This window comes from Hibiscus syriacus, unplaced genomic scaffold, assembly GCF_006381635.1.
Source record: "Hibiscus syriacus cultivar Baekdansim isolate YM2019G1 unplaced genomic scaffold, ASM638163v2 tig00005406_pilon, whole genome shotgun sequence".
NCBI classification, from domain to species: domain Eukaryota; kingdom Viridiplantae; phylum Streptophyta; class Magnoliopsida; order Malvales; family Malvaceae; genus Hibiscus; species Hibiscus syriacus.
The window spans coordinates 1,325,340-1,397,428 of NW_024062056.1; the positions used below are offsets into that span (position 1 = coordinate 1,325,340).

Below are 72,089 nucleotides of genomic sequence, written 5' to 3' on the forward strand. Positions count from 1 at the left end.
ATATAGTACTTGGCCTATTGTACTTGTTCCATAAAATTTGCTTCCGTGGATTTGAATGAAACAATCATCTTTCATCTTATCCATGATAATCCCTGGCGAGAAAGGCCCCGGAAATGATATTGATATTTACATGCAGTCGCTAATTGTAGAGTTGAAACAGTTATGGTAAGGGGTCAAAACATACGATGTTTTGACGAAGGAGAACTTTAATTTACGCGCGACTTTATTATGGACAATTAATGATTTCCCTGCGTATGCAAATTTATCTGGTTGGAGTACCAAAAGTTGTTATGCTTGTCCTTGTTGTGCTACACAAACATGTTCGAAGTGGTATGTTAATGGAAAGAAGTTCTCTTATACGGGACATCGTCGGTGGTTACCTGATAATCATAGATTTAGATGTCAAAAGAATATGTTTGATGGCGATGAAGAGTTTCGAAATGCTCCTGACCAAACAATCGGGTCTGAAATATTCAGAATGTTGAAATATATCAATTTTACTTATGGAAAGATGAATCAACCAAGTAGTTCACGCTCAAATAAAAAGGAAAAGCAGGTAAATGAAGAGGTTGAAGTTGACCAACACAGTGATGATGAGTCTGATGAAGAGGATGTTCTAAATGAGGTGAAGTTGTGGAAAAAGAGGAGTATATTCTTCGATTTGCCTTATTGGAAGAATCAGATTTTGAGACATAATCTTGATGTAATGCATATTGAGAAGAATGTTTGTGAGAATATTATTGGGACCATTCTGAATGATGGCAAAAAAATCTAAAGATAATCTTAAGAGTCGACTTGACTTAGTGGAAATGGGAATTCGACGTGATCTTCATCCGTAATTACATCCTAATGGAAAATATTTCCTCTCACCTTCTATTTTTTCTCTTTCAAAAAAGAAAAAGAAGTGTTTTGCACGATGTTGAAGGATATAAAGGTCCCAAATGGGTATGCATCAAACATTTCTCGATGTGTCAGTGTTAAAGATCGAAGACTTTATGGTTTAAAGTCACACGATTATCATATATTAATGCAAGATTTACTGCCAGTAGCTGTTCGCGGTTGCATGTCAAGTAAGGTGACGTCTTCCATTATTGAACTTTTTAATATAATGAAAGCCATATATGGGAAAGTTCTGATGGTTGAAGAACTTGATAAACTACAAGATCGAGTCGCCTTGACTTTATGCAACTTGGAGAAGATATTTTTTCCTTCATTCTTCACTATTATGGTGCATATGCTAATTCATCTTCCTCACGAAGCAAGAGTTGGTGGATCGGTCTTCTATCGATGGATGTACCCTATAGAGAGGTGTTAATTGAATTATACATTTCAAATTACTACTGATTATACCTTCTAATAAAATGTATTTATGTAGTATGTTGTTTTGTGTTTAGGTTCTTGGGCAAGTTGAAGTCTTACTATCGTAATAAGCGTTATCCGGAAGGATCAATTGCTGAAGGGTATTTGTCAGAGGAATGTATGACATTTTGCTCTAGATATTTGGAAGATGTTGAAACAAGATGGAATAGACCAAATTGAAATGATGTGTTAAGTACTACTGACTTACCTCAACATTATTTATTTGGAAGTTATGGTCAACCATTAGGGAAAATTGAAATTGAACACTTAGATGACACGTCTTGGGTACAAGCACATCGATATGTTCTTTTCCATCACGATTCAATAGATCCCTTTCGCACGTAAGTATTTCGGACCCAATCCTAATGAAATCACTTCATATTTTATATTTATCATTTTTAACAACATAATATACTTTATAGTGAGTTTAAAGAAGTATTGAGATCTCGTGCACGCTCCCGAATATTACATCAGCGAGAGATACATAAGTTATTCACAGAAACTTTTCATGAATGGTTAGGCCAGACGATAAGCAACTAAATCATTCCACATACTTATAAGTAATATATGTATTGTTTTTTATATGGAAATCAATGCAAACTAATTCACCATTCATGTGTAATAGGTTTGGAGTGGGAGAGAAGTTAATGAAGATGTTAAATGGGTTTCTCAAGGTCGGAATAGAATAGTTAAAAGATATAATGCCTTCCTCATTAATGGGTTCAGATTCCACACGAAATCTCGTGAAAGATTAAGGAGGACACAAAATTGTACAGTCGTAGTTACTTCGTCAACTACAAGTTATGCTAGTGTCAAGGACAATAATCCGCAGGAGGGAGAGGTCGATTATTATGGAAATGTTACGGACATTATTGAGTTAGATTATTATGGAAAATGAAAGGTTGTGTTGTTTCGGTGTGACTGAGTTGATGTAAATAGATGCATAAAAAGAGATAAATTCGGGTTTACAATGGTGAATTTCTCTCGATTAATTCACACTGGTCAACGATTGATGGATGAACCATATGTATTTTTTTCTTAAGTGAAACAAGTATTTTACTGTCACGATCCAATGGTTGACGGTTGGTATGTTATGCTCCGTAATACTCCCAGAGACTTGATAGACATCGGGGATGGAAGTAGAGATGACATTGAAACAAGATCATAATGTTTACCTCTACTGCCACAAAACTTAGATGAAACTATCACTAATACAACACAATTTCAGTGGTTTCAAGACGACGTTGATGAAGATATTTATGACAACTGACATTACATAAGAATGTTGTACGATTTTATATCTTCATTTATTTATTTATAATGTTATAACTTTTAACATGTTTTTCATTATATTCATTAAGTAATTCGTTTTCTTATTACAAATGTTTGTTTATTACAGATATCATGCCGAGGAGAAAAATAACTGATTTGCGGATTATTTGAAGTTCTGAAGACCATGAACAAAGAAATAACGAAGAATTGAATGCAGCTGAGTCTTCCAAAGTTCCTGAAACTGTTGAAGAAAATGTAGAAATTCAAGGTAATCTTTGAAACTTTATTTATTAGTTTGTTCATTTTCAAAACTTATATTTAATAATTTCTTATATAGTTGAAAATGGTGGAACGCGCAAGAGTATATGACGTACAAAGTTGAAGGAATTATACCAACTTCCTCCTGGGCACCGTGTCAAAGTTTCAAGAAACGATGACGGTCAACCTATTGGTCCAGAAGCATGTCTTCTAGTTGGTTACTTAGGCATAGTTGGACGTAATGCAAATATGTTATAGATCAATTATGAGTCATGGCGAGAAATGCCTAATAGTAACAAAAATCAGGCGTTAGATTTTGTTAAGGTAATAATGTTATTATAATAGATACTCTAGAACAATTCAATACTAATTTATACTTACGTTGAACACTTATTTGTTGTATAGGAGAAATTTTCTTTAGAGGTCTCTGACGATTATGTGAAGCAAGAGTTAGGGAAGAGATGGAGAGACCACAAGAGCTCATTAAAGAAGAAATACTTCAAGTATGATCTGAGCCTTGAAGAGAAGCTACAAACAGTCCCACCTGGAATGCTCAGGTACCAATGTGAAGATGTAGTCAGATTTTAGAGTTCATAAAAAGGACATGTATGATGTATTTTTCAAAAATAATTTTAACGAATTATAAATCATCATTAAAACTGGTTGTTTGACATTGTAGGACTGAGAGCATGTTGGTGTTGCTAGCAGGCAACAACAAAAGTTTACGCATACAGATGAATTGAAGAGCTTTCCCTGTATAGCCAATGAGGAGGTATTATACATTATTCACATAGTTATTTGTATTCCATGTACATACTAACTCAATGTAATTATATTATGGTACATTGTAGGAAAATACATTTGGTTCTAAAGTTGGTCGAATCCAACTATTCAACATGACACATACAAAGAAGGATGAGACTCCTATGATGGCTGAAGCTACAGAAATTATGGTACGTTTATTGGATAGAGGTTTTAATTTTTCCTAACTTTATTTATATATGTACCATGACATTTTTTATTTGATTTAATTATTCACTTTATTATTAGGAAAAATTGAGGGAGAAAAGGGTGGAGTATCATGCTACTTCTTCGAGTCAATGTCTTGTTAATGATGATGACATTGAAAACCAAGCTATTAATGACGTTTTGTGTCCTGAAAGATATGGCCGAGTGCGCTGTCAAGGATCGTTCGTTACTCCCACCAAATATTTTGGATCCAGTTTATCACAGTACATGTCATCACAGTCTCAATCTTCCCAATTAGAAGTTAGTCGTTTGAAACAAAAGTTGGCTGAGATGGATCAACAAATGACTAACATGAAAGCCGAAAATGAAGCAAGGGAAGCAGAGAGAGCAGTAGCGGAAGCAACGAGAGAAGCAGTGGAAGCACATAGAGAAGCAACATATCAGTAGAGATGTGAAGAATTTGAAAAACGACTCAATGATATGATGTAGATGTTACAGAAAACGCAATTTCAGAATCCACCATCATAGTCTTATTTATGTTATAGCATTCTGTTAATGTTACTGAACCTTGTTTAACTGAACTGATATTACGTTAATGAAAACTTTTATTTATTATATTGGATTTGATTTATGGATATAGAGTTTGATGTTATTGATGTCATGTTTGTTGGATTATTGGAACAGGTTGAAGAAAATAGATTTGGGGTAATCGAATAAAATATTTAAATTGTTTAAATTTTGTGTTCTTTAACGGCGTTTGTAACGAAAAACGCCGCTATATACCATATCTTTAGCGGCGTTTGTATTCATAAAATGCCGCTATATACATAAGCATTTTATGGCGTTTGTGGCAAAAACACTGTAAAATAACATAGTTATTGCGGCGTTTGTGTGAAAAACTCCGCTAAATATCAACAACTATTGCGGCATTTGTGAGAAAAAACGTCGCTAAATATCAAAACCTATTGCTTCGTTTGTTAAAAAACGCCGCTAAACCTTATTACCTATTGCGGCGCTTGTGGGAAAAATGCCACTAAACCTCAACACCTATTGCGACGTTTTTTAGAAAAAATACCGCTAAATATCAACACCTATTGCGGCATTTTTTTTAGGACAAACATCGCTATATATCGTTACATATTGCAACATTTTTTGACCCTAAACGCCACGAACTTTAGCAGCGCTATTTTCAGCGGTTCTTTTTGCGACGTTTGTAATATCGTTGTAGGTATTTTTAGCGGCGCTTAAAAATTCCGCTATAAGTAAAAAACGCCGCAAAAAACCATTTTTGATGTAGTGGTTGTAATCCTCGCTCACGGTAGGATAACTCTTGGGCATTTTATCTGATATCTACAAATATCAACAAAAGAAATCCAAAACAAACAAAACCAATAATTTACATGCCAAAAACAACCTTTTTCAAAGTGAAGCAATGGAGTGCAGGCCAATGAAGCAGTGTGGTGACGTGGGAATATATAAGGTTCCATTTGGGCATTGACATAAGGCTGAGATGTTGGGGATAATCGGATTTTGGTTTTGATATGATAACAACAAAGACGGGATGTCTAGCTAAACTTGGACAAAGCCTTTTTTTTTCTCTTCTTTTTTTTTTTTAAAAAAAAAAAGTCAAAAACCGAATCCTTATAACCCACCAATATTGATTATTAATTCTTATGGTGTGACTAGGAGTATAGTTAGAAATGGTAAACTGATTATTTGGAACTGGTTTGGGTCGAGTCATTTTCGAGTCAGGTTATTTTGAGTTTATAACTTTAGATTATATTCAGTTTATTTTTTTTCGAGTCGGATTGGGCCTGGCTCGGATTTAGTTCGGGAATATGGTAAATCGGGTCAGGTCGAGTCAATTTTTGGGTCAATTGACTATCAGATCAATTGTTTTTCGGTTCAGATCAGTTGATTTTTGGGTCAGGTTGGGTCAATATCGGATTGGTTGATTTTCAGATAGATTGATTTTCGATTTGGGTCAACCATTAGGTCAATTCGGATTGAATTTGTTATGAGTTTAATCATATATAATTATTGATATGTTGTTGTAAAAATATGTCTTCTTGTTGGTTAATCTTATTATTTAGGCTTAATTCAATTTTAAGTCTAATCAAGTATATATAGATTTTCGGTTCATATTGCTTTTGGTTCGGATTGCTTTCTGTTTGAGTTACTTTCGGATCGTGTTGCTTTTATGTTCGAGTTAAATTCAATTTGGATTGCTTTTGGTTCCGATAATTTTTTGTTCACGTTACTTTCGGTTCGGGTTATTTTCGATTCGGGTCAAATTGGATATAGATCCATATTAGGTCAGCTAAATTTTGGATCAGGTATGGTTTGGGTCGGGTATGATTCGGTTTTCGAATCAAATTTGATCATCATGTCCGGGTTAATATCGGATATTGGGTCGAAAAAATCGGTTTGAGTTGTTGGTTAATGCTAAAAAAATATAACTCATTTCATAATGATATTTAATTCTATTTTTAATATAATTAAATTGTGTGTTTGAAATGATATTTTTGTCCTCATTATTTAGCCTATAAATAGTGGGTAATTTTTCTCTTTTGATATATCCCAAGAAAATAACATTTAATTTGAAACACTCTTTCTCTTTTGAGTGTTGTTTGAGTTGAGAGAATAGCAATACCACCAACTTCCATCTTTCGGGTCTACGAAATTTGGAGAGCCGTGTTAACTTCGGGGGCCATTCGTTCATTATAACGATTACACACATCGGGACGAATTCGCTTCTAAGGTAGTGAATTATCATGACATGGTTATAGTTCTATTAAAATATTTATTAATATTTCCAATCTATACTAACCTCTCATTTTAAAACAGTCTATTTTCGTAACAATTTAGAAACAAATTCATTGTACTGTTGTTAAAGCAAGATTCTTACAAGAGAGTGGTAAGAACCAAAGATTCTCAATTATACTAAGTCGAGTCTGAAGTAATGGATGATAATGAGAATTTTGTGAGGCTTGGACAAACAGATTCAACAACAAACACAATTTAAATCATCAGGGAAATTGAGTAAACTGGAAAATAAATTAATATTATCATATATAGCTATAAACGTCTTTTTAACATATTTAGTTTGAATTTATATTGCAAAATTAAAATGACGATAGAGATATGTGTTTATTACTTTTAAATGTCTTTTATAGTTATTTATTGCTTTTAAACGAGTATAAGGCTATTAATATATATTAACCAAATGATGATATTAAAAGCAAATTGTGATACAATCATTTATTGGTTAGTATTTACGTAAAATATGACTGTTTTCAATATATTTATTGCTTTCAATTTATTTATAGCAATATATACTAATCAAATTATGAAGATGATAGTTGATATATATGAGAATGAGAAATAATGCATATATGATATTTGGTTCATGTGGAGATATGAAATTATTTATTTTTCATATGAGGTAAGATTATATAGTTTCAAAAAAACTAAGGTAAAAATAATTGTATATATTTTTTACCGTACTAATAATTTTTTTGAGAAATTTGTAAAGACACATGACATGTGTAATTTTTTGGAGAAGTATGAAGTTGGTGAAGATGAAATGAGAAGATTGTCCAAACTGAATAGTTGTTAAATTCGAGTTTGATTTCCACAATCTACTGAAGATAAACCAAAATTTTAAAGATAAGGATTTACTATCAATATTTTTTATGGAAATTTATTACTGTTAGTAAATTATTTTTGTGACCAACTTTACGTACTCTGTTGAATAATCGGGTAAAGAAAACAGAAAGAACACAAGAATTTTAACGAGGTTCAGCAATGTGCTTACGTCATCAGTGCCTTAGGCGGCGCTAGAATTTTTATTCAATTCAATGTCTCATAGGTTTAGGTTACATCTCCTTTTATAATAAAAAAACCCTGGATCATATTTACAAAAATAATCCCCAACACACATAATCATAACCCCACTACGAGACTTTCTTTCTTTACCGATATATTTATGAGTCATTCCTAACAAATCTCCACCTTAGCGATTATCCTGCCCCTTAGGAAACATTCAATGTGGGTTGGGTTACCTTACTTCTTTAACAACTCGAAACATTCAACAAGTCCAAGCAATGCATGAACTTGTTTGTCGTAACTGGCTTGGTGAACATATCAGCAACATTCTCATCAGTTTGTACCTTTTGAAACAAAATCTCTCCAGATGCAACCAACTCTATGATCTTGTGAAACCTTACATCAATATGCTTAGTTCTAGCATGATATATCTGATTCTTAGACAAGTGAATAGTACTTTGATTGTCACAAAGCAACTGAACTCCACCTTGCTGAACACCCAACTCCTTCACTAAATCAATAAGCCATAAAGCTTCTTTTGTAGCTTCAGCCGCTGCCATGTATTCAGCTTCAGTTGTAGACAATACCACAACAAATTTAACAGTAGACTTCCAATAAATAGGCCCTCCACCAAGAGTAAAGACATACCATGTCGTAGATCTTCTATTATCCAAGTCACCTGCATAGTCTGAATCCATATATCCTACAACCAAAGGATTATCCCGTTGACTACCAAAAACAATTCCATGTCCCACAGTACCTTTTAAATACCTAAAGATCCACTTGACTGCTTCCCAATGTTGCTTACCAGGTTTAGACATGTACTTACAAACTTGACTAACAATATGAGCTAAATCAGGACGAGTACATACAATTGCATACATCTCGACCACATTCACAGACTTGGATGAGTCATCACGCTTCTCATCAGTCTGATTTTTCAACTTCGGGCAGTCTCGCTTCATATTTACCGCCTCATATGTCCCGCCTCCTTGCACTTATAACAGTGAATAGTCTTCTTATCCCTAGATTTGGATCTAAAATTCCGCTTCCCAGACCCTGCCTTCTCTGGTTTCCGTCCACGGTCTCGATTACCCTTGACATATAAGCTATCAGCTTGAGAGCTTTCCCCTGCATTCTGCTTCTGCTAGTTGTGAGCCAACAAGGCTACAGTAATCTCCTCAACTTTGATAGTCTCTTTCGCATATGTAAAAGTAGTCAACATGTGTTCGTAAGAAGGAGGCAATGAACACAACATAATCATCGCTTTGTCTTCATCCTCAATTTTCACATCAAGCCGAGCCAAATCAGAAACGATTTGATTGAAGACATTCACGTGTTGTGCCAAATCATGATCATCCTGCATCTTCAGCCCATATAGACGATGCTTTAGATATAGTTTAGTCTTTAAAGATTTGGACATAAACTGACTTTCCAACTTCTTCCAAATTCATCTGGAGACGACAAATGCATGACGTGATACATAACCTCATCCGCCAAACATAATCATATGGTTCCTACCACTCGCTGCTGCAATTCATCCCAATCTTCCTCCTCCATCGATGCCTGCTGTGTAGGTCGCAAAGCATTCAAGATCCCTTGCTAGATCCTTCACCCTTGTTTTCCATAATCCGAAGTTACCCTGACCATCCAATTTCGTAACTTTGAATTTGGCTCCTGAAATTTGATATCAATTGTTGAATAATCGGGTAAAGAAAACAAAAAGAACACAAGAATTTTAACGAGGTTCAGCAATTGCTTACGTCCTCGGTGCCTTAGGCGGTGCTAGAATTTTTATTCAATTCAATGTCTCATAGGTTTAGGTTATATCTCCTTTTATAATAAATAAATCCTGGTACATATTTACAAAAATAACCATATATCATACCTCAGGGCCCACATAATCATAACCCCACTACGAGACTTTCTTTGTTTACCGGTATATTTATGAGCCATACCTAACATAATCTTTATTTAAATTCAGAAGAGTAAAAAGAGATGTTGGTTCAGATGAAGTAATTATCAAGATAGATTTTGGGGTATGATATAAAGATTGAAGTTGCATGCATGGTGAGAATGAACAAGTCTGTTTGAAAATTTTGATTATATATGTGAGGTTATATTATTTAGACTTGTTGCTTATTAATTTATGCTTAGAATGATTCTTGAATTAGTATATATGAGCCATTAAGTTAGTCCTTAAAACTTAGTGCACTGTCAATTACTATGCTCACTATTCCAATTTTATAAAATACTATGACAAGTTAAACTCTTTTTAAACTCAGGGATGTTAAAAGAGTAAATATATTAAATTGATAGAGTAGAATACCAAATTTAGTCATAGTAAATAAAATATGTGATGATTTCTTTAAGGCTAATATATTAAATATTATGAATGAAAAGTGATAGACATTAGTGCTACTAAAAGGATGATTTGTAGCCATTGAGTATACTCTTAAATAGAAGAGTTGTCTATCCTAAGTAGTTGTTGAAATCTCTTTGTGAAATACTTGAGATAATTTCTTGTTGTTAGGAAAAGTTGAAAACTCTCAATAAACATTGTCATAATATTCATAATTATCTAAACACTTCTTATGAAGAGCTAGGAAAATCGAAATTCCTTTTGAATGAGAAAAATTCGTAGAGGATCAAAATGAGATATAAGGAATTTCATAATTTTTTGAGAATATAATCACGTGTAAACAAAATTTGAGTATGTTAAAGTATAGTTTTATGGTTAAATTGATAACAAACTTTACTCTAGTATGACTGAGTGTATGTGTAAGAGAATTTGTTTATATGTTGTCCAAGACACTTTGAATTTATTTGTGTCCTAAAAATGTTATGAACATGGGGGTGTCTTAAAATGATGATTAAAGTCAGAGAGGAACCTAATTGATCCGCTTACTAAAGTTTAAAGTTGGAAACTGGTTCTTAATTCATCGAGGGGATGAGTCTAAAGCCCATTGGTTGAGGAATTCATGGCGGATACCCAACTTAGTTATCTAAGTTCAATGTAGTCAAACGAAACCATGGAAAGACTCATATTGTACATTTCTATTTTTCTATCTCTATGACGAATAATGTACATGCACATGATGAGCTTAATTACTCTTAATAAATTCATAGCCTAGGTTTTGGGTGGTCTTAGTGAGAAAGATTTGATGAATTTACTGATTTTGGTTGAATATATATATTCTTAGTAAGTTCATAACCCGGTGTTGAATGGATAGTCCTATTACAAAGGACTAGATGAACTTACTGCTAAAGAGGATGAGTTTTATTAAAACTCTTAATGAATTCAAACCCAAGAGTTTGGGAGTTCCTAGTGAAAAGGACATATTGAATTCGCCGATTAATGAGGTTGAATATTTATTTTTAATGATTTCTTATCCTAGAGTTTGGGTGGTTCATTTAAAAATGAACTTGAAGAAATTCTCCATAATTACTGTGAGGATGAGCTATTGAAAAAGCTCTTAATTATTTCATAGCCCGGTTTGGATGGTTTATATTAAGATAAACTTGATGAAATAACCTACATAAGTGAGAAGGATTAGCCACCTTCTATGAAAAATGTTGGGTCATTTTTCTAATACACTTATTAGAATCATAAGGAAAAAGGGCTAAACATATATATACTCTTTGTAGACACATCGATGACTTTAGTGGATGAAAATATTAGTTTTGTGTTATGAGTTCACCCTAATCTTAGAAAGTTCAAGATTCGTTCACTTACCTAAGAGAAGAATTACTCCTCATCACTACATACTAGTTCAAGATAAGTTCACTAGTACTTAAGCAATTAATCTCGCTATTGCTCTTCTTGTGTTCTAACTTCAATACTTTCATTTTTATAAAAGAATTATTTTGCATTAGTGGGGGATTGTTGGTTAATGCTAAAAAAATATAACTTATTTCATAATGATATTTAATTCTATTTTTAATATAATTAAATTATGTATTTGAAATGACATTTTTGCCCTCATTATTTAGCTTATAAATAGTGTGTAATTTTTCTCTTTTGATATATATCTCAAGCAAATGACATTTTCTTTGAAACACTCTTTCTCTTTTGAGTGTTGTTTGAGTTGAGAGAAGAGCAATACCATCAAGTCTACTCCATCTTTTTGGTGTACGAAATTTAGAGAGTCGTGTTAACCTCAGGGAGTCATTCGTCTATTGTTACACACATCGGGGCAAATTCACTTCTAAGGCAGTGGATTACCACGACATGATTATCTTTCTATTGAAATATTTATATAATATTTCTAGTCAATACTAACATCTCGTTTTACAACAGTCTATTTTTTCAACACGGGTAATCGAATTCGAGTCAAATTATCAGGTTTAAGTATAGTGAATTAGTGTTATTAAGCACACATGCAAAATTATAAATATTATAATAAAATTAAATTACCATGTATCTCTTCTGTCTCACTTTAGAAAATCATAATACTTCTTTTAATGAAAACTAATCTTAATATTTTCCCAAATTGAAAAATGTTTATCATTTCTGTTGGGATATTTCAGTGAAGCTCAATTGATAATCGGATGATTTACCAAGAGGAGTTGAAGTAGATTTGAGAAATTTTAGGGATTAAGGAGATTTAAGAGATAAGAAAATTAATGCACAAGGATTTATAATGGTTAGACTTCTCAACTAAGTTTATATCCACTACCTTAGCTCCTCACTAAGGATTTTCTAAGAAATTCACTAATTTGTTCTTTCTTTTTCACATGATAAAGAGATAACCTTTACAAATCCCTATCGTTTTCAATGCCTAAGATAGAACCACTCCCCTTTACAAAAGGAATAAAAAGTGTAAACAAGAAAACCTCACAATGTAGGTGTTTACAAGATTAAGCTCACTAAAACACTAATATTTACAAGAGAAAGGAAAAATAGAAGTGAAAAACTCTTCTCTTGTGTATGAATGCTTGGATAGGTGTTATAACCCTTCTTTAATTTTCTTCAACTTGTTTTTATAGGTTGGAATGTGTTTGTGGTCGTTTGTAGCCATTGGGGGTGATTTGGAGCTGTTTGGGGATAATTTTTCTGCAAAATAAAATTTGCCCATGACAGGGAGTATCAATACTCCTTTAATGAGTATCGGTACTTCCATTTTATTTTTTAAATCAACTAGCTGTTACTAGCCATTGGGCTTAACCAATATTGATACTATGCTCATGGTATCGATACTACTATGTAAAGTAGTAGGGATACTCCTTTGAGTATCGATACCTATTTTGCATTCTGTAATTTGAGCTATTTGAAAACACTTGGTAGTATCAATACTACCTAGAGAGTAATGATACTTCTCTTACCTTGGGTATCGGTACTACATAAACAGTATCGATATTGTTCATATAGTATCGATACTGTAAGAACAATATCGGTACTACATACCCTGAAAATCAGTTTTGTGCTCAAATTCTTTTTTAATGGACTTTGAATTATTTTTGAAAACTTTGAACAAATTCAATTCAAGTCCAAAAACATTTTTCCTTAATTTGTTATATCAAAATATTATAAAACTTGGTTCAACAATCTCCCCCTTTTTTATATAACAAAACATTTGAAAAATTATTTTTGGCAAAACTCCCCTTAATAAAACATTTAATGAAAAAGAGAAATATTTGGAAAAAAAATTAAAGTTCCCCATTTTTCATTCTTGAAATTGAATTTTTCAAACTCATATTTCTCTCCCTTTTTGTTATATCTAAAATAATTCAACTTTAATGTTAAAAAATAACAATAGAGAGTAAGTGGTAAATTTTTATCATAAAATCATTTGAAAAATCAAAAGCTCCCCCTCAATAAATGCATTCCAAATAAGAATTTGACTTTAAAAGTATGACACTAAAAAAATTGAATTTCAACAAAGATGAACAAACATGTTATCCAAGTCTAAAATCTTCTATGAAATACCAATTGTTGAATTTAAGTGCATGTGCATAAAGCTATCCAAAAAAAAATGTTACGTATTTGAAAAATTGACATCAATTGTTAGAGAGATATCATTTGCAATGAGTCACATGCATAAACATTTAAATTAAGGTCAAAAATTAAAATTTGTAAAAACAAAACATTAAAACCAATTTTGTCCAAAATTTATTATGATGAACTAAAAATTATGAAAAATCATTAAAAATTTAAAATGTCCATCATAATACACTTTCAACATACATGAGATGAAAAAAACAAAAAAAAATATTTAAAATCAAAGCTCATGCATGCTTACACAAATAGGAAACCAATTAATCAAAATAAAAACATTAAGCTTAGATGTTACCCATTCATTTTCAAGTGTGGCTAGAGCATTTAAATATCTTCCCTTTTGTCAACATTGCTCCCATATACACCTACAAGAGACATTCATTTGGCTTTTGGCATCCAAAATACTTTGGATCCGTGGACGTTAGTTCCAATGTCTCTAGTTCCCTTAGGAACTCATACTTGTCTAATTTTAAAATATTTTCTTTTCTTTATAGGACAAGTATGTTCCTTGTTACCATGATAATGACAATGTGTGCATTTTTGTCAATAGGGAACTAGATGAATTATTCAAAATGATTTACTTTCCTTTTGTTAAGCATTCAAGCTTAACTTTTAAATCAAAACATTATTTTTCAAAATTTTTAATTTTCATTTTTGAAAGCTCTAAATCCTTTTTCAAACTTTCATTTTGATTTTCAAAATCCATTTTTTCTTTCAAAAGAAAATCATTTTCAACTTTAAATTTTGAAATCATTTTCTTATATTTGGAGTTCATGGTCTCAAACTCCAAAAATAATTCATCATGAGCATCTTGTAACTCGTTAAAAGAATATGAATTATATTCACTAGAGTTAGAAGATACATCGGGCTTTTCAAGAGCCATTAAGGACACCGCCTTTGTTGGTTCTTCTTTCTTGTTTCCATGAAGTTTTTCGAGCTTATTCCAAAGCTCATTAGCATTTGAACAAAAAGAAACTCCTTTATAGACTTCGAGACCAAATGCACAAAACATGTGCATGGCCTTGGTATTTTGTTGAGCTTTCTTTCGTTCTTGGGCACTCCACTCTTTCTTCTTCTTCTTTGAAGAAGAGTAGTCGTTCTCGATCATCTCCATACATCAAGATCGTTAGATTGGATGAATAGCTTCATTAATTTCTTCCAATGATGGTAGTTGGCTCCATTAAAGTATGGAGGTTTGTTGATCGGTTGGGAGTCTTCCATGTGGAACGAGCCGGAGATGGAAGCCATCTTCTCGGTTGCTTCAAAAATGAATAGAGATTCTTCAATGATCGTCTCAAGGTTGTTAGGCCTTCTAATGAGTCAAGATCTGATACCAATTGTTGGGATATTTCAGTGAAGTTCAATTGATAATCGAATGATTTACCAAAAGGGGTTGAAGTGGATTTGAGAAATTTAGGGATTAAGGAGATTTATGAGATAAGAAAATTGATGCACAAAGATTTATAGTGGTTCGACCTCTCAACCAAGTCTACATTCACTACCTTAGTTCCTTACTAGGAATTTTCTAACAAATTCACTAATTTGTTCTTTCTTTTTCACATGATAAAGAGATAACTTTTACAAATCCCTATCTTTTTCAATGGCTAAGATAGAACCACTCCCTTTTGCAAAAGGATTAAAAAGTGTAAACAATAAAACCTCACAAGGTAGATGTTTACATATTAAGCTCACTAAAACACTAATATTTACAAGATAAAGGGAAAATAGAAGTGAAAAACTCTTCTTTTGTGTGAATGCTTGAATAGGTGTTCTAACCCTTCTTCAAGTGTCTTCAACTTGTTTTTATAAGTTGGAATATGTTTGTGGTCGATTCTAGCTGTTGGGATGATTTTGAGTCGTTTGGGGATAATTTTTCTGCAAAATAAAATTGCCCAGGACAGGGAGTATCGATACTCCTTTAATGAGTATCGGTACTTCCTTTATATTTTTTAAATCAACTAGCTGTTACTAGCCGTTGGGCTTGACCTATATCGATAATATGCTCATGGTATCGATACTACTATGTAAAGTAGTATTGATATTCCTTTGAGTATCGATACATATTTTGCATTCTGGAATTTGAGTCATTTTGAAAAACACTTTGTAATATCAATACTACCTAGATAGTATCGATACTTCTCTTACCTTGGGTATCAGTACCACATAAACAGTGTCGGTACTATTTATATAGTATCGATACTATAAGAACAGTATTCGTACTACATACCCTGAAATTTAGTTTTGTGCTCAAATTATATTTTAATGTACTTTGAATTATTTTTGAAAACTTTGAACAATTTCAATTCAAGTCCAAAAACATTTGCCTTAATTTGTTATATCAAAATATTATAAAACATGGTTAAACAATTCCCTAAAAAAATAGAGATCTTCACATGGCGTTCATTGACCTTGAGAAGGCGTATGATAGCGTACCCCACGATACGATCTGAAAGACCTTGGAAACGAGACAGATCCCAACTGCTTATATACGGGCGATTCGTGATATGTACTGTAGAACTACTACTACGTCAGGACTACAGTTGGCGACACCGAGGCATTCCTGGTGGAAATCGGACTCCACCAGGGGTCGGCTCTTAGCCCTTACATCTTCGCCTTGATTATGCACGACATCTATTGTGTGACACCAGACGGTATTCTATGGTGTATGTTTTTCACTGATGACATTGTCCTAGTTGCTGAAACAAAAAATGAGTTGAATAGTAGACTGGCTATCTGGAAGACTGTTTTGGAAGAAAAAGGTCTAAGGATCAATATTGAAAATACAAAGTATTTATGTTCAAACTTCAGTGGGAATCAAAATGATGAAGATGTAGAAGTATGCATCGAATGACACGTTCTCCCCTCAAAGGATTGTTTCAAGTACCTAGGGTCTATGATACATAAAGATGGGGGTGTAGATGATGACGTTACACACCGTATAAAGGCGGGATGGCTAAAGTGGAGGGTTGCTACTGGAGTTTTGTGTGACAAGAAGGTTCCTCTAAAACTAAAGGGAAAATTTTATAGAATGTCAATTAGACCAGCACTGCTGTATGGATCAGAATGTTGGGCAATCAAGAAAGATCACGTAAGGAGGATGGAGGCCGCAGAAATGAGAATGCTTCGATGAACATGTGGTAGGACTTTGTGGGACATGACACCAAAGTCTGCAATTATGATGTCCTTGGGGGTGGTGCCTGTATCCGAAAAGTTGAGGGAGGGAAGACTACGGTGGTTTGGGCATGTTCTTAGGCGACAACCCTCAGATGCGATCAGGAGGATAGAGTCGATTACAGTCAACGGTGCCAGAAGGAGAGGTCGACCAAGGAGGAAGTGGGTAGACTGCTTGAGATCTGATTTGAAGGATTTAGCCCTTACCGAGGACATGACCTCTGACAGGAAAGTATGGAGACTTAAGACCCGGGTAGCCGAGTAGTGTGGGTCACAGAAATAGGGTGTAGCATCTATGTCTTCTTTTTTAATGTCTTTGTAGTAATTTACATGACTTCTACTTTTTATACGTTTCTGTCATTGGAATTTATGAAGGCTTAGAACTAGGGTAACGGAGTAGTGTAACCTTAGTTTAGGTTTTAACCCATTTGACTTTATTCCTTCTCGTAACTTGCTATCGTTGACTGCTGTGTATCCTTCTCTTTTATGTTTCCTCTTTTTAAATTTAGCCTGGACTTACGTTTATGTCTATATGTAGAGATTTTTACGCAAGGATTTATTTGCAGGGATTACTTCCCATTATAGAATCGCATATGTAGACTGCATATGAAGAATGTTCAACTATGTATTTATTTATTTATTTATACATGCATTGTATTTTATATATATTTTTTAATTTTCTGACTGCCGGAGGTCTTCCACGGAAGCTACTCTCAACCTGGCGTTGGGGGCAGCCTACTACCCTACCTCCCCCTTACCCCAATTGCATATGGGAATAAGGTTTTGTTGTTGTTGTTGTTGTATGGTTAAACAATTCCCTACCATCTTATTGGTTTTCGTTTGTTTTAATCAAATTTAAATATGACAACATGCACAATAAAAAAAATTATAATTTATAATTTATTTAATTCAATTAATATTGTTATAAATAAAAACATTAAAAAATATTGGCAAAATGGTAACTTTTGCATCTGTAGTATACTCAATTTATCATTTTTGCTCATATGATATTTTCTATGATTAAGAGGGAATGTGATTATGATCTAGGGTTTACAATTTAGGTTTTAAATTAGAGAATAGGTATAAAATCATACAAATTAATAACTTTAAAGACTAAATTTACTACCGAGTCAAAAATCACCCTTTTAAACCAAAAATATTTGTCAAACGAGTGGATGCCTTTTTGAGGCAATTACCTTACGGGAGATGGAATCGTCGAGTGAGATCCAATGGTTTAAAAGCGATACCCTAGGATCAATCTGCACCGTCTATGGAATATATAACAACGTGGCGACCATCGGAAGTAATACGACCAACCCCATCTGAGAGCGGGACCCATTCTAATCCGTGCTGAGGCAAAGAAAATGTCAAAATCTTCTAATAGTCCATATATTATACATAAATTTTGGATTATGTCCCTATACTCCAATTTGGCCCTATTTTACATATTTTGATATTTCGATTATAATCTAAAAAGTATCCATTAAATATGATAATTCAAATTTTTTTATTATTAGTAAGTTATATATTTCAATTCATAATTTTAACTTAACCACTTTAAGGTTTTATAATTTAATTATTTTGTCATTCCTATAATGATTGAAATGTGTATATATAATAGAAAGATTGATTATAAATTTTGATAAAAAAAAACTAACAAAATCGAAAAGACAAGGATCCAATCCCATAATAACTGAAAATTCAAGAGTAACAACTAACAATAGAAAGTTCACAATATTTAACCGACAGTGACGCTATAAAAAGAAGGTTTACTAAGGTAATTAAATTTTTTATCTAAAACTTTTAAATTTTTTTTCATTTTAGCCACAATGTTCGGTTTTGAAATTTGCCTAATCATCGACATCCAACAACAGTGCCCCACGTGTTGGTATATACAAGTATGTTACATCTTGATTGGCTAAAATGCTACATTTGTTTTTCTTTTAACGGGTTTAGTTTTTGGATAAATTGGAAATATGAGAGTTTAATGGAGTATTACTTTGAAGGTTTAACAAAAAAAAGTACTCAAATGAGAATCAGGTATAGCTTTAGGGTCAAATGTAAATAAAACCAAAGAAGGAAAAAATATAATTGCAAGTAGCTAAAAAGGCAAACCGAAAAACCCTTTTCTCTAATCAATTTCCTTGTCGTTTTTTGTTTAATATGGTTTGGTAATAAACCTGATTGTTTAAATGTGTAAGGTTCAACAAATAACTGGTACTACAAACAATACGCAACGGCGTGCTGGGATATGTGGATGATTATTGCTCCAATAATTCTATTGGAAAATAGGGTAAATTATATTGATGAATTTAATATTTATATTAAATTTAGGGTCTTTTGTAAAATAAATAATATTTAAAGAGTCTATATTTGTTTAATAGTTTAAATTTAAAAGATATTATTATCTGTTTAAATTTATATATTAAAAGATATTTACTTAGAATAAATCTCAAGAAGTTTTTTTTATCTTGAAGATATTTTCTCTCATTCTTAGAATATATTTTTTTCTCTCTTAGTTTTCTGGTGATAGTCGAAGGTAAGGAAATTTTGTGATTTCTATTATTGTGCTACTATAGTTGATCATCAAGTTGTTGTATCCTGTGAGACAGACGACCAAAAGATCTCGAACACAATATCAAATATAAAGAATATTTTATTTCCTTTTGATTCTCTTTTATTAATAAGGAATTTGATTCTTTCTTTTATTTTTTTTCTCAGGTTTCATTATTGTTTCAAATTGTTACTCTCGGATAACAAATTCTTCTACAGAAAAATCCATTTCTAAAAGTTCATGTTGTTCAGATCCCAAACAACAACAGGAACTTCAATTATTACCCTAATAATTTAGGAATAGTTAAATTGAGCTTGCTGACAGTATTTATTCAAAGAAACACTCTGTAGTGTCATTGTTTTTGCCTTGAGTCATTGAGATAATAAATTTTCAAATGATAGGTTTAAATCAACGAGTATGTTGGCCTTGGCTCCTGTACCCAACTTAGATTGTGATTTTTATCCAGAATACAATATCAAGCTGTCAAAAAGATTTTCCTTCAAATGGAAGCCCCTGCTGGAGCATCATGGTATGCCTTTTTGTGATGTTTTCATTCCCTTCTGTTGTGTTAATTTGTGATTCTTATAGTCTGAACATTCTGCTAGGGGAACTCGTGCTTTAAACCTGTCCTCGTGTAGTGGTTTTGTCCAAATGCCACAGAAGATTTTGCTGAAAGCAGGGATCTCTATCTGAATATGGTTGGAAGCTCTAATGGGATACCTCCAGGTAACTTTGATGAATACAACAGTTTTTCAGGCAGCCCTTCAATTTTATCTTCTAATAAGCTTTCTGGAGAGTTCCCGCGAAATTACTCTGCCCCTATCATAGGTCAATGCTGGTAGAAACTTCAAGTTTTACTTTTGCTGTCAGAACGTTATGTGTTATCTGTTTTCTTGAAATTTTAGTAATGCCAAGCATGCACATAATGTGATATTTACCATCATTAAAGAATAAATTAGTTTTTTTTCTTGTCGTTTTGTTTTTGGAATTTGTCAAAAAGAAATTATTGATATAGAACATACTTATCCTTATTTTCAATGTTACATGGCAGTTTCAAGAGCTCAAGTGTCAGCACCACCTGTGGTCCGTAAATGAATTGAAGAACTGTTCATGAATCGTGCGACGAGAAGTTTTTTTATGTTCGTTTATTTATTAAATGAACGAATATGAACAAGATTTTACGTCCGTTTAATTAAATAAACGAACATGAACAAATGGCTCGTTCATTCATTTACGTTTGTGAACGTTCGATTATATGTTCGTTCATTTATGTTCGAACAGGGGGCAAGTTGAATATGTTATGAAGATTATTGAAGTTGTTTGGATTTCAAGAAATTTTTTGTTATTGAACAAATTAACTCTAAGACTTTATTATGTTCATATAGCTTATTTATGATTTATGTATGTTTTTGTCGTATTCGAACAAATTAACTCTGAAGTTGCAGGTTATATTAATGAATTTTAAGTTGTTATTTTTGTTGTTTACTTTTTTTTACATTCATTTGTTGTGTTCGAATAAGTTTATTTTTTGTGTTTGTGTTATTCGTTTATGTTCATTTATTATGTTCGTTTGTTTGTGTTCGTTTATCATTTAAATGAACGAACATGAACAAACTATATTCCTTAATAAACGAACATGAACAAAAAAATTTGTTCGTTTATGTTCGTGTCCGTTTATGTTCGTTTATTTATTAAATGAACGAAGATGAACATATCTCCATTCGTGTGTATTCATTCGTTTACATGCCTAACAACCTGGATTTTCTGTTCCCAGGAAGGCACCCCCTCCTGGATTTTCCTCTAATGGGAGAGTAGACCACAGTTTTAACACGAGGTAGGTTCACTTTTATTATTTGACTTGGATCGTTTGGTGTTTCATTGCCAGCAAATTGATGCCAACTTTGTTTTCCTTTTCCTTGTAGGATACTTGGACTCTTCGTCCCTGTTAAGAAACTGTTATCAGGCTCCAGGCCCAGCAAGTGGTAGTGTTGGAGATATAGACTTTAGGGAGGGCTCAACAATTCAAACTTAGATATGCAATCAAATTTTCCTCTACAATTGGGTCTCTAGGAAAATGAAGCCAGAGTTCAATTACTGGGGCAGAGATCTCTTTCTCCTCATCTGAACCTAAGATATGATGTCGGGGATGGCTTTTCTTCTCTTAATGACTCCTACGGAGTTTCTTCTAGGGTAATGGATCAATCACAAGTGAATAACATATCCCCATATGCACAGTTGTCTCTCCAACAGTGGAGGAATTCACATATGTCAAATGGTCCTTGGGATGGTTGTAATGAAATCCAGGGTGGGAACAATGTTGGCATGGCTGAGTTGCTCAGAAACGAGAGATTGGGACTTAACAAGTTCTATTCTGGTTATGAAGATTCGAAGTACAAGATGGGTGATCTATACGACAGAACATTCTGGATGTGATTGCTTTTGAAATCGACTCTGCGCTTAATTGACAATTCTAAGCTGACAGAATGACTTTATGGTGTCTGTTGACTTGGTCTCCTTTGGCAGCCTCATGAAGTATCAAACTTGAAACAACTCAAGCAGGTAACATTGAACTATTTCAAGTTCATTATTACTCTCTAGTTGTAGTGCTTCAAAAGGTAATATCTTGTGTTAATATTATATAGATTGGGGTTTCGGAAGATAAAAATGCACATGTGAAATGAGCTCTTCTGCCATGGCTAGTTCTGTTATAATTTCGTTGCACCGCATGAGTGCTAGCCGTATACAGTCGGTCCTCTCCCGTTGCAGATAGGATAGAGAAATAGATAGTTATTTGTGCTAATAAACTTATATTGTTATTTTTTCAAAAAGAAAATTATAAATTTTAAGATCTGAAATTACTCGATATACTAATTTAATTCAACTAAACCTTTATGGGATTTTTGGCAATTTATTAAGATTCGTCTATTTGCACTGTATATCTTTTGTCATGTTTTCTTGGTTTATATATGAAGTTGATTCACTCGTAGCTTCCATCTCTCGTCATCCCCATCTCCTTTTCTCTTGAAAATATTATTTTTGAATCAATAACGCTTTGTTCGTTTTTATTTAATTTTAAGCAAAAGCATACCTCTAATCCACCATAGCAGCAACAGAAATTTCCACCCAGAAGAGGCCAAATCAAGGTCGATAAAGAAGAAGAAGAAGAAGAAGAAGAAGAAGAAGAAGAAGAAGAAGAAGAAGAGAGAAGAGAACCAAAGACTACAACTCTGATGGCAAATCGATGTTAAAAAGTTGGGAAATCAATTAATCAAACATCCCAAGAACAGGGTTTAGCATGTAAGCAAAAAGATCCTCTAGACAAGTATGTAAACACGACACCTTCCCCCATAAAGGTCATAGCACTCTACGCTATTACAAAAACAGAGCAATGTTAAAAGCCCATCAGAGTATAGCAGACAAATATTGAACCCAAGCAACTCTCATGAACCATGAGCGGGCAATCACGACAATTGCAGATCATTTTGTTTACATATTACGCATACTAGCTTCCGCCGCAGGATCTCAACTCAAGAGACGACTCTTTATCGCCACAATATTCAGCCTTCCACTTCCATTTTCACATATTTGTTCTACTATGACTCTTTGGCAGTTCACCACTAAGACCATTTCGATCACCACCGTCCTCCAAACTCAATGTACACATATTCTCATCGCCCCGTCCTCCGAGATCAAATCTGTCATCTGTTAATATCCATCTTAAAAGCCCGTGTTCAGTTGTACCTGATAAAGAAAGATAATTATAACTTAGAATGTACCTCCTGCAGTATTTGGTCGAGAACATCCCAACAGCTTAACGAAAGGTCAAACTCAACTCTTAAGACCGTTTTCAGGTACAGATTGAAATATTTCCTCTAAACATCTTATGCAAACATTCCAATTGTATTTTCCCCTAAATTTTCTGTTGCTTTAGCAACAATTTCAATCAAGCCTGAAAGAAAACTGTACACTCTCCATTTTCAGTGAAGTACCCGAATCCGACACTCATGTACAACACAAGGATCCTTCAAATACATGAAGAAAAAACCAGAGAAAATATGTATAACTTGTGTCTGATAGACACACAAGTCCCAGTAACAGGTGGAGAAAGAGTCGACAAACATGGAGAGATTTTTATTTTTCCATACCATTTAGAGTTGAAACATCTATTTCGGGAAAGCTTGATAAGTATTCCAAAATCCAAAGCCATAGTTGGCGTCCATCAAAAGGAATGCCAGACATTGGTCTTGGTTTATAAGAGTTCAACACAGTGAGCAGCACTTGATCCACCTATTATTAAGAGAACAAATTTTATCAGTTTGAAAGCTTAAAAAAAACCCGAAAATATACATATGAAAAGGTATGTAAACTTGATTTTATATCATTGATGCTATGACATCACTATTTAAACAATAAGAAACGACCATAACCATGCATATAAAAAGCTACGTGCTCCATTCTTTAAAGTTTTCCTTCCTTGAAATTATTCTCAATTCATAGTTTTTCCTAATTGGTCAAGAAACAAATAGGATTTATGCAAGCGAAATACAACCAGAAGCAAAAAGGACTAGTTTAAACAGCTCTTCATCTTCATATAAGAATCTGAAGAAATTAGAATTATGGTCCAAATCAATCTTGGAGTGTTCCAACATATACTATATATATATACAAAAAATTTCAAAATTGTATCATCTAATCTGGTCCTATTATGTTCTACAGGAAACTCATGCCTAACCTTAGTGCACTGACAAGTTCAACTTCTCCACTAATTCCAAAAGTATTACGTCTGTACAGTCCAGGTACAGGGAAAAGACTGTTCTTCTTGTACATAAGAACTGCTAACTCAGCATGCAGAATCATGTTAAGAAATGAAATTGTTGAAACAAAGTTTGAAGAAAATCATGTTAAGCATTGAAATTGTTTGAAACAAAATTTGAAGAAAATCATGTTAAGCGATGTGTTTGTTCATACATGAGCAGCTAAAGAGTGAAGGGAAAGAGTACATAGTAAAACATGTGTAAGTTAAATGGTTGAAAATGTTGGAAAATTATTGAATGAATTGATGCTATTTATAGCTAATTAATAATAAGTCATGTCACTTAATGAATGGACTTAATTTTTGGTTTAAAATTACATCCATTCAATCATACTTATTTAATAATTCTCTTCATGAAAAGATTAAATCCTTTTATGAAGAGGTTAAGCCCTTTCATCAAAAGGAGAAGTCTTTTAATCAAAAGGTTAAGTCCTTTCATCGAAAGGTCTTAACCTTTCAATCAATTTCCTCTCCCTATATATAGGTTACTTGAGGCACAATTCTAAGACAAAACACAACTCAAGTTACAAAGACAACTTTGAGACACAATTCACAAAGTTGAATTATGATAACACTTAGAAAGTTCCTTTCAAATTTGTTATTTCCGGTGATAGAAAAATGCAAGATTATGTTCGACTGATCACTATGGTTGTGCTTACTATTGTGATCGTTTGTTGTTGTATCTTGGGAGACCGACGTCCAATGTTACCCAAAGCACCGAGGAGATGACGAATCTGTCTTTAAGGAAATTATTCATACAGGCCTCAACAAAAATCCTTATTCGATTTATCTTAATTTGTTCATCATATTCAGTGCTACATACGAGTAAACAAATCACGTTTTTCTATTTTAATTCTTTATTTATTTTGTTTTGTTTGATTATATAATAATTTTTATTATTATTATTTTATCTCGGATTAACCATTTTGTCTAACAATCTTAAGACATATTCTTTTCTCTTTTTTAATTCGAGACGAAGTCAGTATATTTCTAATTAAAATCATACGAACAATGGAGGGTGAATTTTACAACTCATTCTGAATTGTTGTATACGAGCCTTATAAATGGAACCAATTTTGGAGAACTAAGGGAAGTACGGCTTCTACTGAAATGCTTTCCCTCCCTCAAAAGTGCAGGTCAATGAAGCACTTGTGTACGTCATGTACAATACAAAGTGATGGCAGTAACCTTTTGAAGCGTCACATGCCTTTACAAAAGGAAATGAAAGATCTTTCCTTGTAACAAGGTAATTTGGTCAATAAAATTTGCATATGGGAAGCAGGCATACGTTGGTAAATTCGAATATTCCCAAAAGGTGAGTTAAATGTGCAAGTTTGAAAAATATGTAATTTTTATGGGTTTACTAATTGTGCTAGAAATTGAAGTGAGATATTCGATTATTATTACTTTACTTTGCTCACTTGCACATATTTGAACTTTGGGTTCATCAGTTATGTTTCGAGAATTAATTTATTAAATTCTCATCGTTTAATAGATTGGTTATGTTTTGGGTTTTATTCTCGTTGTCCAACAGAAGTTGGTTTTGTTTCGGATTTTAGTTTTAAATCTTGACATTTAACGGATTCAACAAAATAATGTTGATTGTACATTTCTATTTCGGGTTTTAGTTTTACTAAATTCCTGTCGTTTAACAGAAATTACTCAATTGTTGGATTTTAGTTTTTACTAAAATTAATTACGATAAATAAGGTACGGAACGAAATTGTGATATGCCTGTGAACAAAAATTGGGCCTATAATTCTGTTTCAGGATTTTAATATTGTTTTTCAACAAAATTTATTTGATTTACTGTTGATAACAGAAATCGTTTGGAGGTAACAACATTGTTACAAATTTTGTTTTAGAATTTTAATTTATAATTAAATTTTGTTGTTCAACAGAAAAAAATGGTAAAACAAATAGAATTAACTTTCAATTTATTGTTGAAATATTTACAGATTTTGGTTACATGTTTTTAAACAAAACAATGGTAACCCCACTGATTCACTTAATTCGTGATTTAAAATGTTGATTCCTATTCAAACTTTGAATAAAATTCAACGATGTCAGTGGTTGTGAGCCACAACGAGAAGCATGTGAAATTCATGGATAGAATTTCAAGACATAGCGACATAAGATGCTATATTTAATCATGCTGAATATGGTCAAATATAGGATGATCCTCCTATTCATAGAGAGAATGAGATAGACATTGTTGCCATTAAAGCTTAAAAGCATTCTAAGTTTCAATGTCAAAATTACATCTCAAATATATTGTCAGATACACCATATAAAGTAGTATGCATAAGATTGTTAAAGAATTATAAATGACATTTGGACATGTTCTGAGTACTCAGCAAATTATCTTTAAATAAGGTAACTTACAAGAAAATAGGTGAGACACCATATGAGTTATGAAAATGTATAAAATTTTCCTACAAATTTATCAAAGTCTGAGGGTGCCTTGTATAAGTATAATTGTAAGTCGAGACACATACGTCATCGAAATAATATCATTAAACAATTGACCTCAACTATAGTTATCTATATTGATTTTGTTAGATAAAAAAAATAACATTTTGGATCCGCTAAACAATGAGTTGAATCGAGATCATGTTGATAAACATCAAAAGGAATGTGACTAAAACCCATTAATATTTAAGGCGCTATGTGAAGGAAAACCCAACTTAGTTGACTGAAGATCCCAAGATCTAAATTCAATGAGACAATCTACTTGCATAGACCTTGTGAGGTCACTGCGAGGGTTCTTATCCCCAAGTTCATTCCTATGATGAAAATAGTGAGTAAAATGTGGAAAAGGTAAACAATGCTTTTAATGACCACTATGTGTTTCGGTTAACCGAACAACATAAGTCACCTATGTGAGAGTGAAGTGGAGCCGCTTCAAAGAGACTATTTCGGCATAGTTCTCTAAACTCTTGCAGAACCAGGAGATGTCCACGACTTTATGGACATAATCATGAGAACCAAAATCTTGTCAATGAGATATTTGTGTGAGGTATGTCATCGCTTACACCAATGGCAGGACAGTTTAAGGACATCACGTCTACTGGATAGCCAGTAAGGTAAACATATTCTCACAAGGGAAGGTTCAAAGGGGGACGCCTACCTATCCTATGAAAATATCGAACGTAGAATCTATCACCATATCGAGTCAGTGTTTGAACCATCAAGTTCATTCATGTGGAGGATAGTTGGAAAAATTATTGAATGAATTGATGTTATTTATAGCTAATTAATAATAAGTCATGTCACTTGATGAATGAACTTAATTTTTGGTTTACAATTGCATCTATTCAATCATATTTATTCAACAATTCTCTTCATGAAAAGATTAAATCCTTTTATGAAAGCCCTTTCATCAAAAGGAGAAGTATTTTAATCAAAAGGTTAAGTCCTTTCATCAAAACGTCTTAACCTTTCAGTCAATTTCCTCTCCCTGTATATAGGTTACTTGAGGCACAATTCTAAGACATAACACAACACAAGTTACAAAGACAACTTTGAGACACAATTCACAAAGTTGAATATGATAACACTTAGAAAGTTCCTTCCAAATTTGTTCTTTCCGGTGATAGAGAAAGGCAAGATTGTGTTCGACTGATCACTACGGTTGTGCTTACTGTTGTGATCATTTGTTGTTGTATCTTGGGAGACCGACGTCCAACGTTACTCAAAGCACTAAAGAGATGACGAATCTGTCTTAAGGAAATTGTTCATACAGTCCTCAACAAAAATCTTTCTTCGATTTATCTTACTCTGCTCATCATATTCAATGTCTACATACGAGTAAACAAATCACATTCCTCTATTTTAATTCTTTATTTATTTTACTTCGTTCGATTATATAATAATATGTACTATTATTATTATTTTATCTAAGATTAACCATTTTATCTAAAAAAAAAAAAACCCACAGGCCTTAATGGTAGGACCCTAGCCGAAGAACCAGAAAAGGGGGTGGGGAAATCAAAGCTGTAGCTTTATGGTTTATTTTGAATGAAAGAAGAAAGAAAAGCAGAGTTGACAACCGGTAAGCGTATGACACACAAGCAGCTAATACCTTTAGTTTCAGGCAATGTATCAGTCTTGGTATCAAAATGGATTGAATTACATTTTTCTCTTCTCATTCGATTATTTTAATAATTAACTTAAGAGTTAATATCTAAATTTATATACTATTATTGAAGTCTATAACAAGCATCATTCCGAGTCTCTAGATTCAGGCGTGTCCTGGAGCTTACCAACCAGCAATCCATGGAGTACTCAGTACAGTTTTGTTACGGAAGAGAATAGTACTGATAGTACACTATATTTTGTCTGCGCGTTTTAATTTAATATTATTATGGTTATTAGATTATCTATAATTTTAATTGTTTGTATTCGATAATTATTACCAGTATTTGAGTTAAGTTTTGGTTACGTTAATTAAAAATTTGTACTTAAGTTTAGGTTGTTATAAACATAATATAACATGCAAGTATGTATTAAATAATTTTTTTGACTAAAAGAGTCGGTTGCTTTATTAAGAAAAAACATAATGCCCAAGCAGTCTAGCTGTACTCCACAAGTCGAATAAAAAGAATCAGCAAAAGCAGGAAGGAAACAGGAAGGAAACAGGAAGCCAAACAAGAAACAAAAGCAGAGCCACCATCGTGGCAAGGCAACCAACACCCTCACTTGTAGAAGATGACACAGGGAGCCTAGCAAGAGAGTAGAAAACCAGGAAAATTAAAGTCTTCACAAACACATCAACCCCAATCAGATTAGGGAGGGTCGAGCCAATGCCTATTTTTTTTATTAAATTTTATTTATATGTCAATAGGTTACAAATATATTTTACAATAGCCCAAGCCCGAATGATTGGTAAAACAGATTCAAAACAAAGTCCGTATGAAAGGAACCCAAGCAGATTAGGATTTTCATCACGTTCCCGTGTAAGGCGTCCAACCTCAGCCGTTGGATCCGTTTGAAGATCAATGGCCCAAATGCACCTCATATTAGGGTTTCCCCCTAACCGACTAAACCCTCTAGCCGTCGCCTACTATCAATCGTTGGATTTATGCTTGATCCAACGGTCCAGATGATGAGAACATTTGGGTTTCTAAAATCGTAGACTAAAAGTGTCACCGCTTAAGGTAAGCCTTTACCGTCACCGTAGCTTCTGTCGTTTACTCCTGTCACGCCGACGTAACCGTTTAGACCAACAACCGACAAGAAATCAATCAACAGTGAACAAATCAGTCAACAAGCAAATCAAGAAAAAATAATAAAATAATATTGAGAATCACGAAAAATCAGGAGCATTGAGTATTAATCTAAAAGAATCATGCCCCTACAACTGAGCTTCTTTGTACCATCAAACAGTTCACCATCCAAATAGATGTCATGCAACAACAGATAAAAGCAGAGGATTTTTTATAACAAATAAAAAGGAAAAATGAAAAAAAAAATCAAACCTATAGCTTGTTTCGAAGCTTCAGATCGATAATATCTTCGGTCAAAACCTTCATTGGTGAATAGGAAGCAACATATCTCACCGAGAGCTCCATCAGACAGTGGGTTCGACAGCCACAGAAGATAGATTCTTCGACTTTTTTTTTTGCTAGATCTAGTGCTTTAGAGTCGTTTTTGGGTGAAGCTAGCCCAGATTTTGGATTTGGGGAAGTGAGGAGAATGTTTTGGTCAATTTTAAATTTTTTGACCATTGTCCATGGTGACCGACGTGTCGAGATGTTTCTCTGCCTGGCGATGGAGAGTGCAAATAGTACACCTCAAGGGGTGTAACTAGTCTCGAAAAAGTGAGTGTTTATCTTCCCTGAATCAGATGAAACACTAAGTTTTAGAGTCGCCACCAATCTTTTAATATGGTGAGATTGGTAACCAAAATGTTATATTATTCTAATAAAATTCCTAAGAATAATATTAAAATAGTACAACTCGAGTCTGCTTACCAGAAAAATGAGTTCGGAAGTCGGTTAGGTATGGGGAATGATTAGCACCCCCATAACGCCAAAAAAATTAGCACCCGTGTTTATTAATTAGTGTCTTTGCAATAAATGATAAATTTGTTCTTTAAATTTAAATTTACAAATAACTTAATATAAATAATTGTTAAATAATATTTAATATAAATATTACTAGTCCTATTATAATATTATATTATAATCACATATAATAAATTATAAATTATGTATGATAATAATCCTAAAGTATAAATACTAATAATAATTAATTATATAATAATAATTAATAATTAAAGCATAAAATATTAAAATTAATTATCATAATCCGAAAAAATACTAAAATAATGTACTAATTATGTAATTTAACCTAAATTATTAATACGGGACATAAATAATTAATATTTAATGACTAAATATGTAATTTTACCTAAAATATATGTATTAATATAGTAAGGACTAAAACAAAAATAATTAAAATGCGAAAACAAAATTAAAAGATACAAAACTTGATTTAGGGACCAAATCGTAAATATTACAAACCCATAGGGACCAAGTGTGTAGTTTACCCATGCTAAAATTACAAAGATACCCTCCCCTAAAACGACGTCGTACAATAGAGAGTATAAATACCCTAAACTGGCTCTAAGGCCTTCATTCTCTCAATTTCACTCTTTTGTTTCTCTCTCTCAGGAGAGAGAAGCTCTCCATTCTCTCTAAACTCCCTCACCAGAGGGATGGCCGGCCACCAGCCGGTAGCCATGAGCCTCCACTGCCGCCCACCACCTACGGTGTCCGGAAAATAACAAATTACACTAAATCGAAGCCCTCAACCTTCTAAAAACCATTCCGATCCTCTTTTCTCCTAAAAAGTCACCCAACGACGTAGGTCTGGAGATATACCTTCGAAAAACCAGACGATCTTTGATTTTCTCGGTGTGTTTTTCCTCTTTTCTTTTGGTTTTGCTTCGTTGTGTGTATGGATGCTTGCTATTATGCTTTCTTTGTTTTTGTCTCTCCTTTGTCTTTGTTTCTTGTTCTCTTGTTGTTGTTTTGCTTGTAGGTTCGAGATTTTATAACCCTCAGAAGTCGGTCGAAATGATTATCCCTACCGGTGAGTCACTGGACCTACAGTGGTGACTCACCCTAGGGTTATGCGTTGTACGACTCTTGTGTCGTCTCTGGAATCTTTGGGAAAGATATGGAGAGGTGGTGAAGGCGTGGCATTCTTCAGTTGGAGCAGCTGGAGGCGGTGGCCGGAATAGGCCCTAGGGTGGTAATATAATCCTAGGGTTCCTACTGGATGGCTGTAGACCCTTTAATCTACCTCTGATCGTGTGGCTATGGAAGAACGGCAGCGTTGGAGAAGTATGGAAACCCTAGCGTGTATGGGCCTTCTGGTGGGCTTGCTGGAATTAGGCCTGGACTGGTTGCTGGGCCTGAATTAGTTGTTGGGCTTGAATCAATTGTAAACTAAGTCTGGACCTAACCCGAATTGGGTTGTATCTGGCTAATAGTTGAACTTGTAACTTAGTCCAGTGAGCATTTCTTTGTAACCGAGCCTTCGGCCTTTATAAATAATAATATAATAATATTATTATATATAATAAACGTCATTCGGATGAAAACTATTGTCAAAATTTGCCTCTCTTTGCTTATTTTTATGTAAACAAGAATAAAGCAAAGATAAAAAGACAATAAGTTTTCGTCGAGTGAACTCCATGCTTTGCTGGGAGATTCGTTCCACTACTCTTTCGTGGAGATCGAACTTTGATCTTGCTCTTGCTTCACTACTTCTTATGTGAAGATCAGACTTGAGGTTGGGTTACTTTACTACTCTTCCGTGAAGGTTAAATTCGAGACTAGAATACTTTACTACTCTTTCATGAGACTTCATACTTTGCTAAAAAATCTGTTCCACTACTCTTCCGTAGAGAGCGAATTTTGATTTTACTTTTGCTTCACTACTATTTCATGAAGGCTGAGGATGATAAACTTAAGAAGAATCTGTTTCACTACTCTTCCGTGAAGATCATATTCGAAGTTGGAATACTTCACTACTTTTCCGTGAAGGTTTCATACTTTGCTGAAAAATCTGTTCCACAACTCTTCCGTGGAGAGCAAATTTTGATCTTGCTTGTGCTCCTGCTTCACTACTCTTCTGTGAAGGCTGAAGACGACTTAAGAAGAATATGTTTCACTACTCTTCCGTGAAGATCAGATTTGATATTGGAATCCTTCACTACTCTTCCGTGAAGGATGAATTAACTTGAGAAGAATCATCTTGCTCGAGAGACTGACAGATGACCCAAAGGATTTACAAATGACCCGAAGGCTTTACAAATGACCCAGAGGCTTTACAAATGACCCGAAGGCTTTACAAATTACCTGGAGGTTTTACAAATAACCCGGAGGCTTCACAAATGACCCAGAGGCTTTACAAATGACCCAGAGGCTTTACAAATGACCCGGAGGCTTGATAAATTACCCGGAGGCTTTATAAATGACCCAGTGGCTTTACAAATGACCCAGAGGCTTTACAAATGACCCGGAGGCTTTACAAATGACCCGGAAGCTTTACAATTGACCCGAAAATAATTTATTGGGTAAAAACTTCTTACTTTCCAAAAACTTCATTTTCTAAAAAAGATTAAATGAGAAACTTGTTGATTGGGCATGCCCCAAAAGTAATGCTTCTATTGTGGATTGCATCCATCTATTCTTCAGATGTTTTGTCTCTCCTAACATGGTACCTTATACTTGTAAGGTATTTTGTCCCTACATCTTCATGTGAAAAAAAGCAATCAAATGTATCAATGAAATACATGATCTTTTATGCAAACGATGTTCTTATGAATGTATCAATCTTTGTTTGAATCCAAAGTTTGATCTTCTTCTTTTTTAAGGCTGTCTTCAAACAATATAGCGACTTATGCTATCAAACTTGCATTTTTATGGAACCATCTGGTCAACTTGTATCTTTGTGTCTTCTTTGTCTCAATTTGCATGAAAATCTCAGAATAATTGTTTCATTTACGGGACTCTTGCCATACTCAGAATTTGACCTTATTACCCCACTTTTCTTGATAACACCAGCTATCTTTACCTGAACTTATGTAGAAATCCAATAAAGCTTTCATCTTTGAAAAGATAATCTATTATCTTTGTAGAATGTAGATGTAAATGTACCAAACTCAGTAGAGATTAATCAAGATATCAGCCACGTTTGTTCTGATTTGACTCTTGAAACACTTCACAAGAAGGATTTATCCTAATTCCTTTTATGTCTCCACATTTAATTAGATCTCAAACAAGGTTATTCAAACCATATCATGCCTAGATTTCTAACAACAACCTATCGTTCAATCTTAGTTGGCTCCCCTAGTTTTTTGTTGTTAAAATTACAACGCTCATTCTTGAAAAAAAAATCTTCATCATTTCTCATTTCTGAATCTTGGAATTTGAAGACAAACTTCATCTTATGTCAACCACATTATCGTAATATTGGTTTAGCACCATAATTATTGGTTTATAAAACATTTAACAACACATTCATCCTTTCATATGGCTTATGCATAGATTTCTCAATAAGGAATTCTTTGCATGATGTTTGAAGCTTTTTGCATAACATCACAGTGATACTTCAATAAGATTACAAATGGAATCATATCAGGGAACATTTGACAACACATTCACCCTTTCTTGTGGCTCCTATGGGGATAATGTAAATGTATGGTAGACAAAACAGTGATGTATAGTCAATTCTACTGTCATTGTTTCACCATTTTCATTCTTCATACCTTTCTGTTTTATTGGGAATATTTGCTCAAATTCATGATTTTTCACTGATAAGGGCTTGCAGCTTGCCCCAATATTTGCCTTCAAAATGCCCCACAGGGATTTCTGACTGAGATGGGCTTTACATGCCCCATCATTATTTCACATTGATATAAATCTTCAAAATGTCCCTATATTCCAAATTATAAGGCTTACTCTTAATGTCCATTTAATTTGGATCTCATACTTCTCACGAGGTCCAATTTTGATAATGTCCCATTGCAGGTACTTATGACTTGATTCGTAACCAAATTTCTTAATCTTGAATGCTCTTATTCCTTTGATTGAAATGTTTGAGATATGTGCCTCTTCCAAATGAGGTAATCATCTTCTTCTTGACTATTTTCCCCAAAGGGAACATTATAAGTTTGGTTCTTCAAATTTTTTATCTTTCGGGCCACTTACTTTCAAGAATATGAAATGTTTCATTATTCTGGCCTTGCTCATTCTTTTTCCCCATACATGTATAATAAGCATCAACTTGCTTAATGATTCTTTCTTATTTGAGACTATTCTCTTTGAAAATGTTCTTTCTCCTTTCTTATCAAAGAATGAAAGAATTTTGTAAAATATTTCCCCTTATAGATTCACAATAAAATCAAATCATAAGCATGAATTCAAAGAACATCAAAAGAATCAACAACTTTTACCATTTCAGAGTTATAGTTCTTTGACAAGTATCAAGATTGAGAGGTTAGTTTCAGGTTGGCTTCCCTATTTTCTATGGTTACATCTTAGTGAAGATGGATCTCCTCTCTCGCTCTTTTGTGAACATTGTCACATGCCTCACTTTCTTTGACTTGGTATCTTTCACCGGATGCGTACAAAATGACACAACTAGCATAGCCAGTTACTAAACCTTCTAGAATACTTCCATTTCAATTCTTTGAAATCCTCGATTCTATCCAAAGCAGTGTAAAAATATCGGTCTAACAATGAAATTTCTGTGTGCACATGTGTGAAATAGATTATAACAGGTATTTATTTCACTTTTTTACAACAACTTCTTCTTTTTCCATTTTGGCTAGCTGAATTCAGCTTTATTGTGATTAGCCTTCATTGGGCTAATTGAGAATTATCCATAAAGCCAGGGCTATTAACCAATTGCTTTAGAGGGATAGCTTTACCGCATATATGACTCTTATTTTTTTATGAGAACCTATTATAGTCTATGTGTTTGGTGGAATTCGGAAAATCTCATTACCAAATTTCAATTCCCAAACAGCTGACTTTAGACTAGATTTGTCAAAGTTTTATCATCGAACCTCCTTAATAGAAAAGTAATCTAGTCAACTTTGCAATGTTACAAAAGATCCCCCATATTGTATACTTTTATATGTAAATACCAAGCCTTCTGTCTAATTCCTTGCATTGGAGAAGGCTCTCTCATATTTGTGGGAGGGTAGTGTTTGGGATGCATTTCTTCTGAGGTAAGGTTATGGTCTTTTTTTTTTTGGTTTTCAATCTTGATACTTTGTCAAAGATGTATAACTCTTAATTGTAAAGAGTTTTTAATCTAGTGATACTCAAAGAACTACAAGATTACAAAATTGATTCAATGCTCATAACCTTAAAAGTAACACAACTTTATTTATTATAAAAAAGGCAGAGAAAGGAACAAAAACATATTTAAACAAGATGCTACAAAATGAAAGGTACAATAGTGGTGGATAGATAACAACTTCCACAGTCCCATTATTCCTTAGATATCGGGTGTATAGTCAAACCAGGATCTTTGTCCCTATTTGCCCCCCATTCCTTGATCATTTCTTAGGTTGCTTCTTTGGATGAGCTTTTAAATACACAAATCTCTGCTTTCTCCTGAGCTATCTCTTTGTCAAATCCCATCATCATCTTTTATAACTGGAAATTGGGCTCAGTTTGAATTTTAAAACAAATTTCTTTGGTGAAAATAGTTGTATCATGGTTCTGGACGCTCCTTACAGTTGTGATTGGAGTAGTATTCACTATACTCTTTAAATTGCCCATGCTTCCCTTGATTTCAGAAAATCTGATATAGGTGTATGAGGTGTTTTCAGGGTTGTACTTTCTCTATTCCTTTTTAACCTTGTTGGCTAATATCGAATTACTTTTCCTTTTTCTTTCTCATTTCTCCTTTTTGTTTCACCCATCAAAGATGTATCGAGAATTAAATCGGCCATACATACTTCATCTTCATTGGATTTGCCTTGTCCTCCATTTATTTTGATACTATCAACTTTATTTTTGGTGTTGACTCTTAAATGTTTGATCAAAATGGATTGACTGTTACCATTCACTTCTATAATTCCATGAGTCAAAAGATCTTGAACTCGTCATTTGAAGTTGCCACAATATTTTATGCAATGTCCTCGGATTCCAGCATGATACTCACAAAATACTTTTTCATTATAACATCTTGGATAAGGAGGTATCAATGATTTAGCCAGACATGGGACAATAAGTAGGGCTTTGTGTAACTCGGAGTATAACTTGCTGCATGAGACTGAAGGAAAATAGGGTAGAAATTCCATTGATATCACTGTCTCCTTACTATTTCTTTTCTGAGGACCTTGTGACTGATAATTAAAATGTTTGCTTTGAATGTTTGATTTTTGACCAACATCTCGAGAGAGATGATGACTTGAAGATTTCTCTAGTTTTGAATTTCTGAGGAGCTTAGGTTTCCCATCTTCGAAACATAACAACCCTTCTTCCATAAGGCCTTGGACTTTTAGTTTTAGAATTATACAATTTTTTGTAGAGTGACCAAAATCTCCATAATGATAATTGTATGGATTCTTGACATTTTTCCAATTTGGATGCAAATAAGTACTAGAAGGAATGGGTGTTACAAGACCACTTTCAAAGAGAAAGGGTAACAACTCTGAATATGAAATTGGAATGAGATGTGTCATCCTCTTTTCCTTATTGCCTTTTTTAGCCTTTTTCAATGGGACTTGTTCCATGTTTCTTTTCTTTGAACCAACTTCAATGTTCATGTCCTCTGTCATATTTCTCGATCCATGAAGCTGGGTTAGATTTCTGAGTTCCACAACAGGTTCTTGGTCATTTGTCATAATATTAGTAACTGTTTCATTAAGATCCAGACTTTTTACCAAGGCTTTCATCTTTTCATGCTCAATAGGGTCTTCTAACATCTTCTCCCCATGCACTAGAGTAACCATCATATTCATCAGCTTAGACATATGTTCCCTAGACTCAGCTTGGAACATTCTTGTTTCTTTAAACATTTCTCGTTGAATCTCTACAAGCTGCTCTTGGATTCTCTCAATCTTTCCAACTCGAACTAATATTTCATTCATTGTTTTCAATCTCTTTTTAAAGACCTGCCTCGATTCTTGAATATACTTTCAAAATTCTTGATTCCAAAATCCTTTACTAATTATTCTCATGTCTTCGTGATGTTAACATATTATGTAGAGCATGAATGTAAATACAAATGTACATGTAAATGCATATATGGAAGGGTGTAATTCAAGAGTGATCATCTTAAAACAGCTTCTATTGAACACAAAAATGTGTTTTTTATTAGATCCAAAAGATCATTACATATAAGAGATAACTTTCTTTCTAATTTTTCTATCTCCTTAAAAAGCCAAGTTAATTTCCATTAATGCTCTAGAATCGAGTTATCATTTGGCTTCAGCTCCCTTGTGAAACCAGCTAAGTCCACCAGCTTGTAGGCCACCTTGCTTGCTTGAGCATCAACTTTCTTCATGTCATTATATTTCTCTTGAATCTTACATGCCATTTCCTAAAATTGTAGACAATATTGCTCATTTTCCTTTATCAGAGAACATTTATGTTCAAGAAGTTCTTGTACCAGATCTCCATAATCATCTACCTTCTTCATCAATGTGTGATCTTAGCTCTAGTGGATTTTAATTCATTATCAATCTCATATTGATGGATCATATATGAAGTTTCCATATTGGTTATATCATTCTTCAATATCTGGTTTTCAGTTTGACATTTTTCCAAATTGGTGATGATTGCATTGTATATTTCTTCAGCAATTTGAAAGTCATATGATAATTTCTTTGCTTGATCCTCATGCATCTTTTTCCAGTGATCAGCATCACTCTTTAGTTTAATGATCCCTGTCATCCATTCTTCTGAGGTATTTCCTAGTCCCACATCCTTGAATGTTTGACTGACTTTTCGAAAATCATTAAGTATGGTTTCGACCTCTATGCTCAATTTCTTATTTTCATTCCTCCAAAAAAAGGCTTGAGCTTTATAAAAATCCTCTCCTTTATGACTGCTTCTATTGATGCTCTTACCATAAAATGCTTTTGTACTAAGCTACCAGGATTTTTATGTGTATATCCCTCCATCATTTTAAGAGCTTCCTCAAGATACCCTTCTTTGGTTGCTTCATAGTTCACTTGATCATGAAAACCCTTTTGTCCATAATGAAAACTTTTGATTTTGATAATCACTCTTGAATCAACACCCTTGATCATGCCATGATTTATGCAAATGCAAACATAACAATTCATATATGCATCTTCAGAATAAATAAAGATAAGAAAATTGGTTAGTACCAATTAATGAAAAGGAAATATCATATCTATTATATATACATCATAACCTCATGTTTTCTAGTTCCATGTTTTGTTTGGAAAAATAACCTAACCTCATGATTTCTAGTTCGCATGCATTTATTCAGAAAATAAAATAATAATAAATAAATAAAAGACTCAACATGTTTTTCCTTGTGTGCTAACCTTTCAAGACTTATTTGGGTTAGGTTCCACCTAGACTCCAGTTCTAGGTTTTATTATATGTTGGCTTTGGTTCTAAAGTAAAAAGGGTCAACGAATTGTCCTTTTTTAGTGTCCCCTTGGACTGTCAAGCCCTTAATCCTGGTCCATTATAAACTTTCAAATCAAATTCAATTAGAAGGAACACACTTCCTTATGTCCATACAGAGGTGAAAACCACACGAGGAACATAAGGTGTGAGCTCAAAGAATGGTCCTCTATCCCATACGGAGGTGAAAACCACACGAGGGAGTAGTTTCTCATTCGAACTAAATAGAATAAGAGCGGGGTTTTATCTCATGTCATGAATGCAGTGCACAGTGGGTGAGGAAAAGCATAACAAGAAATAAATTAATGTATACTCTATTATTCTATTCTAAAGACCCAAAATTAAATCTGTACAAGCATAAAAAAACAAAAGTTAGTAAAATAATAGAAATAATTATAACAAGCTTAAAACAAATTTATTATTTTATTGCAAAGACAAATAATTAATAAACTGGTGGCTGGACTCTCTCTCTCTTTAAAAAAAAGTCTCCAACAGAGTCGCCAAGCTGTCGAGACGTTTCTCTGCCTGGCGACGGAGAGTGCAAATAGTACACCTCAAGGGGTGTAACTAGTCTCGAAAAAGTGAGTGTTTATCTTCCCTGAATCAGATGAAACATTAAGTTGTAGAGTCGCCACCAATCTTTTAATATGGTGAGATTGGTCACCAAAATGTTATATCATTCTAATAAAATTCCTAAGAATAATATTAAAATAATACAACTCGGGTATGTTTACTAGAAAAATGAGTTCGGGAGTCGGTTACGTGTGGGGAAAGATTAGCACCCCCATAACGCCCAAAAATTGGTACCAATGTTTATTAATTAGTGTCTTTGCAATAAATGATAAATTTGTTCTTTAAATTTAAATTTACAAATAACTTAATATAAATAATTGCTAAATAATATTTAATATAAACATTACTAGTCCTATTATAATATTATATTATAATCACATATATTAAATTATAATTATCATAATTTGAAATAATACTAAAATAATGTACTAATTATGTAATTTAACATAAATTATTAATACAGGATATAAATAATTAATATTTAAGGACTAAATATATAATTTTACCTAAAATATGTGTATTAATATAGTAATGACTAAAACATAAATAATTAAAATGCAAAAACAAAATTAAAAAATATAAAAACTTGATTTAGGGACTAAATCGTAAAGCTTACAGAACCAGAGGGACAACGCGTGTAGTTTACCCATGCTAAAAATACAAATATACCATCCCCTAAATGACATCATACGAGGGAGGGTATAAATGCCCTAAACCGGCTCTAAGGCCTTCATTCTCTCCATTTCTTTATTTTGTTTCTCTCTCTAAGGAGAGAGAAGCTCTCCCTTCTCTCTGAACTCCCTCATCGGAGGGATGACCGGCCACCAACCGGCAGCCATAAGCCTCCGCCGCCGACCACCACCTACGGTGCCCGGAAAATACCAAATTACACTAAATCGAAGCCCTCAACCTTCTGAACACGATTTTGAGCCTCTTTTCTCCTAAAAAGTCACCCAACAACGTAGATCTGGAGATATACCTTTGAAAAACCCGACAACCTTTGATTTTCTCGGTGAGTTTCTCCTCTTTTCTTTCGGTTTTGCTTCGTTATGTGTATGGATGCTTGTTATTATTGCTTCGTATGGCTTTCTTTCTCTGTTGTTCTTCGTTGTTCTCTTATTGTTTCTGTCTCTTTTTCTTGTTCTCTTACTATTGTTTTGCTTGTAGGTTCGAGCTTTTATAGCCCTCAGAAGTCGGCCGAAATGATTATACCTACCGGTGAGTCATCGGACCTACGATGGTGACTCACCCTAGGGTTGTGCGATGTGCGGCTCTTGTGTGGTCTCTGGAATCTTCGGGAGAGATCTGGAGAGGCAGTGGAGGCGTGACATTCTTCAGTTGGAGCAGCTGGAGGCGGTGGTCGGAATAGGCCCTAGGGTGGTAATGATACCCTAGGGTTCTTGCTAGATGGCTGTAAACCCTTGGATCTGCCTCTAATCGAGCGACTATGGAAGAACGACGGCGTTGGAGAAGCATGGAAACCCTAGCATGCATGGGCCTTCTCGTGGGCTTGCTGGAATTGGGCCTGGACTGGTTGTTGGGCCTGAATTGGTTGCATGGCTTGAATCAATTGTAAACTAAGTCTGGACCTAGCCCGAATTGGGTTGTAACCGGGCCTATAGTTGAACTTGTAACTTAGGCATGTGAGCCTTGCTTTGTAACAAGGCCTTCGGGCTTTATAAATAATAATATTTTTATATATAATAAACGTCACTCGGACGAAAACTACTGTCGACACGACGACAGTTTTCGACGTCGATGAGTGGCAACCGATCAGGGTATCTCCACCCGAAAGGAGAGAAGGGAGAGAGAGTTTGAGAGTTTGTTTTTCAATAAAAAAGGGTGAGAGTTTACAAATAAAAGCTTAGGCTAATATTTAGCCTTGGTTTTTACTTTTATATATAACCCAAAACGATGCCATTTAGAATGAGAGTAGGCATGTGTTTAGCGCTCGGTCTATCTTCGTAAGGAGGGTCCCTAATTTTGTAATGTTCCATTTAACCACTAAATTGAATTTTAATTGTTTTTTCTTTGACCTTTAAATTTAATTATGTTTATATTCTAGTCACTAATTGTTTCTTCTTGTAGTTTAGTTTAATATTTGATCGTGCCTAATATTTTAAGATGAAGTTCATTTTAATCCTTCGTGTATTATATATTAGCAAAAGAATGTTTTTTTTACTTTATACCCCTTTAGGTTTGTTGTATAATCATTTTAGTCATTGTTTGTTTTTGCATGTACCTTGAGTTAAATATCTTATTTAGTTTAGTAATTTTCTATTTATTATATTTTAGTCCTCCATGCTTATCATTCACATAAAGAAATGTACGATTTATGCTTTAGACCCCCAAAGTCATTAGTTTAGTATTTTTCATTTGTTATATTAAATGTATCATTTAATTTAGTTATCAGGTGGATAAGTTGTATTTAATATATTGATGGGTCCCTTCGTTTTGTTTTGTTTTCTATTTTGAACATATGTATATGCTCTATATTTCAACTATACATGTATAATAAATATTTTACGGTTTATTTATCTATATATATTTTTGACACTCGTTTTAGTTTGAGTCATTTTTTTAGTATTACGATTATTAGATTATTTATAACTTTAAACTTTGATTGTTTGTATTCAATAATTATTATTAGCACGTGAGTTGAGTATTAATTACGTGTACTTAAAAGTTCGTTTTGTGATGTAAAGTTAGTGTTAATATATTAAATACATATTAGATAATTATATATATATATAAATAAAATATAAAAACTAAAACTAATGGTATATCTCAATTTCCTTCCTATAAAGATTGAATCTATTCCCCATAATCTTCATTCTTTCCTTAGCTAATACTGATTGATTCACCGCATCTTCTCGTTCATTACATTAGGAGATCTGAGCAAGGACTCGAAATGCAAGATTGACTAATTCAAGTAAATAAAAAGCCTAACCTTAGAGTTCGCTTATTACCTATTCCTTATTCCTTATGACTTTTGAGTCCTCTTCTAGGCTTTCTTTAAGCAAAGAGAAGGCCCTAGACTGCTTTTCTCTATTCTCCCTCGGATCACTGAAACTCCCTTTCTGCACAACACCACACAATAAAGTGATGGCAAATGGCGAACAACGGTCAAGAGGACAGATATCCCAAAGGCTGTCCAGTAGCAAACCGAACATACTTCGGAAGAAAATCTTTATCCTCCGCTGTAGGAGCCAATAACACATTAGTACCGGGCCCGAGCGGACCCAATATATGAAAACCCTAATGGCCCATATTTTAGGGTTATTGGAAATCCTAGGTGGTGACCCTCTTCAGCGTCACCGTCGTTGCCACTGTTAAGGAGCGCCGCCGCTACAAGTTGTTGTTGCCACCGTCATCTTCCGATTGTCGTCAGAAAGCCAATCCAGCCTCTCCGTCACCGTCATATATAATAAAACAAATCATCATCATCATCCACAGTAGAAAAATCCAGCAAACCCCTTATAAAAATTCAAAAAAAATCCCGAAAATCCGGGAGCAATCATGCCTCTACCCTAGGGTCTCACCAAACCGAATCCTCATCAGTTTGTGTTATAAGGACAACCAAAATCGAACAACAAAAAAGGAGGAGAGAGTTCGAACCGAAGGAAAAAAAAAAGGAAGAGCGGAAAAACTAAAGAAGGAAAAAAAGGGGAGATTCTCATATACAAAAAAGAAAGAAAAACAGAGAAGACAGAACTTAGCTCGCTCGTTCACAGGAGAGCTTGTCAGTCATCGGAATCTAAGCTACTGAAAGGTAACTTCTTAGATTTGGGTTTGTTTAATGGTTTATAGATAAAATGGGTGTTAGATTTAGGTTCCTGGGTGTGAAAGGGTTGTTTTGAGGGTATGATTTTCTACCCCGGCCACCGTATATGGCTGTTGAGAGCGCGGGTGAGTGGTGGTCATTTGGGAGTTGGGAGAGAACTCTCCTTTTCTTCTTCTTTTTGGATGGATGAAGCAAATGATAATTAGGGCTTCCAAACCCTAATAGATGTGTTATAAACACCCTATAAAACGGTGTCGTTTTGGCCTCTTTAGGCTCGCACGTTTTTGCCATTGTGGGTTAATAGTACGAACAGTCTTCCTAAGTTTGTAATCCTTTTATTTTAGTCATTAAATGAAGTGGATTATTTTTTATTTCAAACCTTGTAATTTATTTATACTTATGTTTTGATCCTGGTCATTTTAGAATTTGTTTTAATTAGCTACATATAGTATTTGGGTTTATTTTTATGTTAGTCCTTATCATCTCTGTTGGTTGCAATCTAATCCTGACTTTTGTTTAAGCCATTAAATGAAATATCCATTTTCAGTTTCAAGATCTTTATTTGTCTTGTATTTTGTTTAAGTCCTTTGTGTTCATTTATGATTATTTTATATTTATTTTACATTAGGCACATCATTTTGATAATTTTTTGTGTTAATCCCTTATATTTGTTTGTAGAATATTAATATGTGATGTATGTTTAGGATCTTAAGTTTTGCTTCGTATTTATTTTAGTCACTGCCTTTGGTTTGAATATGGAATTTTATGGGTTAATTACACATTTAGTACTTGTTATGTTGTTTATATATATTCTAGTCCCTATCTTTTTATTGTTTTATTTTAATCCTTATATTATTATTATTACTTACTATACGTATATTTTGTTTCACATTTTAACATATATTAGGCAAAAAATATATAGTAGTCTTCATACATATATTATAAATGATTTTTGTATTTTTATAAAGTCTTCGGTATTCAACTAATTTATGGATGGAAGACCTCCAAAAACATGTAGTGTACTTTCGAGGGTTATTCGAATAAAATAATATTAATATTATTATTTGTTGCTTATTTATATTTATTAGATATTTTTTCACTTTAAACAAATATATATTTTTTTACATTTTTATATTTTTGTATAATGTAATTATTTTAATTAATAAATATTCATTATGTTTTCATTTATTCATTTTAATATTTAGTTATTTTATTTTATTTGTTTATTTGTCATGAAATGTGATTAGTTCATGCATTTTATATATGTAATTTATTATTGACGTATTCGTAAATCACACATTTGTTTTCTCGTTTTCAAAAATAATTAAAGACAATGTTATCATGCGTCGCGTGTTAATGAAATTGCGTCCAACATGTCTTTATTTTAATTTCTTTTAATTCACATAGTAGAAGGACATCCTTTTTTTTAATTAAAAATGAGTGAATTAAATATTTTTCATTGAGTTGTATATTTTTTTTAAAGAAATTCACTCATTTTTAAAATTCATCGAAATAAAATAATCGTAATTTAAATTTTTTATTCGAATATATAAAGTTTCACTACTTAGACAACGGTTCCAATTTTGGACGTTGTGGGGGTATTTACTCTTCCCCACACATAATTGACTCTCGAATCTTTAAAAATGAATTTCTGGTACTAAGCATACCAATTCATCTTTTAAGTATTTTTTTATTTCGTTAAAAAGACTTGTTTAGGCATTCAATCTATTTAACTCAAAGGTCGATGGTCACTCCTAATTTCAAATTAAACGAGGATTTAAAATTTTCCAAAATAAAGTAATAATTTTTTTTAAATTTAATTATTTTTAAAAAATAGTTATGACATATATAATGATGACATTATAAGTTAAATACATATAAAAGGAAGAATAAATACGTTTAAAATTATAAATGCTACATATATATGTTATATATATTTATTTTATATTTTATTATTGTTTTATGTTTATTATTTTATTATCCATTTATCTAGTTATTCACTTATGTTATAAATGAATTTCACCATAATATATTTTTAATAACATTTATAGTAGAGTGAGCATGAAAAACAGAACTTGCTAGAAATGGTGCGATTCGACGACCTTCAAACGAAAAGTAAATTTGATCAATTTTAATAAAAGAATGATTGTACTTTAATTTCAAGCCGAATTTATGGTTTCCACTATCATGACAAAGTATAAGGACTAGTTTCCTCTTTTGGGTGATGTGGGGTGCTTACTCTTTCTCATGCGTAATTGACTCTCAAAATTTTAAATACGAGTCTTCAGAAATTGCAGACCAATCTTTGTCTAAAAATGGTTTTTCTTAAAATAGTTTTAAAATATCTCTTTAGGTATTCGACCTACCTAAAGATTTATGCCGACTTCAATTTTTAAATTAAACAAAAATTGAAATTTTTAAATAAAGTCTTAATTAATTTTTAAATTATTTATTTTTCAAAAAATAGTCATGAAAAATTATTATTATTATTATTATTATTATTGACACCAATTTTCATTCGTCATTTTAATATTATTATTAATAATAATATATAAAATTTTATTTATATTTTGCAGGCCAACATATAAAGCCCAACCAACCAAAACCCAAACCCGAAACGGGGCTAAATATCAAACCCTAACCCAAAACCAATTTTTCCCTAATCGCATCCCTTATTCTACCGCTGTCGTCACTGTCAGTTGTAGCCACCGCCGACCACCATCATTGTTCATACAGTGAAAAGAAAAGAAAAATCCATCAAGTACTCTGATAAGAGTAGGATTTTCCAAATAAAAATAATTCATGATTCTCAATTGAAAAAATTAAAAAAAATAAATTAATATAGAGAAGTATGGTCGATCCACAAGGATTAAGGAAGTTTGATAATGTTGTTTATCAAATTGAATTAATTGCAAGAAAATAAAAAGGGGGTTTAAAATTAATAAAAATAAAATAAATAAATAAATATTGAATAAAAATATAATAATGAGAAAATAAATAAAGTAGATAAAGTAGAAGAATTCAATAAAGATGATATAACATCAGGTTTTTCTTAGCCTCGATTTCGATCGATCATCGAAATAAAATTTTCCCTTCGTAATGTATGTCGGTACAGTTAACAGGACTCAACCCTTGCAGTTAACTCTTCTCTCCGGTTAATCAAAATTTCCAAGTTTATCTCCGAAATCCGAAAATTCTAGAAAAGCCCGACTTGAGTTATAACGTATCACCAAGAATCTAACTCGATCTTGATTCCCCTTAACGAACCGTCGCCAAGTTTGTTCACATGAAGACGAATTACGACCAATTGATTCGACTTCCAAACTTAAAGCAAAACAGTCTTCAAATCAACATGCACCTTTTGATTTTAAGATGTAATAACTTTTAAGAGAATGAATGATTGTCACTATTAGTTTCCAGAGAATCAAGATCAGGATTCAATTATCACAAATTGAATTGAGTTTCTAAAAAACCTTTGGCTAAGTAGAAGTTTAGCCAAGCATGGATTGGATAGTGCTTAGCATTGTGAAAAGAAAATAATGAAAGAAAATAGAGAAAATAACCTCAGTGACCAAAAATGCCTTATAATATACGATTTTAACCAACTTTTTTTGGATTTGCCAAAATGACCAACTAAATCGCAATGCGATCGATAATTCGTAACCCGATCTCCGGTATCGCAAATCAGTTTCCAGATTCGTAACGCGATTCTGACTATCCGCATTGCGATTTTCCAAATTCGCGTTGCGATTTTCTGACTATCGCAATGCTAATATGTAAATCACAATGCGATTATGACTATCGCAACGCGATTCTGACTATCGCAATGAGATTCTGACTGTCGCAATGCGATGCTGACTATCGCAATGCATTTTCAAAGCGCCATTATTATCGCAACGCGTATTTTTTTTTCAAATTCTAAACACGAATATTAATATATCGGAACACTGAACCGTCCACAGTATATCCCGTAATCGTAACTCATAACCTAAAACCCTAAATCACAACTCAGTTCCATCTCCATCTCTCACTCTCTAAGGCGACATCCGTCCCCATCTCCGACGAAATCAGTCCCCATCTCTGACGAAATCCGTCTATCTCCATCTCTCAGAGCCACCCTCATAATCATTCACGGTCAGAAATGGAAAATCAACCAAATCAACCACCGAGGGTTAGTTTTTTTAATTATTTTTTTTTAAATTTTTACATTATTATTAAGTTTTTCATATTGAAATTGATGATAAATTTACTGGTAATTTCAAAAATAGATTAACCATTTCATTTAGATTGCTTATTAAATTCATTCGATTGCTACCAATACTGCTAAACTGTTTAGTCTTTAAACCCTGTGAATTTAGTATTTGTCTTTTGGTTGAAGTAATGCAATCCATTCAAGTTTCAATTTTAGTATTTGAAACCGAGAATTGTAACGCGAAATGAAAATCGCAATGACAGAATCGCAATGCGATTTTAGTTTCGCGTTGCGATAGTCAAATTCGCGTTGCAATAGTCATTTTCGTGTTGCGATTTTAAGTTTCATAAACTATTATTCTTCTGCAAATTGAAACTTGAATGAATTGCATTACTTCAATTAAAAAACAAAGACAAATACTAAATTCACAGTGTTGCAAATTTAAGTTTGAAGAATAAACTACTACTCTTTATGTTTATTGTTCTTGGTATATCTTCACAGTGTAGTTTTTGGTATATCTAACTTGGTATGTTTATTGTTTTTGTAGAACTTTTATTTGGCTCAATTGACCTTAAGTAATAAATTAAGCCTGGCTAAAACAATTGCGTCGAAGCTTTCACCTGCACAAAGAAACATATTTGAGGATACTTGCTTCGGGCCATGGCTGAAAGTACAACATCCGGGTGGAGATACTATGTTGACCCATATGTTTCTTCAAACCATGACTAGCGATCTACCAGAGACTATACAACGTCGTGATGAAGAGATATGGTTTGATTTTCCACCAGCGTATACGTGTTTTGGGCGGGAGGAGTTTTGCTTAATCACCGGTCTATGCTTCGGACACGATGATGTAGGTCGGTACACTAGACATATTACCCGCCTATCATGGTTATCCCGGGTTTTTCCTGAGCTGTCAATGGAGAAGCCAAATTTACACGTGGAAGACTTGACGAGATTATTGAATAAGAAAGATGGTTTTACTCGGATGGATGACGTCGATGTTGTGCGAGTATGCCTTCTAATACTTTTGCATGCCGACTTTTTAGGTAGAGAGGCCAGACAACCTATTCCTAATTATCTAATTAAATTGGTAGAGGACCTAAATGCATGGAACCTATTTCTGTGGGGTTCATATCTATAGAAAGCTACATGGAATAAGTTGTCGTCTGCCTTTGATGATCGAAAAAGTTTGCGAGGCGATGGTTCCAAATACACTTTGTCAGGCTTTATTTGGGCGTTTAAGGTAAGAATTTTTATATAATGTTTCCAAAATTATAATTAATCATTATTTAACAATTACTAATGTTTGTTATTATATTGTTTGTAGATTTGGATATTTGAGGCCTTTCCCGCCATGCAGACATATGCATTAAAAACTTCTAATGATATTCCTAGGGCTATTTCCTGGAAGAGGAAACGGACCTTGCAGCAATGGGAAGATTTATTACCGTATACGATAATAAATAATGTAAGTTAACACAAATACTACCATATGTTTATAAACAAGTTATTACTAGTACACGTTTAACTTTGTTTGAGCTTTTATATTATTAGGAGGCCAACACTCCATTACAGAGGCTGACACCCACGGAAGCTGAGCTTGCCACTGATTGGTGTCAAGCTAGTAAGCATTTTTTTGATGGAACGGATGATGAGCAGCCTCCACTTCGAGAGCCATCACCTCACCCAGAGCCATCACCTGATCGAACCGACTATACACCTCCACAACGAGAGCCATCACCTATTCTGTCACATCATCAAGCCTCTTCTCCACCATCACCTCATGATAGGCGACCGGAAAAGATGCCATGACGTTTATCTCCCTGTTCTCCACCTCCACGGGATGAGTTAGGGGAGTTACGTGATGAAGTTAATGCCTTGCGTGAGGAGGTCGGTACTTTACGCGATGACAATGGTGCATGGCGTGTTGAGGTGTCTACTTTACGTGGTGAGGTAGCCGCTCTACATGAGATGGTAGCATCGTTGCAGAATGAGGTTCATACTCTACGCAATGATGTAAGTTTAATATTTTTCATATTTAACTTGATGATAAATTTACTCGTAATTTCACTTAGATTAACCATTTCACTTAGATTAACCATTTCAGTTAGATTACTTAGTAAATTCATTCGGTTGCTGCCAATACTGCTAAATTGTTTATTCTTTAACCCTGTGAAGTTATTATTCGTTTTTGGTTGTCTTTTGGTTGAAGTAATGCAATCCATTCAAGTTTCAATTTGCAGAAGAAGAATAGTTTACTTTCGCAACGCGAAAATGACTATCGCAACGCGAATTTGACTATCGCAACGAAAGAATCGCAATGCGAAATGAAAATCGCATTGCGATTCTCTCGTTACGATAGTCAAATTCGCGTTGCGATAGTCATTTTCGCGTTGCGATAGTCATTCGTGTTGCGATTTTAAGTTTCAGATTCTATTCTTCTTCTGCAAATTGAAACTTGAATGAATTGTATTACTTCAACCAAAAGACAAAGACAAATACTAACTTCACAATGTTGAAAATTTAAGTTTCAAGAATAAACTACTACTCTTTATGTTGTCATTGAACCTGCACTAAACCTATATGTTGTCCTTTTAAATGTTTATATAAGTGATTACTTCTGGAATGTTATCTGATGCATTTTGTGAACAATGATAGAATAATGACTTGTGTGAATACCGTGCAAGTTTGAAATATATTTGTTTTGTTTTCACTGTTTAATATCATGTCTGTTTATTTACTGATTTATGTATTAATTTACTTTTAGTAGCCCGCTAAGGTGGATGCTCTACGTCGGGTTTTTCTTGTAAGATAGAGTTCACGCATCAGACGGCGTGCACGTGCCATTACATCTCTGCTCACCCCAATAGTGCGAAGAATCCGTAAGAAAAAGCCCGACTCACCTGTCATCGTTCAAGAGGCCTCCCCTATCGTTCAAAAGGCCCCTATCATCCCTCAAGAGTCCCTTCCCACCGTTCAAGAGGGAACTGTCATCGTTGAAGAGGTCCCTCCCAACATTCTAGAGCCCGATTCACACGGCGTAATATATCGAATTATTGAGAAACCCCCTCACGTGCTAGACATGATGGATGACTGTTGGCTTTCGTATAAGTTACCGGCCAATACCATTCTGGCAGATGAAGTGGAGAGGAAACTACCGGAAACAATTATGGATAATACCCTTTGGGCTAAGACCGCAGTTGATTTTTATCTACATGAGCGGAGCCAAGGGTTTTATGCTGACATATACAAACTCAATGATGATATGCATTTGTTGATTGAACGGTCTTGGTTGGGTGTGTTATTAGGGGTTGAAGACAATGGCTATTTCGATGGGGGGTAAGTCTTATATTTCTTCTTATATTTCATTTTGATTATTTTTTTAAAATTTATGTAATTCACTAATATATGTCTTTTTTTTGTAAAACAACATATTGATGCATGGGTGTCACGTCTTTTAATAGTAAGGAAATTGAAGAAAAATAAAAAAATATTCGATATACAATTATGCCGACGTCTTTTCACGTAGTTCACTTGAAGAATCAACGACAGGAATCATATGTGTTGGCTAATGGACAAGCTAAACTTTATCCTGCATGGTGGGAGATCGATAAGGTTAGTATTTATTTGTTTAAATATTTTAAAGGTGTTCATAAATAAGTGCGTAATTTGAATTATTACATTTCGATGCAGGTGTTTATCCCTATTTTGGAACGTACTCATTGGCTTCTCGTCGAGCTTCAGCTCCCATCCCTAAAGATAATAGTATATTACAGCATGATAAATTACATATCATTGTCTGATTTGAGAGATATTATTAAGGGATGGAGCTCTCATTTGGCTAAATTCTTGGATGCGATTAATTATTGGACTTATTCTAAAAACAAGAAGCCAAAGAAGTTCAATGTTACAGTTATCAGAGACGAGACCGCGCCATAAAAAATGAAGGAAGCCAGAGGGGATTGTGGTCTTCTCGTATGCATGTGCTTGGAGCGTTTGACGACAAGAAGTACATAGTTTCTACCTCCAACCGATAGAGATAGAGGTGCAGTAGGCTTGTGGTTTCAGCATTTTATAGCTAGAGCGATATATGCGAGACGCTGCCTACCTACATCCGCTTTATGAAAGTGTCCATAAACAATTTGTAAGTCAAATGCAAGTGTTGTTAAGTACCTAGAATTCAATAATAATTTGCTGTTTGTTGGTTTAAGATGTGTAGAAAGTGTTGTTTGAGCAAATGTTTGGTTTCTGCAGGTTAATCCTGAAGTGAGTTGCGTGAAATTGATGTATGGGTGCATAAACAACTGTCTGGGGTACACTTTTTTTGATTGTTTAATTGATTCTTAAAAGTCTGATTTGTTTAATTGATGAGGAAAAAATAAGAATTATTAGCAATTTTTGCTTGTTTAATTGATTTGTAAAAATTGATTTGTAAAAGTTGATTTGTTTAATATTGATGTGTAAATAATTCTTATTTGTGCTTGTTTAATTGATTGAAATGTAAAAGTTGATTTGTTGATTTCAATTTGCATCATATTGAAGGCAAAAGACCTGTTGAAGGTACACTTTCGCAACGCTAAACTCAAAATCGCAATGCGAAAGCCAAAATCGCAATGCGAAAGTCAATTCGCGTTGCGATAGTCTAATACGCTTTGCGATTTTCTCGTTGTGATAGTCGAATACCCGTTGCGATAATCAAATTCATGTTGCGATAGTCAAATTCGCGTTGCGATAGTCAAATTTGCGTTGCGATAGTCAAATTCGCGTTGCGATAGTCAAATTCGCGTTGCGATATTCAAATAAATGTGTAATAAGTGATAACAACTGAACAGATCATAGCAATGTTCAAACTCAAGTTACTAATACATGCCTAACTGAAAATGTTAAAAGTTTACACATAAAATACACATAATACAACGTTTGCATTTAAAAATCACCTAAGTTAATATTCCCAAAAGGTGAAGCCGGTTGTGATTGGGATTTTGATTACGATTTTGATTGCCTTTTTCTTCACACCATATGAGCTTTGGATTTTGATGAGGATCCATAGTTTGGTAGAGGAAAAGATGATTGTGATGGCACTGGTGATCCACATGTCAACCTTGTAAGACCACTTTCCTTACACCGACTACATGTTGATCTCTTCTTCTCTTCACCCTTAGACGGTATATAATCGTGACTTTTTGGTCGGCCAGGTAGCCTTCTGTCAATGGCTGGTGGCAAAACTGTTTGTAAGTCATCTGGTATGTCCCACTCAGAAGGGTGTGGAATAGGGTAGATAATCTCGGCATAAATCTGTCGATATACTTCTGTAGTGTAGTAAACCATAGCGTATGCGCTTGAATCATCTTGGTTTAGATGAAGACCAACTTTTATAACATGCCCACACGGATAACCAGATGTTTGCCATTTCATACAACTACACGTCTTTGCATTTAGATCGACAAGCCCATTTAAGTTATTATCCGGTACTTCAAACAAAGTGTTTGAACATGGTTCAACTCTCCATGACGTTGACTTCACAACATGTTTCGTTATCTTTTTTTCAGTCCATGGTGTAACACGATGTTCCTGTAAATTTAAATAAATAATACTTAGTAAAATATATGATAAGTTACGAATTTAAAGAAATAAAACCTGCATGGTTTCTTTTCTTGTATTACCACTGTTGAATAGAGGCTCGAAAAAACTCCATTAACATAGTAATGGGTAATTTCTGGGAATGACGACTTAGAGCGTTCATTGATTCTGCACTATTAGACGTTATGAAACCATATCTTGCTCCAAGTTGATGTACTCTTGACCATCTTTCAAACCCAACATCTTCTAGTGTTTGAGCACACTGAGGCAAAACACGTCTTAAACAATTTATATGCTTATTAAAATCCACTTCCCGATAAGCTTTTACAGCCTTCCAGTATGTCCATTTGTGATTTTTTATACCAGCAGACCTTGATTTTAGATTTCTATATAAATGAACACCACAAAGTCCATGAAAAGCATCTGGGAAACACCTTCGAACAGCGTTGTCAATTGAGTTTTCCCTATCGGATATGATTGTCAGATTGCTAATAGGACCTATGCAATCCCTAAGATGCCCCATAAACCATGTCTATGAATCAAAGGTTTCAGATTTTCCAACCCCGTAAGCTATTGGCAGTATCCCATTATTAGCATCCATGGCTACTGCTAATAAGTTTACTCCAAGGTATCAACCTTTTAAATGTGCTCCGTCAACTATAATAACTGGGCGCATGCAAGTAATAAACGAACAAATCTACAAAATCATATACACAAGCAATATAATCATTTAAATGTGAAATGCATGTAACTAATAAAAATGAGTCAACAAAATTATATTGATTTACTAACCGCAGCACCAATGGCGATAAACAACAACTCAAAGCGTCCATCTCTATCTGTTTTGATATGAGTTATCGACCCAGGATTTTTTAGCTTTAAATTGTGACAATAAGCCGACAGTTGGGCAAACGATTCTTCTGGCGACCCCCTCAACAATTCCAAGGCATAACATTTGGCTCTCCAAGCTTGAGAATATGAGATACTAATCTTGAACCGAGCATTCATGTCAGTCATAATTTCATGTCCTCGATATACCCTGCCATTCAAAAACATTAACTCAGCCAGAAAACCACCCAACACCTTTTTGTTTGCCTGTCTATGGTGAGGAAAAACTTGGGTTCTTGAACATGTATGTTTATCAATAAAAGTCCTAAGTTGAAACATTTCGCAATCTTTTATCCTCTTTGCAATCATACGCCACGTACAGTTTTTGTCAATCATACACCTTGTTTCGAAACGATCTTTGCTTGATTTGTTAACTTTTAGTTGATAGCCATCTTCCACACATTTCGTATACAAAGCTATCTTCAAGTCTTCCTTTGTATCAAAACAATCATCTTTCTTGATACGAATAATTTTTGTGTAACAATCAACTGCTATTTTTACCAACTCTTCTTCCGGTATCTGAAGTAATTCTGGCATATTCCAGTTATACTCCCGTGGTATTTTCTTCGAGGACTTTTTTTCGGGGATTTATTCTTCTTCTTTTTCTTCTTCAGGGTTATATGAATTACAGAATGAATGTTCAACATGTTCATTCACAGTCATAACTTCCTCCTCATTATCATCAACAACATCTTCCTCGGCAGCGGCTGTTTCATCATCAAAATTCGGGTATTGACCAATATCAAAATCATTACACGCAGGGTATGTTTCTTCTTCTGAAACATCATCAAAATCCGAGTATTGACCAAGATCAAAGTCCGGGTATTGACCAAGATCAAATTTCGAATACCGACTAGTACTCACAATTTTTTCTGTTGGCTCATCATCATCTAACTGGTTAATACGAAAACTGGAATTTGGTGCTGAAAGTTGATTGGGATTTGGATTAGGGAAATGTTGTGGGTTTTGAGATTGTGTTTGGTATTGGAAATGTGGTGAAACAAAATTTTCTTGGTGATGAAATTGTGGTGGAACCATTAAATTTTGAGCACCATAAACTGGGGTTGAAAAACTTAGTTGATTACTACCCGCTACTGACCCAACTTCACTACTTCTAGGTTCAACAACATACAATGTAATATCATCTTGTAAAACACTAATGTAAGCAATGAATCGTTCAATATCTTCATTGTCGGTTAACAAATAAACTTTACCTTTTTTCTACTAAGATAACCTAAATCCACTTAAGGGCTCTGAATTCAATTTATTTGCAACACGTAACATTAGAGTTTCATAAGTTAACTTTTTTAATGACAGTTTTAGTTGAAGATTCATGGGTAAAGGCATGTATTGTAAAACACCATGAACATTCTCCCATGACCCTCCAAAACACAAATTTATCCAAACATGATCAACATTAGATGATTTCATTATTGTAAATTAATTTACTAAACAAACGAGCTGCGAAACTAAAACCTGTTGCCGGATGGGGAAGGATGTCGTTGGATATAGGAACGGATGTCTCCGGAGAGAGTGATAGATGGAGATGGAATGAGTTGCGATTTAGGGATTTAGGTTACGAGTTGCTTCTGTTGCGTAGTTATATACCCAAAACATTTGTGTTGCGAAACTAAAACATGTTGCGAATTTGAAATTCAGCGTTGCGACAGTCATAATCGCATTGCGATAGTCATAATCGCATTGCGATTTACATATTCGCATTGCGATTTACATATTCGCATTGCAATAGTCGGAAAATCGCATTGCGATAGTCGGAAAATTGCAACACGAATTTGGAAAATCGCAATGCGATAGTTAGAATCGCGTTGCGAATCTGGAAACTAATTTGCGATACCGGAGATCGCGTTGCGAATTATCGATCGCATTGCGATTTAGTTGGTCATTTTGGCAAATCCAAAAAAAAGTTGGTTAAAATCGTATATTATAAGGCATTTTTGGTCACTGAGGTTATTTTCTCAAGAAAATAAAGAAAGAAAGATAGATAGAGATGAAAGAAAAATGGAACTTCAATAAATAACCAAGGAAAGTAAATTCCAATCTTAGTTTCAACTGTTGAACCTAAGGGCTATTTATAAGCCGAGAGTTCTAAGCAAATAAAATAATTATTTCCTAAAGTACTCAAACTATAAATTCTAATAAGAGTTCTAATAAAATAACTAATTTTTAAATAAAATAATAATAGAATAATCAAACTAAATATCTTAAATTTAAAAGGTTTATCACAAAAGATAAATATTTAAGTCTTCTAGTTGAATTCATCTTCATCTTCTGCTTGTCTTTTATAAGATGTTGAATGGACTGTCGAAATCTATTGGTTTTTAGGTTAATATATCCAATGAAGCTACTGTCCAAAAAAACTCAAAATAAAGATAAATCAGTAATATCCAAGAGATAAATGAGAGGTAAATAATAATAAAAATATGTAATATTAAACTCTCATCAAATTCCCCTCACTTATTCAATGCTTGTCCTCAAGCATACATCAATTCCAATTTCCATCATTCACCAAAGATTCACTTGAAAGTTTATGTAAAATCCCAGGTACATGCATGGATTGAAGAAGTTAGACAAGATAATCAAACAAAAGTGAAAAAATAATTCAATAAACAATAATTAACCAAATGAATAAGAGGTAGATATGCAAAGTTTTTGTTATTTATTTGTGAGACGAAATCAAACCAAGTTTAGTTTCCTCATGATAAGTGATTGGCGGAGTGTGAGTTTTATTTTCTACTTATTTTGTATCACTCATTCTTTTTATTCAAGCGCTTATTTTTCCTCTCATTTTTTTATTTATTTTTTATTTTTTATTTTTCCCTTTTTTAAAGAAAATCTTCATTTTTACGCTTTTCTCTATTTTTTAACTCTGTAGTCTTGACTCGTCATCGAGTCTTTAAACTAGAAAAGAGATGACAACCCAAGCACCTCGACCCGATTCTCCAATCCGATCACATTCAAATGATCTACCATTCACAATCGACTCACAAAGTTACACACCTAAAGATAACATCAATCACTAGCAAAACAAGCATAAGCTCATATTTAAGCAGCACTAATAATTATACCACAAGTTTAAAAGCTTTTATCAAATTATTTCATAAAATCAAATCAATTATACATATATAACAAGATTAACTCAAACTTGAAAACAAGGTATCATTGAAAAAACTAACAAGTCAACCAATGCAATCAATAGTCATAAGAATCAAGATATCCCATCAAATCAACATGAATAAATAAGGTGAAATTCTCACTCTACCCCTTTCACTTAAAGAGTAATTTCCCAATAAGAAATAAATAAAGTAAAGAAAAATGATAGAAATACTCTCCATGTCTAGCGTCGGTGGGTTGTCCAGTGGTATAAAAACATTGACCTTTATTCGAATCAACGTCATGTCCATAATTTTGATCTCGATCAAAATATAAATGGTTTACATAAAAAATATAAATAAATAAATAACCAAAAAAATTTAAGTAAATAAAATAAAAATAATAATAAAATGGAATAACTCCCATTAGAGCTCTTTTGTTTAACATAGTTAGCTCGACGATCTGATTCATACTAAAGGTTCCGCGAGAGATACTTCCTCCATTTCATACATTTTTCCAACAATGAAATTCGTTATGAGAAATTCTACGATCATAGAATTTTTTCCTCCTGTAATTCTCATAGGCTTTTTTCGGATCATTTTCAGCTTTGGAAATTTATTCGAAATAGATAAATTATCTCCTTCCCCTAAAAATGTGTTCTTCAAATGTTCTAGAAGCGATTTTAATTCCAAATTTAATTCATGCAAAATAGGTGGAAAAAATGTAGATTGAGTAGTCATCAAATTTAAATGTTCACTTAGCTATTTGTTAGACGATTACGAGTCCACGTTAAAAGCGACATCCAAGTTTTTTACCTTATCAGTTTCAATCTTTGAATTCTTATACAACTCCTCAAAAATATTATGTTCAAAAGTTTTTATTATATTGACAAAAATAACATTAGCCAGAGAGTCAGGAAGCTTCATCGCCTTATAAACATCAAATTTCACCATTTCATCGTCAAACTCCATGGAGAGAGTTCCACTTCTAACATCAATTTTAGTATTAGTCATGCTTAGGAATGATCTTTCAAGTAGACTTTTAGAAGAGTTATTAGAATGAACATCTTCCATGTCAATTACATAAAAATCCGCTGGAAAAATAAATCATTTATCTTTACCAACACATTTTCAAGAACTCCTTCAGGGTACACCACGGATCTATCAGCGAGCTGGATTGTTAACATGTTTCGTTCAAAGGCTTAACACTAAGTAAGTTATATTTCTAAAGAGGAATAACATTTATTGAAGCACCCAAATAACACATAGCTCATTTTATACCTACCTTACGAATCTGACATTGAATAACAAACATATCTGATCCTTATACTTAGGTGGAATTTTATGTTGAAAGACAGTAGAATTATTTTAACCTAAGTTTACCTTTTCATTCTCGGTAAGCTTCATTTTATTTGTGCAAAAATCCTTCAAAAATCTATCATACCATAGAACCTTTTTGATAACATCAAAGAGTGGTATATATATCTCAACCTTCTGAAATACATCAAGTATTTCCTTTTCCTCGACTTCTTTATCGCTCTTAACTAGTCTCGACAGAAGAGGAGGTGGAACAACATAGAGAGATGACGCAGTAGTTTTTGACTCTTTCTCTTAGGTCTTTGCATTAACTTCTTTTTGTGGCTTAGTTTCAACAACAGTGCCACTTTGAAGATAACAACATTGACTTTTTTCCTTAGATTTGGCTCAGTTTGAGAAGGTAATTTTCCTTGGGATTCCAATTGGCTCATAGTTTGAGCTAGTTGACTCATCTGCTTGTCGAGCTCTTAAAAATGAGCTTCAGTCCTAACTTGAAAATTCTTATGGGATATCACCAAACATTCAACAATCGAATATAAGGATGATTTTTACGATTGATACTATTGAGGTGAAGGTTGCCTCAGTTGATATACTTGATTCGGTCTCAGATTATACCCATAATTAAAATTCGGATGATCTCGCCACCTCAGATTGTAGGTATTGGTGTGAGGATTATAAGATCTTTGAGAATGTCCCAGAAAATTTCTCACTACATCCGCATGAGTCGTATTATCTTCTTGAAGTATCGAAAAACTTTTTGTGGGGTGATCCGACATTGTGTAGATTCCACATAGTCTTGTTGGTCCTATTTTACCTGTAATGAGAGATTGAACCACATTAGTTAACTTATCAATTTTATCCTCTAAAGAATGAGTAATTATCTCATGAACCCATCGTGAGGGTTCACTAGATGGGAGAAACTGTTGAGAGTTGGCACTCATAGTATAAATCAGATTTCTGGCCGTGCTAGGAGTCGTTAACGAGAGCTCCTCCACTTATTGCGTCAATCATCTTCATCTCCATAGGAAGTAAGTCTTCATAGAAATACCAGAGAAGAGTTTGTTCAGTTAATCTGTGATGTGTGCAACTAGCGCAAAACTTCTTAAATCGTTCCCAATAATCATATAGTGACTTGTTATCTTTCTGACGAACTCCTAAGATGTTTCTCCTTAATTCACTTGCTTTCGTCGCAGGAAAGAACATGTCAAGAAAAAGTCAAGTCATATCAGTTTACATAGTAACAGAATTTTGTGGTAAATAAAATAATCAATCCTTAGCCAAATAGGCTTAGGAAAACGGGAAAACACGAAGTTTAATCTGATCCTTAGATACTCCCTCTGGTTTTATACTGGAGCAAACCATGTGAAATCCTGTAAGATGCTTATGTTGATTTTTACTTGGTAATCCGTGGAAGGTAGGAAGAAAATGAATTAACCCTACTTTGAGTTTGAACGGAGTTTTACCTTGAGGAAAAATGATGCATAACGGTGTTGGTTTGGTAGGTATCGCAGCTAATTCTCGAATTGTCCGTTGATACATTGGAACTGGTTCTTCAAAGTCTTTTTCGACGTTAGATTAGGTTTTTACGTCAAAGGGTATCTCTGGATTAAGTGCATATTGTTATGATTGTAGTTGTTGTTGTCACCTTTCTCACGGTGTACGTATGTATATTTTTCGGGCTAGTGCTTCAATCTTAGGTACCCAATCTACTAGTTCTCCCGGGTTTTTTCTGGTCATAAATCAAAATAAGAAACAATATTAGTAAATTTTCTGAAGTCCCCGACAATGGCGCCAATTTGACAAGCGTTAGATTTGCTAAATAAAAATAATTCCTAATTCTCAAATAAAATAAATATAGTATAGAGAAGTGGGTCGATCTACAGGGACTAAGGAAGTTTGATAATGTTGTTACTCATATTGAATCAACTGCAAGAAAATAAAAAGGGGGATTTAAAATTAATGTAAATAAATGAATAAAATAAATTAATTAATTAAATAAATAAATAAATAAATACTAAATGAAAATATAATAGTGAGAAAATAAATAAAGTATATAAAGTAAACAAATTCAATAAAGATGACACAACATCAGGTTTTGCTTAGCCTCAATTTCAGTCGATCATCAAAATAAAATTTTCCCTTCGTGATGTATACCGGTTACAGTCAACAAGGCCTAACCCCTGTCGCTAACTCTTCTCTCTAGTTAATCAAAATTTACAAGTCTATCTCTGAAATCTGATCTTTCTTGGTCTAGCCACATCTATCGCCTTTAAATAAAAAATAACTTTAAATTATAGAAAAGCCCGACTTGAGTTATAGCGTCTCACTGAGAATCAAACTCGATCTTGATTCTCCTTAACGGATCGTTGCTAAGTTTGTTCACATGAAGTTGAATTATAACCAACCGATTCAATTTCCAAACTTAAAGCAAAACAATCTTCAAATCAACGCGCACCTTTTAAGTTTAAGATGTAATAACTTTTAATAGCATGATTGATTGCCACTCTTAGTTTCCAGAGAATCAAGCATACGGTCTAAAGGTATGAATATGAAGATTCAATTCTCACAAATGGAATTGAGTTTCGTAAAATCTTTTGGCTAAGTATAAGTTTAGCCAAACATGGATTGGATCATGTCTAACATCGTGAAAAATAAAATAAAGAAAGATAGATAGATATTAAAGAAAAATAGAACTTCAATAAATAACCAAGGAAAATAAATTCCAATCTCAGTTTCAACTCTTGAACCTAAGGGGTATTTATGAACCGAGAATTCTAACCAAATAAAATAATTAATTCCTAAAATAATCAAACTATAAATTCTAATAAGATATCTAATAAAATAACTAATTCTTAAATAAAATAATAATAGAATAATTAAACTAAAAATCATAAATTAAAAAGGTTTATTACAAAAGATAAATATTTAAATCTTTTGGTTGAATTATTTTTCATCTTCTGGATAACCTTGTCCCAAGTAAATTCCAAATTAAATATTCAATGAAGTTCTGCTTGTCTTCTATAAGATGCTAAATGGACCGTCAAAATCTACTAGTTTTTAGGCTAATTAATTCAATGAAGCTCATGTCCAAAATAAATTCAATATATATATATATATATACATGCATACATCAGTAATATCCAAGCGATAAATTAGGTAAATTTCAAATTTAATATTCAAGGAAGTTATGCTTGTCTTATATATATATATACATCAGTAATATCCAAGTGATAAATTAGGTAAATTCCAAATTAAATATTCAAGGAAGTTCTACTTGTCTTCTATAATATGCTAAATGGACCGTCGAAATCTACTAGTTTTTAGGCTAATTAATCCAATGAATCTCATGTCCAAAATAAATTCAATATATATATATAAATCAGTAATATCCAAGCGATAAATTAGATATAAATAATAATAAAAATATGTAATATTAAACTCTAATCAATCTCCACCAAATCACAAATATAAACATGCAAAAAGAGAGGAAAAAAGGATCGGAATCAAAAAAGAAAGAAGAAGAAAAAAAGGAGATTAACCTGAGAAACAAAAAAGGAACCAAAAGAAAAAAAAACGAGAGGAAAATGAGAGAGAGAAGCTTACTGTTAGGTCTTCAACGACGGAGCTCCGACGATCAAATAGAAGATCCGAACGGTGAAGATAAACGCATTGGTGAAGGGACCAACATACTTCAAAATAAAGTCAATCCAAAGACCAGATGAAGAGATTAGAGAGTTGGAAAATTGAACGGTTTTCATCCAATTGGTGAAGCTAGGGATGTTTTTTATGAAACCGAGGCCATGCCCATATTCCAAGCCCGGACGTGAGTTTATCGATGAAATTTTGGCTTTAAAAGCCACTGGAGATGATGACCGGCAGTGGAGCATCTCGTCAGATTCTGGAGCATAGAGAGAAATGAGAGAGTGGAGAGAGGGAGAGAAAATGAAAAAGTGAAATGTGTCGTAACCGGTTTTCGTCTGGGCACGAAATTTTACTTGGCAGGAAAAATAATGTGAATAAATGATTTTTTAAAATGTTTTTGGAGTCGCCATCGACCTTTTGGGTCAGGTAGGTCGAATACCTAAAACTTATCCTTTAAAAGAGTTTTTTTTAAAAAACACCAGTTAAAAGATAAACTGGTATGCGTTTTAACCAAAAATTCGTTCTTTTTAATAATAAAAAGGGATTCGTGGTCGATTATGTCTGGGTAAGGATTAGCACCCCCACAACGCCCAAAATTGGTACTTTATTAATTATAAATTGTCTCTATTATTGGAAATATATTTAATTCATAATCATGTTATTTCAAATTTATTACTATAATTTTAAGAAATTTTATTAATTTATATATACATATAAATAAGATATTTATTTAGAAATATCAGAAAAGGGCTTCTAGGTGCTTTAAGACAGCTCTTTTATTTGATATTAAAAAATAAATAAATATTAAAACATTTATCTAAAAATAATTAAAAATAGATTAATATATATAATTTAAAAAAGTAAAATATTTATTTATTTAAAAATATCAGAAAATTGACATCCAGTTGCTTTAAGACTGTCCTTTCTTAATATTGAAAATAAATAAACATATTAAAATAATATTATTTTTATTTAAAAGTAATTTATAAAATTAGATTTATAAATAGAATTTTAATATAAAATAAATAAAATATGACTAAATAATAATAATAATAATTAAATATATTGAAAACATATTAAAATATATTTAAATAATAAATGAAATTAAAACTATAATATTGAAATATAAACAGTAATAAAACTGGTTTAGAATGAAAGTAGTGATTAAATTATAACATATAAAACTTAAATACCCTAATTAGTAATTAATCATTTAAAATTATAGGGGCTAAACATGTTATTTTACCTTATTATTAATTTAGTGACTAAAATAAACATAATTGAAATAATATAATTTAAATGTAAAATAATAAAATTTAAAGGCCTAATTCGAATTTAGCCTTAATTAATTATTTTGGGATTAAAATAAAATTTATTAAAAATTACAAGGACTAAATCTATTATTTATCCTAAAATATATAAATACTGGTAGGGACTAAATTATAAATTAATAAAGTTAGAAGACCGTATTAAAACTTATTAAAATTGATTTCAGTGACTAAATTGAGAACATTATAAACTTAGAAGGGCTGCGGAAAGGGTTTTACACTTTATCAAATTACACACAGACCCCTCCCCTAAAACGACATCGTTCGGTGAGGGGTATTTAAGCCCAAAAATCGGCCTAAAATGGTTGGTCTCCCTTATTTCCTAGTTCTGCTTCTCTCTCTAAAGAGAGAGAAGCTCTGCCTTCTCTCTACAAATTCCCTCGCCGAAGGGATCAGGCCACCATGCTCCGGCTCCGATCCCCGCCGCCGACCACTGTGAACGGTGGTCGGAGTTTGAAAAAATAGCCTAAATTGATCATCTATTTCCCCTAAACGCAAATCTAGTTTCTTTTTCTCCTAAAACTCTTTCAATAGACGTAGATCTAAACAAAAACCGAAGGTTTACCTCGGTTTACAAAAGTTTCCGATGACGTTTGGTATCTCGGGGGTAAGTTTTTCTCTTCTCTGTTTTTATTTTCGATTGTTGATGTTTGTTGTTGGTTTCTTGGTTGCCGTTTTCTATTTTTGGGTTGCTCTCTGTCTCCTCTCGGTTTTTCTGCTCTCTGTATCCTCCTTGGTTTTTTGCAGGTGAGCCGAGGCTTTATAGCTTCGATGAAGCTCTCGTCGAACCGGTCCCAGAGGTGTTTCTCGGTGAGTCACCAGACTATGGTGGTGACTCACCATAGAGCAAGCGACGTGGAGGGGCAGTTGGGTCTTCTAGAGCCTTCTGTTGAGGCGTCGTGGCAGAGTAGACCGTCGGCAGCATCGAGTTGGGTCACCTGGCAGTGGAGTGTCGGCAATGAGCGGCGGCTGTGGCTTCTAGAATCTTGAGGCGGCGGCTGGAGCTAGGGTTTAGAAACCCTAGCTGAAACCCAAATATTTAGGGTTTCTATTTAGTCTGGGCCGGTTCTGGGTTAGGTTTGTAATTTGGGCCTGTAATATAATAAAATTAATAATAATAAATAATATTATTATTATTATTATTATTATTATTAATTATTAATAATAATAAAATAGTAAAAACGAATGGACAAAAACTAGTGTCTTCAACTGCCCCTCTTTGCTCATTCTTGTGTTAACAAGAATATGGCAAAGATGAAAAAGGCGATAAGTTTTGTCCATTTGGTTTCTCTTGATTAGGATAGAAATGTTGATGAACTCTTTCACTGGGGATGACAATTCATCTCCTTCTGTGATGTAATCTAGAAAAAAGTTGAACAAATTCTTCATCTTCAGATAAGTTCTTCTCATTACGAACTTTTTCTGGAAAAGTTGATCCATTGAGTAATGAAAAAAAAGGTTAAATAAGTTCTTCTCATTATGAACTTCTTCTTCCTTCTTCAGATGAGTTCTTCTCATTATGAACTTTCTCTGGAAAAGTTGATGCTGATCTATCTCCTTCTGTGATAGAGTCATGCAAAAGGTTGAACAAGTTCTTCTCATTATGAACTTCTTCTTTCTTCTTCATATGAGTTTTTCTCATTATGAACTTTCTCTGGAAAAGTTGATCCATTGAGTGATGAATTCAAACAAAAGGTTGGAACAAATTCTTATCATTATGAATTTATTCTTCCTTCTTCAGATGAGTTCTTCTCATTATGAACTCTACCTGGCAATGCTGATCCATCAAATGATGAATTCGAGCAAAATGTTGAACAAGTTCTTCTCATTATGAACTTCATCTTCCTTCTTCAGACGAGTTCTTCTCATTATGAACTCTACCTGGCAATGATGATCCATCAAGTGATGAATTCAAGCAAAAGGTTGAACAAGTTCTTCTCCTTCTTCTTCAGATGAGTTCTTCTCATTATGAACACTTCTGAAAATGTTGATGTTGGTCTATCTCCTTCTGTGATAGAGTCATGCAAAAGGTTGAACAAGCTCTTCTCATTATGAACTTCTTCTTCCTTCTTCAGATGAGTTCTTCTTATTATGAACTTTCTCTGGAAAAGTTGATGCTGATCTATCTCCTTCTACGATAGAGTCGAGCAAAGGTTGAGCAAGTTTTTCTCATTTTGAACTTCTTCTTCCTCTTCAGATAAGTTCTTCTCATTATGAACTTCTCTGGAAAAGTTGATCCATCGAATGATGAATTCAAACAAAAGGTTTGAACAAATTCTTCTCATTATGAATTTCTTCTTCCTTTTTCAGATGAGTTCTTCTCATTATGAACTTTCTCTGCTGATCCATCAAGTGATGGATTTGAATCTTTGCTAAAATCTTTGAAATTCCTGTCAAAATTCAACATGGATAAAATGAATGAAAATGCACCTATTTTTGCAAATGCCTAAATATAATGCATGAATGTTAAGTTCATCTTTATTTGATTTCAAAGTGGTGAACTTGGTCTTCCTTTACTTTGGTCAAAATGTCATTTCAAGCTGGCATTTCTGATTTGGAAGAGCAATCTTTATGTATTCTTTGTTTCATGAAAGTCTCAGAAGAAATGTTTCATTCACAAAATTCTTGTTGCAATCAGGATTATGACCTTATTGTCCCATTTTATCATGAATAACACTAGCTTTCTTTGCTTGGACTTGTGTTGAAATCCAATAAATCTTTCTTCTTTGAAAAGAGAATATATCATATTTAAAGAGAGAAATTATCATCTTTGAAGAGTGTAGATGTAGATATGTCTGACTCAGCGGGGATTAATTTGGGGAGTAGAGTCTATTCTAATTTGACTTTTGAAACACATCACAAGGAGGATTTATCCTAATTCCTTTCATATCTCCACATCTAATTGGATCTCGAACAAGGCAACTTGAACCATATCATGTTGAGATGCTTAACAATAACCTGTCGTTCAACCTTAGTTGGCTCCACTAGTTTCTTATTGTTAAAATTTCAGCTTCCTTTCCATGGAAAGAAATCTTCATCATATCTCACTTCTAACCTTTGGGTTGAAGAATACAAACTTTATCTTGCATCAATAAATGGAAACCATATGATCACAACATTGGTTTAGCATCGGAATAACTGGTTCATAAAGCGCTTGACAACACATTCATCCAGCTTGTGACTTTTGCACAGATGCTCGTAAAACATTTGACAACACATTCATCCTTTCCTGTGGCTTCTGCCCAGATTTTATCATTGAAGCTCTTTGCATAGTGTTCAAAGAAACTGATTTTGATATCATTTTTGGCAAAGGCATAGGTGATATCAATCACGTTTTCTTCCATATGAGTGTTGTAGGAAGTAGAAACACATCACCTATAGGAGCCATGTACAGAAAGAGGTCCATAGAATTCTTGCTGATGTAGATGAAATGCACATGATAAACCGAATAGATGAAAATTCAGTTCATCCTGACTGGCAATGATAACCCCAGTAACAACGAGAATAAGGGTGATATACATAAGCCGAGCCTCTTTCTTTAATGTCACCAAGTAAGCGACAACTGTTGTGAAAAACAGCTTCGTAGCCTCAACAGTATGATTGAAACTAACTATCAGGAATTTCAAAGAAGTATTTACAATCATCACCGACACACAGAATACAAAATTCAAAGCCGAGATTTTGAGGGTCTGAACCCTGGATCGAATGGTTTGCCTGGGGACCATCTTTATTCATGCAACCGTGATGTAGCTTAATAAATAACACTCTGTCATGTGACACATGGTTAAGAAGATTGGGTATTTGAAACCATACTTACTTAGTAAATATTTGTTCAACAATAGGACCCTAATGCAACTGCCTGATGAATGAAGCAATTATGTATAGTCAGCTCGACTGCCACTGTTTCTCCATTTTCATTCTTCATACCTTTTTGCCTCAATGGAAATATTTGCTCAAATCAATGATCTTTCTGCAAGATGATACAGACCTTCAGCATGCCCCAACATTGGCTAATACAAGTGTTCAAAATTCGTCAACATTCTTCATTCCGATTGAAAGGGGCTTTCAGCATGCCCCAACATTGGCTAATACAAGCATTCAAAATGCATGAACATTCTTCATTCTGATTGAAAGGGGCTTTCAGCATGCCCCAACATTGGCTAATACAAGCGTTCAAAATGCGTCAACATTATTCATTCTGTTTGAAAGGGGCTTTCAGCATACCCCAGTATTTGCTTCTTGTTGATGTGAGTTTTCAAAATGCCCAACATTCATACTGACGTGGGCCTTCAGGATGCTCCACAAAAACATTTTTGTATTAAATGGGCTTTCGAGATGTCCCAATATTCTGCTTTTGATTCACTCTCAATGTCGGTTTCACTTGAATATTATGATCCTTACGATGTCCAATTTTGACAATGCATTGTTGTGGGTATTTGTAGCTATATTCGTGCTCCAAATATGTTTATCTTGAATACTCTTATTCTGGTGTCACTAAACAGAAGTTGTCAAGTAACTTGAGGAATTCTCTTCATGTTGTCACAAACTTAAGAAATACTCAATTATTCTGACGGAAATGTATGAGATATATGCCTCTTCTGAATGAGGTGACCATTTACAGTGATACAAGTTCTTGAAAAGTCCGCACCCATGCAACATGTTGATTGTGATAACTACTCATCTGATTATGAAACGATCTTTCAGGATGGTTTCACAGATATTGATAGTTCTTCTGATACCGAGGAAATCTTGAATTCTGACTCTGATAAGGAGAATAAACTATTATGCTTGACGAAAATGGGGTACTCAGATGCTGAGGTCTCAATAGCCATGGAGAGATGTGGTCCAGATTCATCAATTACAGAGTTGACAGATTTTATATGTGCTGCTCAAATGGCTAAAGCTGCTGACATACTTTTTCCGGTAAAAGATAGGAAGCCATTATGCAATGACCCTAATTACAAGCAAAGGCGAAACTCGAGCTTTGATTTTTTGAAAAGGAAGAAGCAGAGGAAGCTTGAAAAGAAGCTTCTTAATGAAGACAATCATGCAGTTCATCTTTTAAATCCAATGATTGGTTTTGGGGTTTCTACCGAACCAGATCAGATAACTCAAAGAACACTTCCAGAAGATGTTATTGGGCCTCCTCATTTCTACTACGAGAATGTGGCACTTGCTCTATTTGGTGTTTGGACTGAAATGTCACGGTATTTATACAATGTAGAGCCAGAATTTGTAGATTCGAAGTATTTTTGTGATGCTGCACGGAAAAAGGGCTATATTCATAATCTGCCAATTGAGAATAGATTTCCTCTTATTATGCTTCCTCCACGCACCATACATGATGTTTTTCTATTGACAAAGAAAATAGTGGCCTTCTTGGCATCCAAGAACAAAATTGAACTGTCCACAAACATGTACAGAAAGTGCCAAATTGACAGAGATGATCTGTAAGGCTCTTGAAGCTTATGACAATGAGCCACCTTTGAGTGTCTAGAAGTATGTTCTTGATGAGTGCTGAAAAAAATAGAATCTGGTATGGGTTGAAAGAAATAAAGTTGCTCCACTTGAACCTGATGAGGTAAAAATGCTTCTAAGTTTCCCTAAAAACCATACACGAGGAAAAGGATCTACCAGAGACATGTTCCCCAGTGGTATCAATGTTCTGTCTTTTTTCTCTGGAATCAGTGATGCAGAGGTTACCTTTTACTGTCTTGGCATATCCTTGAAATGTGCAAGAACTGAATGGTGATCGGTTGGAGCAATTGATGAGTAGATTTGACGGACTCATCCTTTTTTTTGTGGCATCCAGTGTAATAACTTTACCGGAAGAAATAAACATCATCGGGATGAACTAGAATTTTTGTTGGTGCATTTTCTTCCAATGACTGCTACAGTGACTGTCTCTTCTGCTGCTCTAAAATACTCATTGCTATATCCCATTCACTCTTCCTGAACCATGGAAAGGTTTGGTTGATAGTAAAACTGGTTATCTCTACTTTTGGAATCCGATAACCACAATTACTCCATATAAAAAGCCTACAAATGTAGAATATGTTCCAATGTCTTATTTTGTGTCTATAAGTTCTCAGTTTTAGGTTCAACAATCTTCTGAAGGACATAATGAAGATAATCCTGACAAAGAAAATGATCGGCATGGAAGAAGTAGCAATGGTGTATCAAGACTTGAGCCATCATAATGGTATAACCAAAGTGCAGGTGGTGACTTGTTTATTCCCATAATACACCTTAAAGGAACTTATAGATATGTGATTGGAGGATCTGCTAGGGACATGGATTGATGGCTGGGGAAAATGATTTTGTCTGGTTATGCTTGTCACCCTCCGCATGAGATAAGTGATAATCTTTCTTGATGAATTGCAAATAATGTCACAGGAGAGTATCACAATAGACTTTTTGAACTTCTTGAACCACTTGTTTTCAAGAAATTGAAATGCTTCATCATTTTGGCCTGACTTATTCTTTCTCTTCAATAGAGGTAGAATAGGCAATAACTTGCTTCAAGGATCTTCCTTATTTGAGACTATACTGTTTGAAAATGTTTTTTCCCTTTCTTTATTGAAGAATGACAGAATTTTGTAAAGTATTGCCCTTTTCTGGTTCACAATAGAATTGAATCATAAGACATGAAATTAATGAATATCAAATAAATCAACTACTCTTTCAAATCATTCAAAAATCATAGTCCTATGGCAAGTGTCAAAATTATTGACTGATTTAAGGTGTAGGTTGATTCTGGTAAAGTAAGGTCTCTCAGGTTGGTCAAGCATATATGTCTTCTTTGAGATTCCACTATCTTGAAGGAAGGGTTGTTATGCTCATCTGATGGAGATACTTATTGGTTCCAGAATATCAAGAACATCTTTGGGATGTGCAGTGTTTTATCAAGAGCTTAAGATCGTCTCTTATGTCGTTGTTGCACCATTCAATATTCGAGCCACCTTTTCAGGTTTTCAACTCGAATCCTCCGTTGGTTCCAAGATGTTATTTAAAAATTTACATCTTGAACCCCCTTTTATCATTTTTCATATCATGCATTAAAGATTACAAAAACAATTTTGTAAATAAAAATCAATCCTGAGAGGCGGAATGAAATCTGAAGATAGTCCCTTTCATATAGAAATCCATGTATAATTAGAATGGACTTTTCAGGTATGTAACGTAGCCCAGGGCTTATGGTTACGAAAGAAAGGGATAAAAAGGCCCAAATAAGTGTTTAAGGGTAATTAAACCAATGATCAATTATGATGCCTTTAATCTTGCCTTGCTTGACTTGGATCTGCTTTGCTCGGGGTTTTTCCATAAGATTTATTCATCTCCAGCATTTCTTGTGTTTCTTGTTGAATATGAATCTTTGTACTTATTGCACTTGATCAACCTTATAGCTTGAGGCTCAATGAGTCACCCATCTTGATTCAATTTTTTTTCTTTCTTTTTTCCTTTTTCCTCTTTTTTTTTTGAATGAGTATATGACTCCAATTGCTTTGAAAACCTCCTTTTCCTCTTGTATTTCGAAAATTCTTTCGTTTTTCTTGAATGGATTGATCTTCAAGCACTTTGCATTTGATCTAACTTGTAGTTCAAAACTCTCTTCATTTCATGAAGATTTGCCTTCGTAATAAAGTTAGATTAACGATCTTCACTTTGCCCCCCTGATAGGGAAGCGGTGGCGGATTGATGAACGTTGCTCTTGTTGAAGAATCAAACCTAGAAAGCTCTAGACTCGATGAAGAGCAAAGGTGATGAATATGGGAAGGTGGCGGCAGTCGCTAGGATTGTTTAGGGTTTCTTTTATGTGCTGGAATCAAGGCAACACGATTAGAATAAAATAAACAAAAGATAAATAAATGAAAGATGAAATAAGATAATAAAGAAATCAAAAGATCTCCCTTATGAAGGTGAACGGTAAAGATGATTGATGGTGCGGATGGATTTGTGGAAAAATAGATGGATAAGTGTCCTATCGAGCCCTCCTAGTCGCAATGAAAAGGCAAACACAATAAATGACTCTAACCAACCCTCCTAGTCGCGATGAAAAGGCAAATTGGAGTGTGAAGATTAATCTCCCTCACAAGAACTTGAAAGAACTCCAGGAGAAGAAGCTTCGAAGGCACAAGGCAATAAACACTTGCAAAAACGAACTCTCGTTGTATTATTAATCAAAGAAATCTGATTTACAAAGTATAATGAAGCCTCCTTTATATAGGGGCTGAGTTCTAAAGGTCCTAAATAACTAATGAATAAAATAATAATAAACTAAACATGTCTTAACTCTAATTCCTAATAAAATAATAATAACTAAAGATAATATTTTAACCCAACCTTAATTCCTAATAAAATAATAAATCTAATCCTAAATGATAATGCATCATCATATATTAAGTTATATTACAAAGAATCAATAAAAATATTGAAAATTCGTAATATTTACAAAATCTCGTATTAATCCCGTATAGGATTTTCTGCATGCACCGTCTTCAGTAAAATAGACATATCTTGAGTTCCCGATATCGGATTGATACGATTAAAGAACCGTTGGAAAGATAAGAGACAGAAGGTTGTATATCCAGAAGATATGTTGACCAAATAAGATCATTATCCCATTCAAAAAGTCGTCTCAAGTCTGCTACTGTTCTGATCTTCTTTTCCAAAGCTTGGACGAGTGGATCATTTGGAAGAGTTATTACTTCTTCCTTTGATGTGAGCCTTGTGATGCATGTATCATCCTCCCTTTCTTCAAAAAGATTCGACCTCGAATTTGAAACATTAAAGGGAGCAAAATTAGAATAG

The 72,089-nt window shown here is 33.7% G+C and overlaps 1 protein-coding gene across 1 annotated transcript; it reads left to right on the forward strand.

The window, feature by feature from the left end:
• The first annotated feature begins 19,826 nt into the window (after window positions 1–19,826).
• LOC120199212 lies at window positions 19,827–21,880 on the forward strand. The gene is made up of 5 exons (XM_039200374.1): window positions 19,827–19,938; window positions 20,070–20,247; window positions 21,184–21,243; window positions 21,373–21,391; window positions 21,480–21,880. The coding sequence occupies exons 1-5, from the start codon at window positions 19,827–19,829 to the stop codon at window positions 21,840–21,842; spliced, it is 732 nt and encodes a 243-aa protein (XP_039056305.1). The 3' UTR covers window positions 21,843–21,880.
• The last annotated feature ends 50,209 nt before the right edge of the window (window positions 21,881–72,089 follow it).

Coding starts and splice junctions, on each gene's coding strand:
- LOC120199212 (XM_039200374.1), top strand. CDS start 19,827: ATGTTGGCCTTGGCTCCTGTACCCAACTTAGATTGTGATTTTTATCCA. Junction 19,939..20,069: donor GCCCCTGCTGGAGCATCATG/GTATGCCTTTTT, acceptor CAAATGCCACAG/AAGATTTTGCTGAAAGCAGG. Junction 20,248..21,183: donor CCTATCATAGGTCAATGCTG/GTAGAAACTTCA, acceptor TTCTGTTCCCAG/GAAGGCACCCCCTCCTGGAT.